The sequence below is a fragment of the Bombus terrestris genome, chromosome 11 (assembly GCF_910591885.1).
Source record: "Bombus terrestris chromosome 11, iyBomTerr1.2, whole genome shotgun sequence".
Classification (NCBI taxonomy): domain Eukaryota; kingdom Metazoa; phylum Arthropoda; class Insecta; order Hymenoptera; family Apidae; genus Bombus; species Bombus terrestris.
The window spans coordinates 14,384,486-14,456,574 of NC_063279.1; the positions used below are offsets into that span (position 1 = coordinate 14,384,486).

The following is a 72,089-nucleotide window of genomic DNA, read 5'->3' on the forward strand; positions in this document are numbered from 1 at the left end:
CCCCTCGTCAACGCCTACAAGGAGATCCGAAGGCAATTAAAAAAGGAGATCGCCCGCAGCAAAAAAACTGCTTGGGTAGGATACTGCAAGATACTGGAGAGCGACCCATGGGGCAAACCCTATCGCACGGTCATGAAGAGATGTAAAAGCAAGGGACCAACCAACGACATGCCGATCGACATGGTGAAGGCAGTCCTACAGAGGCTATTCACCATGGGACACGGACCCTCCCATTACGAAGGCCGCGAAGAGGCAGAGACCGAAGAAGAAGGAGACATCAGCCTTAGCGTCGCCATCGGTGAAGACGATGTCGTCGATGCCGCCGGAAGAATGAACACCAAGAAGGCTGCAGGAGTCGATGGCGTGCCGGGCGAGATCGCGAAGCTGATAGCGAGTCGCAGGAGCGAGCTCGTGACAAGGGCGTTCAACAGCATCACCAAATCAGGAAGGATCCCAGACTGCTGGAAGACGGCCAGAGTAATACTGCTAAGGAAACCGGGAAAGGATCCCAGTCTCCCTAACGCGTACCGGCCGATAAGCATACTCCCAACCATGAGCAAGATCTGGGAAAAATGCTTTAAGAAGATCATCGAGAGATGCATCGGAATGGACCCGTTCCATCGGAGGCAATATGGCTTCAGAAAGAAGAGGAGTACGGTAGATGCCATCACGCAGGTGATGAAGTTTGCCAACATCTGCAAACAGAAGAAGGTAATATGCGTGATGATCGCCCTGGACATTAGCAATGCCTTCAATTCGCTCAGCTGCATATACGAGGAATTTGACAGGAGGAAGCTGCCATGGAAGGTCAAAAGGCTAATCGGCAGTTACCTATCTGGAAGGAAGATCATCGTGAGCAACCAGCACGACACGGTGGAGCACGAGGTGGCGGCGAGAGTTCCGCAGGGATCCATCCTCGGACCATTCCTGTGGAACTTGTTATACGACCGGTTGCTCGAGAGACTCGACAACATGCCAACGGTCAGAGCAACCGCCTTTCGCAGACGACCTGGCCATCACGTGTTCCGTCGGGAGGAACGAAGAGGCCTCCGCCAAGGTCAACACGATGCTAAGGATCGCCAACGATTGGTGCACGAGTGTCGGGCTCACACTGGCGAGAGAAAAGACGGAAGTCATGCTCATCACAAGGTTGCGAGTGCCGAGAGTGGTGAAACTCAGGTTGGGCTCTTCGGACATCGAAACGGTCGATCGCATCAAGTATCTCGGAGTCATCATCGACACCAGTCGGAGGTTCGGTGCGCATATCGAGATGGTGTGTAATAGAGCCGACAAGTTAATAGCAGCCCTCAGGGGAATAGTACCCAACATCAACGAACCGCCCAGCTTGGCTCGTAGGCTCTACTACAATGTGTGGGACTCCATCGTAACTTACGGAGCACCGGTGTGGGCTAGAGCAGCGAATACCGATAAGAACAGGAAAAAGCTGAAACGAGCACAACGAACGGCCCTGTGCATAACAACGACGGCATACCGTACCGTCTCCCACGCGGCACTTTGCGTGTTGACCGGGAATCTCCCGATTTACATAAAGATAAAGATGCTCGGAGAGACCTACGAGAGGAACAAGGTCCATGAGTCCAGGATTGGCGCGGATGACGGCTGCAAGCTGAAGGAGGAACTGGAGGCGATTCGCAAGAAGGCCCAAGAGGAGTGGCAGAAGGAATGGAACAGCTACAAAAAGGAGAATGTCACAAAGAAATTAATACCGAGTGCGCTGCTATTTACCAAAAAGAAGATGGACATCGATCACCACACCATGCAGCTTCTAACCGGGCATGGGAGCTTCGGTGTCTATAGGAAGAAGATTGGCAAGGACAGCGACAGCAACTGTCTCGACTGTGGAGACCCTAACGACGATGCAGAGCACGCCCTCTTCGCGTGCCCGAAGTGAAAGGACAGAAGGATCGAGCTGGAGAACGCTCTTGGCGAGAAGATAGGCGTGGACAATCTGATCGCCACGGTGACCGCCAAGAACGAGAGCTGGAATAAATCCAGGCAATTCTGCAAGACCGTCATGTGTCACAGGAGGGTGACAGCGAGGGCCTGGGAAGAGGCAAGGAGGAGAACGAGTGAAACAACAACTACGCGGAGCAATGAAGGCAAGAATACAAAAGAACGAAAAACCGCAGAAGGAGATCAGCCCAGTATCCTGAACTGGCTGAGAAGATGACATGAGCAGTAACTGCCCGAAGAGGTAGATACAACGGGGCGCGAAAGGACAACCCTGATGACTGCCGACAGGTTTTACCGGGGTTGTCTGCCCTCAAAGCGGAGGAAGAAGGAGGAGGGGTTTTTAGTGGGTATGGCAACGACATCCGACCGACTCCCACATAACCCAGTGACGCGGGTTACGGGGCATGCGTAATAGCATTTTCCCCTCCTCACGCAAAAAAAAAAAGAGTGATGTAGCCATCGCAAAGTTCATGGGCATCACCACCAGCACGTCATACTAAAGAGAGGAACAGAGTCCTACGACCGTACACGGAACGCCCTGCACCGTACCGAGAGGTATCCATGACCATATCGAAGACATCGCACAACATCTGCAAGGATAGGACAACAATCGGCTGACGCTTTACCACGTTAAGATCTATAATGTTATCTCTGGTAAGGGGGTATTGTAGCGGCACTCGACAACAAATACCGCTACTCGACACTAACTAAGCAACCAACTCTAGGTTTCGAACGTTCGGGACCCGGGTTCGATTCCCGGCGCCCGTGATCCTATTTTTCTTCCACGCATCAAAATGGAAGAATAATTAGCATTATCCCAGCAGCGACATCTACAGCCGGCAATTACTACTATCACGGACAACATATACCACCTCTACAATACTAATTAAGAATAATATTAAAATAACCATTGATGTTGATGATGACCTCTATAATTCCACCTTAATCATTTCAGAAACTTTAAAAATTACTAATTGCTTCAAATGATAAGCTTCTACCTTACGTATATGCTGTATAAATTTAGACGAGTATAATAGTGTATATATGAACATTACGAATATGGAACATGTAAGTGATATTACAAAAAGACAAGATATTACAAAAAAAATATAAATATTTATTAGGCTTATATACAGCTAATATTTAATAGGTTTATATACAACATATTTGTACACAATTTGTTAGTTTCATATTGTATTGGACGGTATCATTGTAGTCTTTTACTTTTGAATGGCGGGTGCAGACTGACTGCCCGATTTGGAATCTCGTATAGAAGCACTACGTCTTCGCTTTAGTTCTTCTTGATGTCTATTCTTAGCTTCCTTTTGCCGTTGTGCTAACAGCTTCGCATATTCTGCTGCTTGTTGCTTGCGAGCCAAGCAACGCTTCGTCTTTAGAGCCAGTCTATGCCTCTTTCTCTATATAAACATATTTTTATTTTACTATAAACTCCATACTTTTGGAAAATTTTAACTGAAACAAAACAACAATATAAATATAGATACATATATGTACAAACCTGGAGTGTAAGTGGGGTAATAAGACGTTGAATTTTAGGGGCTTTCGACCGCTGTGGTTTGCCCTCTTTTTGAATTGGTCGTTTCACAACGAATCGACGGACATCATCTTCCTTCGATAAGTTAAATAGTTTGCGAATTTTGCTCGCTCTCTTGGGTCCTAAACGGCGTGGGACTTCCTTGTCAGTTAAATCCGGGATATCCTGTAAGAATTTAATCAACTTATACATTAAATGCTTCTTAGCATTAAAAATGTTCTTTAACACGTTCACGTGGGCGTTGCTATTTGTATTTCTCGCCGTGGGGCAGCACTCGTATGGATTATTATTTGAAGGCCACATGCAATTCATAGATAGCTGTTATACGAGTGTGCCCTTGGTTGAAGAAAAAAACTTTGGCAGAAAAAAACATTTATTTGTGGTACTGTAAAAATAAACAAAAAATGTTTACCGCCACAAACGATACAAAAACAAAAACGGGGCCACATTGTGAGTTTTGAAAATCGTAGCAGAGTTAAATTTTTTAAATGGATTGACAAAAGACCAGTTTATATGTTTACTACTTCCAAGAATCACATGTGTACAATTATTCAAGGAAAAAATGATGAAGTAAAGTCTGATATTTTTTTATAACGATGCAAAAAGGGGTGATGACTTATCCTATCAAATGACATCGTACTGTAGTTATTTACGGAAAACCGTTAAATGGTACAAAAAAATTATTATACAATTAATATGAGGGACTTGCCTCATAATTCCGTGGTACATATATCAAAGATAATGTAATAAAGATATTAATATTTTGCAATTTAGAGAAAAAATTATTGTTCATCTTTGACCAATAATCACCACATTGCAGAAATGGCTATTGAAAAGCAAATACCTTCACAAAATGTTCACATTTTCTCCATTCACATAAAGGATCTGTAAGAAAGTCAAGAAAAAGAAGTAAGGAACGTTATAAATGCTTATATAAAAAAAATTAGAGATTATGCCATGAAAAAAAACTAAAAAAATTACGATATACTGCAATCATTGTGAGAGCCAGCCAGCACTTTGTTTCAAGTGCGTTTAAAAATTGCAAATAGAAATAAATAAACAATTAAGGTAAGGTAATTATAATATTGAATTGCTGTGTTTACTATCGAATTTTTGTTTTGTATGTTTATAATATTGAGATGAAATAAAATAAATCCTACTTCTTTTTCATTTAATAGACGTCAAATTTCCATTTAAATTTTCAAATATTTCAAATGGCGATTTTTTCTAGTTACTAAACGAACTACATTTTTGATGGTACGCACCATCTGATAGAACATTCAAGTGTGAGTCAAGTGTACGCTGCCTGATGCGAGACTCAAGCGCGAGCCACCGGTGATACGCGCCGGCGTGAACGTGTTAATAACTTAACTCACTGATCATTACATCCACAGATATGTTGACTTTTAGTGTATCGCTTGTACACTGAGAAAAAGTGTAAATTACATAACACAGTCTCCCAAATCAAAACACTATAGTTAATCTTCCATGTTTACGATAGTATCATAAGATAATAAGACAATTCTAAGATACACCCTGAAACATGGATAATAGATAGAAAGTACAGTCAAATTAATACCTTTTCTCCTTTTTTGACAATGACGAGAGCGAGTACTGAAAGGTTGGAATCGACTATGCATCCATGGACAGATTTACGTTTACGCTCACCATCACGTCTAGGTCTGTAGCATGAATGTCCTTTTGAGAGCAATAAACGTACGCGCCCTAGTTACAGGAATTTTTAAAAAATTAAAATCAAACGAAATTAGAATAAAAAATGCTTGTGTTACCATTAGTCAGAACGCCCTGTTTCATAGGAAATCCTTGTTTATCATTGCCGCCGGAGATACGAACGACATATCCCTTCCATTCGTTACCGAGAGCATCAGCCTCTACTTCTGCGCCCATACGCTTTTCATAAAAAATTCTCAGCTTATGTTCATCGGAGATTTCAAACAGTTTTTGACATCCTGTTGCAGGATACGATACGTTCAACTAAAAAACACAAATATTATACAGCATATGCAAAGATTTATCAGCTTTTGCCAGTTTATTTAATGTACGTAATCAAACAAAAATGTTATATATACATAGCCATATAAAGCTTTATTAAAAAGTTAAAACAAAAATTCAAAATACAAGGGGACTAGTAAGAAACTCGTTATCACTATGCTATAAAATAACAGTAGATACAGCACCTTGTAATAAGGCTTCAATTGATTTATACTTATGAAGCATTTTTTGCTTGATAATAGCCATAAAATATATTCACAAAGGTCGGCTGTTTATACTTGTAGAGTGAAATATAGGTTAAACGTCTAAGACATTTTAATGAGGTTATGCTTACTTTCGTAGTATAATAATGAAAATTGTAAATCTTAATGCTCTATATGAAGAAAATTTAGCCTCTTGCCTTATGATTTAAGTTCCAATAGTGTGTGCCATAAACAACAAGATCAGTCACATGTCAAACCAATTTATGATTTGGCTGAGTGTTCGTGTCTTTTTGTAAATGCATGTGTACAGGCACAATTAATTTTACTTTGCAGGATGTTTGATAAATAAATACTACCAACTGATCATTGAACAAGTAAGATTTATTATCTTGAAGTCAATAATAAATCTAATAAATCAATAACATTTTTATTACAATTTCTAAAAAAACATATTTTAAATTATGAACGTCTTGAAAAAATTTACAAAAATTTAATAATCTTCAATCGTGTGATATCTTTCAAAGCGTATTGGTACATGTAATGCAACTTTACATCTTTTGCACTCTCACGTTGTTTCACTACGTTTTTTATGTTTTGTGCATGCTTTACAAGCTCTTGGTGGCTTTGATTTCGATGGTGTTGGATCTATATGCTTGGGAAAATGACCCCAATGTTTTCCATGCAGTCTCTTTGGTAAATCTCCATTCGATAATCGTCCTTTTCGTATATATTCTGGTAATGGTACATTTTTTTAGTAATGATTGGGCTATTTCAATTCTATATTCAGCATAAGTCTGTTTTTTGTGAGTATTTATTTTGTTGAATAAAATGTACGAGTTAAACAGAGCAATATCAAAGCGGTAAAAGAAAACTTTTCGGTATCCTTTCATACATTTCCTCATCACAGGGAAGCATGCTAGCATTCGGTCTTGCCGGTCAATTCCTATCATTCTGCTATTTTGTGTTTTGAAGAAAGAATATAAATGTCTCGTATATCCTTCCATTTTAATGCCATTATTCCATTGCAGCTTCTCATTATATATTCACCCTTTTTTAATTTTACTTTATAAAAATCTTTTGGCATATTATTTCTGTTCCAGTGCACTGTTCCAACAACATTAGTTTTATTGTTAATTAAAGTTTTAAACAGTTTTGGAGAACAATTGTTTAAATATAAAGTATGTCCTTTATGTAATATTGACTGTGATAGCTCTTTGACAACACTTTCAAATGCACTGTTACCAGAATTTATTTTATCACTACCAGTGTATATTTTAAGGTCATAGCAATAACCTGATTTTGACTCACATAATTTATAAAATTTTATACCAAATCTTACCCCTTCTGATGGATTAAATTGTTTATAGGATAAGCGTCCCTTATATTTCATCAATGATTCATTGATAGTAATGTTCTCTTGCATTGTATATACTTCTTTAAATCTTTGATTCAAAAAGTTTATCACAGGTTTTATTTTACATAATTTATCTGTATTGTTAGCCAAATTGTTATCTGCAAAATGCAAACATTTAGTTATTTGCAGAAATCTTTTGAACGGCATTGTTTTTCAGAAAATTGGAGTTTTTATAACTGCTTTCTTAGACCAATTCATTTGAATTGTTGGTTTTTTAACTTCAGCCATTATTATACATAGTGCAAAATATATTTTGATTTCACCACAGTCTATAGGAAACCAAGTTTTATCTATTTTTAGTCTTTTATTTTCATTGTTCATTATTTGGTTTGCGTATCGATTCGTCTCCATGACAATATTTTCCCAAAATATATTATCAAATATTATATTAAAAAAGTCTAATTCTTTTTTGTTTTCACCTAACTGACTCAAAATTGCCACTTTTATGCCAGGAATTTCTGTATAATTCCAGATTTTTGGATCATTAGTTTCTTCTTTCCAAATCCATAGCTCTGATTGTTGATGATTACTGTGGTCTTCATCGTCGGTATCATCTTCAATAATCAGTCGCTTACAACGTTTTCGTACAGGAAGTGAAATATCACTACTGTCACTATCATTATTTAAAATATCTATCAAATCACTTTTTGCAATGTTAGCTGAATTTACAATGTTCCCAACAACGCTTAATATTCTTTTTGAAGTCATTTTTGAGAATAAATTTCTAATATTTTTCAAGAAAATATATTTGCATATCCGAATGCGGCCAAGAAAATTAGTAAGTATTTGTCGCGTGTAGCCCCAAGAACGTACCACGTCTTTCACACGTATTATTTACTTTTGGTCCGAATGACTTACCATGTCTCTCACACGTGTTATTTATATTTGGCCCGATCGACGTACCATATCTCTCGCACGATATTGTAGGATAAGGGGTTAAGTATTCTACATTTGGATATGACTTGCTTCATGCTACTTATGCCGAAGATAAATGAAATAAGTCTTATTTTAACATTGGTTAGGTATACAGATAAACGAATGTTTCATAAATTATATATATCTAAAATTACTTATAGCATTTCAATATATAAATTTTTATAGTAACTGTTTGTAATATTTGTTAGATTTTGAAATTATTATTGGATACGTACCTTCATTGTGAGAAGTATCAAGCAATGCAGCGAGCTATAAACAGAAAGACCGTATATCGCACAAGCGGACACTGAATGCGTAGTAGAGTGCGTGCACCGGATATCCGGTTTAAGTCCAATGAAATTTTAAAGCGAAAATAGCAATAAACAAACTCCTTATAAATCTGTAAACAAATCATATTGATACTTATGTTTTCATAGAAATTATAGCTTAAATTTTTAGTAGTAAATTAATTCATCAACGAATTACATTTCTCTGACAAACAGATGTGAAGAAAATTAATAACATTTCTTTCAAATATTTCAAATCACTAATGTATATGTACATATTTTATTATATAGAAAATATATAAACGCAAGAAGAAACATTATTGTTTCTTTATCTTTAAAAGATAAGTAAATATTGAAACATATTCTATCAACAGTATTATTTATACTGTTGTCTATTAGAAAGAACTAGTTTTTAGTTCTGGGATAGCTCTTTGGAAATATTAGAATTTTTGCTTAAATACATGAGTAAATAACATTATCATAATAGGTTGATCATACCTTATACGATATATGAATAATGGATAAATAAATCTAGACTAGAATCGCGTTTTACGAGTAATAAGGTGGTTTACACTATAACAATAACTGTCATTTTGTAGAAAGAGACGAAAGCAGGAGGGGGGCAGCGTTCTGAAATGCCGACTTGCGGGCGTGTGTGACATTTTGATGTAGAGTGTCTTTGATGATTTTCGTCATGTATTGATTTAATACATAGATATTTCCGAAAAAAGTTAAGTTTAGTCGATCTTTTCAGAGGAAAACAAATAACAATGAGCTATTTGAATTTAATGTAAAACATTGAATATATTAATTTTTTGTAGGAAGATGGATGTCGCAGTGATAGAAGTCCTTCAACAAGCGGGTAGTCAGGATCCCACTATTTTGAAACCAGCTGAACAAACTCTAAAACAATGGGAAACTGAAAGGGGATTCTACACTGCGTTATATGTAAGTTGCATGAATAAATGTAAAATAAATTTGATTAGATTGTAAGGAGGTAAAAATTTATTCCTGATCATTTTTATTTTAACTAGCATATATAAGCATATACTATTTGCTTATGTACGTAAGATTATTTTAGGTTATTTATTTTCATTACTAACGAAAGTCTAATTATTATATTGTGAGTAAAATATTAATAATTATTTCAGAATGTGTTTTCTAATCATTCCTTGAGTATCAATATTAGATGGATGGCTATTTTATGTTTCAAAAATGGTGTTGATAAATATTGGAGAAAAAATGCTCCAAAGTAAGTATTCTTTAACGCAATCAAATTTGGCTAATAGTATTAACATCTTAATGTAAATTAATTAATAAATAACATGCATTATTACTACAGTGGAATTGCAGATGACGAAAAGGAATTTCTTAGACAACGTTTAATAGTAAACTTTGAAGAACCTGTAAATCAGTTAGCTATCCAATTGGCAGCTCTCATTGCTAAAATTGCAAGGTAATTGATATTGATTAAATAATTTGCGTTTATTTTTCTCTCTGATTCATAAAATAAGTTAAACGAAATAATGTTGTGCAGATATGATTGGCCTAGAGAATGGCGGTCATTAATTCCAACCTTATTGGATGTTATAAGAGGACAAAATCCTTTGGCCCAGCATCGGGCACTGTTAATATTACATCATGTTGTTAAGTGTTTAGCCTCTAAACGTTTAGTTCCTGACAGACGACTCTTCCAAGAATTAACCAGTAGTGTGTTCAGTTTTATTCTGAATGTGTGGAATACTTACACAGAATCTTTTCTTATAATGGCATCAAATGGGGCAGACACAAATCAGATACAGGAAGCTTTGGAAAAAGCGTTACTTCTATTGAGAATTCTTAGAACACTTATTGTAATGGGTTTAATAAACCTTCAGAATCCCATGATGCTATGTCATTCTTGGAAATTGTTTTTGAACGTGCAAGAACTTGTCTTGAATGTCGTTAGTATATTTCTCCTCTGATACTACCCTTAATATCAGTTATATATTTGTCTCTCTTAATAATGATTTTTATATAATTCTAGGAAAGACATTAATTTCAAGAGGTATACAGATGGAAGTATGCGATAAATTTATAATTCATTTAACTAAAGTATTAATAGGAGTATTAGAAATGCATCCATTTTGCTATGTAGAACTAATACCAACATCATTAGAATTTTCTGTTTTTTATTGTTTCACTGAAGCTGGTCAAGCCCTAGCTTTTGAAAGATTTGTTATACAGTGTTTAAATTTAATGAAAGGCATTTTATTATCTACATACTATAAACCAGCTAAAGTTCTCAAAGGTATATATGATGGATAATGGTATTTTGTAAATTTATGGGTGTGATTTATTAAGCTTGAAAATTTGTTAATACAGATACGAAAAATCCTTTAACGTTGAGAGCAAATCAATTGAGACAAGAATTTTTCACACCTGAAACATTAGCAGAAATTTGTTCAAGGCTGGTAACACATTATTTTCTTTTAACACCTGCTGAATTGGAATTATGGGATACAGATCCAGAAAGTTTTGGTAAATATTTGTATACATACATACATATATATATATATTATGTATATATATAAACATTGTACGTACATATATATATGTATGTAGAATGTTTTATATTTCTTATTTATACTGTTTTCAGTTGTCGATGATGGCGGTGAATCATGGAAATATAGCTTAAGGGTAAATATTTTATAGCCAACTATTTACAAATATTTATAAATGTATTATAATTGTAAAATTATACATTTTTATTTACTTTATAATTAATATTTTATTTTCTTTAGCCTTGTACGGAGTGTCTGTTTGTAGTAATTTTCCATCATTTTGGAGAAGTTCTTGTACCAGTTTTAGTTGAATTAATGCAAAGACATCATCAACCAGTTGACCCGAATAATTTGCATGCTATTCTAGTAAAAGATGCAGTATATAATGCAGTTGGTTTGGCTGCATTTGATTTATACGATGAGGTAAGAACAAAATATCACAAAAAAATCAGTGTAAATAGTCAGTCATCCAGTTTATCACGCTTCTATTTACTAGGTAAATTTTGATCAATGGTTTTCAACTACCTTAAAAGAAGAGTTGAAAATTCGAAGTAACAATTATAGAATTATTAGAAGACGAGTATGTTGGCTTATTGGGCGCTGGACAAGTAAGTAAAGTGCAGCTTTTTAAACAAGTAGGATTTATTATGTAATAATCTTGTATTGTAATAAAATTGCAGCTGTTAAGTTAAGTACAGAGTTAAGACCAGAATTATACAAACTTATGGTTGAAGTTTTGAGTCCTGAAGAAGATCTGGGTATTCGCTTAGCAGCAAGCGATGCTTTAAAACTTGCGATAGATGATTTTCAATTTAATCCGGAAGAATTCTCGCCATATTTAGAACCAGCATTCTCTTTATTATTTTCGCTCCTAAAAGAAGTAAAAGAATGTGATACCAAGGTATGTATGTATATACTGTTATATGTTACTTTTAAAATATTGTTGTAGTTCGCAAAAACATATTTTAAATAATTTTCAGATGTATGTGTTATACGTGTTATCATTTATGATTGAACATGCTGGTAGTGAAATAAACCCACTTGTTGGAGCCCTCAGTTCATATTTGCCAGCACTTTGGCAAGAATGTGAAGAACATAATATGCTAAGATGTGCTATAATTTCAACACTTGTACATCTGGAAAAGGTACATATTTTTTATATTGTTTAATGAATTAAACTATATTAATATAAATCAAATTATTAATTTTGATATTGATAAATCAAATATATAACTCAATGATTTTATTAAAAATTTTAAATAATAGATAATATTTGAATTATTTTTTAGGCTTTAGGTTCTGAAAGCGTCCTTATAGAACCACTAGTAGTAGGTGTTATTGCATTAAGTTGTGACGTCAATCAAAATTGTCACGTTTATTTGTTAGAAGATGGCTTGCGATTACGGTTAGCTTTACTGCAAAATGCAGCTGCGCCAACATTGGCTATAACGGAACTGACTAAAAATTTGCCTGCTGTATTAGGTTAGTAAATAATTCTATTTGACTATGATTCTTATAAACATGCAGAAAATTTGATGATCTTTATATTTTTCAGAAAAATCATTTGAACATTTAAAATTATGTTTGTATATAGTTCAAGCATATGTAATATTAAGTCCCCAAGAATTTTTAAGTCAAAGAGGAGCGATTATAATCGAAACACTTAGGCCACTTTTAGGAGATTTGAACTCGGAAGGAGTTGTAATGATAATGACAGTGTTTGAAATGTGTTTATGTGCTTCACCTCGGCAAAGTGCAAAACTTATTAAACCTGTTTTGATAACTATATTTGAGTGAGTATAGTTGCTTCAGTATGTTATAACAAGTTATGCACATTAATATTTCTTTGAATTTTGATAGAAATATGTATAAGGAAGAAGAAGTTACGATGACAATGACTATGTATTTATCTATCGTGGCAACAGAACGTTATACGTTATGTCGTAACAGTATATAACGTTATACGTTATATCGTAATACTATATAGCTCTATACGTTATATCTTAATACTATATAGCTCTATACGTTATATCGTAATACTATATAACGTTATACGTTGTAACTGTATACTACATAACGTTATACGTTATATCGTAATATTATATAATGTTATACGTTATATCGCAATACTATATAACGTAATACGTTCTAACGGTATACTACATAACGTTATACTTTATATTGTAATAGTATATAACGCTATACGCTATATCGTAATGCTATACAGCGTTATACGTAATACCGTAATACTATATAACGTTATACGTTATCTCTTAATATTGTATAACGCTATACGTTATAACATAATACTATATAACGTTATACGTTATATCGTAATACTATATAGCGCTATACGTTATATCGTAACAGTACATAACGTTATACGTTATATAGAAGTACTATACAACGTTATACGTTATATCGTAATTCTATACAGCGTTATACGTTCTATCGTAATATTGTCTGACGTTATACGTTATATCTTAATAGTGTATAACGTGGCACGTTGTAACATATTACTATATAAAGTTATACGTTATATCGTATTACTATATAACGTTATGCGTTCTATCCTAATACTATACAACGTTACACGTTACATCGTAATACTATAGGACGTTATACGTTGTATCGTAATATTATATAACGTTATACGTTATAACACAATGCTATATAACGTTATGTGTTATATCGTAATACTACATAACGTTATACGATATATCGTAATAGTATGTAACGTTATACGTTATATCGTAATACTATATAGCGTTATACGTTATATCGTAATACTATATAACGTTATACGTTGTAACCGTCTACTACGTAACGTTATACTTTATATAGTAATACTATATAACGTTATGCGTTATATCCTAATACAATACAACGTTATACGTTATATCGTAATACTATAGAACGTTATACGTTGTATCGTAATATTATATAACGTTATACGTTATAACACAATGCTATATAACGTTATGTGTTATATCGTAATACTACATAACGTTATACGATATATCGTAATAGTATGTAACGTTATACGTTATATCGTAATGCTATACAGCGTTATACGTTATATCGTAATACTATATAACGTTATACGTTGTAACCGTCTACCACGTAACGTTATACTTTATATAGTAATACTATATAACGTTATGCGTTATATCCTAATACTATACAACGTTATACGTTACATCGTAATACTATAGAACGTTATACGTTATATCGTAATATTATATAGCGTTATGCGTTATATCCTAATACTATACAACGATATACGTTACATCGTAATACTATAGAACGTTATACGTTACATCGTAATATTATATAACGTTATACGTTATATCGTAATACTATATAACGTTATACGTTATATCGTAATACTATATAGCTCTATACGTTATATCGTAATACTATATAGCTCTATACGTTATATCGTAATACTATATAACGTTATACGTTATATCGTAATAATATAGAACGTTATACGTAGTAACTGCATACTGCATAACGTTATACGTTATATCGTAATGTTATATAACGTTATACGTTATATCGTAATACTATATAACGTTATGCGTTGTAACGGTATACTACATAACGTTATACGTTATATCATAATATTATATTACGTTATACGTTATATCGTAATACTATGTAACGTTATACGTTGTAACGGTATACTACATAACGTTATACGTTATATAGTAATAGTATATTACGTTATACGTTATATCGTAATACTATATAACGTTAGACGTTATATCGTAATACTATATAACGTTATGCGTTGTAACGTTATACTACATAACGTTACACGTTGTAACGGTATACTACATAACGTTATACGTTACATAGTAATATTATATAACGTTATATCGTAATATTATAATAACATTATATCGTAATAGTATATAACGCTATACGCTATATCGTAATGCTATACAGCGTCATACGTTATATCCTAATACTATATAACGTTATACGTTATATCTTAATATTGTATTACGTTATACGTTATAACATAATACTATATAACGTTATACGTTATATCGTAATACTATATAGCGCTATAAGTTATATCGTAATACTATATAACGTTATACGTTATATCGTAATGCTATACAGCGTTATACGTTCTATCGCAATATTGTCTAACGTTATACGTTATATCGTAATACTACATATCGTTATACGTTATATCGTAATACTATATAGCTCTATACGTTATATCGTAATACTATATAGCTCTATACGTTATATCGTAATACTATATAACGTTATACGTTATATCGTAATAATATAGAACGTTATACGTAGTAACTGCATACTACATAACGTTATACGTTATATCGTAATGTGATATAACGTTATACGTTATATTGTAATACTATATAACGTTATACGTTGTAACGGTATACTACATAACGTTATACGTTATATCATAATATTATATAACGTTATACGTTATATCGTAATACTATGTAACGTTATACGTTGTAACGGTATACTACATAACGTTATACGTTATATCGTAATACTATATAGCTCTATACGTTATATCGTAATACTATATAGCTCTATACGTTATATCGTAATACTATATAACGTTATACGTTATATCGTAATAATATAGAACGTTATGCGTAGTAACTGCATACTACATAACGTTATACGTTATATTGTAATACTATATAACGTTATACGTTGTAACGGTATACTACATAACGTTATACGTTATATCGTAATAGTATATAACGTTATACGTTATATCGTAATAGTATATAACGTTATACGTTCTAACGTAATACTTTATAGCATTATAAGTTATATCGTAATAGTATAGCGTTATACGTTATGTCGTAATACTATATAATTTTATACGTTGTAACGGTATACTACATAACGTTTTACGTTTTATTGTAATGGTATATGACGTTATACGTTATATCGCAATGATATATAACGTTCTAAGTTATATCGAAATACTATACAACGTTATACGTTATATCGTTATGTGATATAACGTTATACGTTATATTGTAATACTATATAACGTTGTACGTTGTAACTGTATACTACAAAACGTTATACGTTATATCGTAATATTATTTAACATTATACGTTATATCGTAATATTATTTAACATTATACGTTATATCGTAATACTGTATAACGTTATACGATATGTCGTAATACTATAAAACGTTATACGTTATATCGTAATACTATATAGCATTATACGTTATATCGTAATAGTATAGCGTTATACGTTATGTCGTAATACTGTATAACGTTATACGTTTTAAAGGTATACTACATATCGTTATACTTTATATCGCAATACTATACAACGTTATGCGTTATATCGTAATACTATAGAACGTTATACGTTATATCGTAATACTATGTAACGTTATACGTTGTAACTGTATACTACATAACGTTATACGTTATATCGTAATACTATACAACATTATACGTTATATCGTAATAGTATAGGGTCATACGTTATGTCGTAATAATATACAACGTTATGCGTTGTAACGGTTTACTACATAACGATATACGTTATATCGTAATAGTATATAACGTTATATCGTAATACTATATTACGTTATACGTTATATCTTAATAGTGTATAACGTTATACGTTATGTCGTAATAATATATAACGTTATGCGTTGTAACGGTATACTACATAACTTTATACGTTATAACATAATACTATATAACGTTATACATTGTAACGGTATACTACATAACGTTATACGTTATATAGTAATATTATATAACGTTATATCGTAATTGAATATAACGCTATACGTTATATCGTAATGCTATACAGCGTTATACGTTATATCGTAATACTATATGACGTTAAACGTTATATCGTAATACTACATAACGTTATATGATATATCGTAATAGTATGTAATGTTATAAGTTGTAACGGTATACTACATAACGTTATACTTTATATCGTAATACTATACAACATTATACGTTATATCGTAATACTATATAGCGTTATACGTTATGTGGTAATACTATATAAAGTTATACGTTATATGGTAATACTGTAGAACGTTATACGTTATATCGTAATACTATATACCGTTATACGTTGTAGCGGTATACTGCATAACGTTATACGTTACGTCGTAATACTATATAACGTTATACGTTGTAACGGTATACTACATAACATTATATTTTATATCGTAGTACTATACAACGTTATACGTTATATCGTAATACTATAGAACGTTATACGTTATATCGTAATATTATATAATGTTATTAGTTATATCGTAATGCTATGCAGCGTTATACAATATATCGTAATACTATATAACGTTATACGTTATATCGTAATATTATATAATGTTTTTAGTTATATCGTAATGCTATGCAGCGTTATACAATGTATCGTAATACTATATAATGTTATACGTTGTAACGGTATACTACATAACGTTATACTTTATATTGTAATAGTATATAACGTTATAAGTTATATCCTAATACTATATAACGTTATAAGTTATATCCTAATACTATATAACGTTATACGTTATATCATAATATTATATAACGTTATACGTTATGTCGTAATACTATGTAACTTTAAACGTTATATCGTAATACTATATAACGTTATACGTTATGTCGTAACAGTATATAACGTTATACGTTATATCGTAATATTATATAATGTTATTAGTTATATTGTCATGCTATGCAGCGTTATACAATATATCGTAACAGTATATAATGTTATACGTTCTAACGGTATACTACATAACGTTATACTTTATATTGTAATACTATATAACGTTATACATTCTATCGTAATACTATATAACGTTATACGTTATATCTAAATACTATACAACGTTATACGTTATATCGTAATACTATGTAACGTTATACGTAGTAACTGCATACTACAAAGCGTTACACGTTATATCGTAATACTATATAACGTTATACATTATATCGTAATACTATATAACGTTATACGTTATATCGAAATACTATACAACGTTATACTTTATATGGTAATACTATGTAGCGTTATACGTAGTAACTGCATACTACAAAACGTTACACGTTATATCGTAATGTTATATAACGTTATACGTTATATCGTAATACTATGTAACGTTATACGTTGTAACGGTATACTACATAACGTTATACGTTATATCGTAATGTTGTTTAACGTTATACGTTATATCGTAATACTATATAGCGTTATACGTTGTAACGGTATACAACATAACGTTATACTTTATATCTGAATGTTATATAACGTTATACGTTATATCGTAATGCTATACAGCGTTATACGTTATATCGTAATGCTATATAACGTTATACGTTGTATCGGTATACTACATAACGTTATACTTTATATAGTAATGCTATACAACGTTATGCGTTATATTCTAATACTATACAACGTTATACGTTACATCGTAATACTATAGAACGTTATACGTTTTATCGTAATATTATATAACGTTATACGTTATATCGCAATGATATATAACGTTCTAAGTTATATCGAAATACTATACAACGTTATACGTTATATCGTAATACTATATAACGTTATACGTTGTGACTGTATACTACATAACGTGATACGTTATATCGTAATATTTTTTAACGTTATACGTTATATCGTAATACTATACAACGTTATACGTTATATCGTAATACTATATAGCATTATACGTTATATCGTAATAATATAGCGTTATACGTTATGTCGTAATACTATAGCGTTATACGTTATGTCGTAATACTATATAACGTTATACATTATATCGTAATACTATATAACGTTATACGTTATATCTTAATACTATGTAACGTTATACGTTGTAACGGTATACTACATAACGTTATACGTTATACCGTAATGTTATATAACGTTATACGTTATATTGTAATGGTATATGACGTTATACGTTATATCGCAAAGATATATAACGTTCTAAGTTATATCGAAATACTATATAACGTTATACGTTATATCGTAATGTGATATAACGTTATACGTTATATTGTAATACTATATAACGTTATACGTTATGACTGTATACTACATAACGTTATACGTTATATCGTAATATTATTTAACATTATACGTTATATCGTAATAATATAGCGTTATACGTTATGTCGTAATACTATAGCGTTATACGTTATGTCGTAATACTATATAACGTTATACTTTATGTCGTAATACTATACAACGTTATACGTTATATCGTAATACTATGTAACGTTATACGTTGTAACTGCATACTACATAACGTTATACGTTATATCGTAATGTGATATAACGTTATACGTTATATTGTAATACTATATAACGTTATACGTTGTAACTGTATACCACATAACGTTATACTATATATCGTAATACTATACAACGTTCTACGTTATATCTTAATGCTATACAACTTTATACGTTACATCGTAATACTATAGAACGTTATACATAATATGGAAATATTATATAACGGCATACCTTATAACATAATGCTATATAACGTTATATGTTATATCGTAATACTACATAACGTTATACGTTATATCGTAATGTTATATAACGTTATACGTTATACCGTAATACTATATAACGTTATGCGTTGTAACGGTATACTACATAACGTTATCCGTTATATCATAATATTATATAACGTTATACGTTATATCGTAATACTATGTAACGTTATACGTTGTAACGGTATACTACATAACGTTATACGTTATATAGTAATAGTATGTTACGTTATACGTTATATCGTAATACTATATAACGTTATGCGTTGTAACGTTATACTACATAACGTTATACGTTGTAACGGTATACTACCTAACGTTATACGTTATATAGTAATATTATATAACGTTATATCGTAATATTATAATAACATTATATCGTAATAGTATATAACGCTATACGCTATATCGTAATGCTATACAGCGTTATACGTTATATCGTAATTCTATACAGCGTTATACGTTATATCGTAATAGTATATAACGTTATAAGATGTATCCTAATACTATATAACGTTAAACGTTATTACGTAATAGTATACAACTTTATACGTTATATGATAGTACTATATAACGTCATACGTTATTACGTAATAGTATATATCGCTATACGTTATATGGTAATAATATACAACGTTATACGTGATATGGTAATACTACATAACGCTATACGTTATTACGTAATAGTATATAACGTGATATGTTATTACGTAATAGTTTATAACGTGATACGTTATTACGTAATAGTATATACCGTTATACGTTATATGGCAATAATATACAACGTTATACGTAATATAGTGATACTATATAACGTTATAGGTTATTACGTAATAGTATATAACATTATGCGTTATTACGTAGTAGTATATAACGTGATACGTTATTTCGTAATAGTATATAACGTGATACGTTATTACGTAATAGTATATATCGCTATACGTTATATGGTATTAATATACAACGTTATACGTTATGTCGTAATACTATATAACGTTATACGTTGTAACCGTATACTACGTGACGTTATACTTTATATAGTAGTACTATATAACGTTATGCGTTATATCCTAATACTATACAACGTTATACGTTATATCGTAATACCATTTAGCATTATACGTTATATCGTAATAGTTTAGCGTTATACGTTATGTCGTAATACTATACAACGTTATACGTTATATCGTAATACTATGTAACGTTATACGTTGTAACGGTATACTACATAACGTTATACGTTATATCGTAATGTTATGTAACGTTATACGTTATATCGTAATACTATATAGCAGTATACGTTATATCGTAATAGTATAGCGTTATACCTTATATCGTAATACTATATAACGTTATACGTTATATCGTAATACCATGTAACGTTATACGTTGTAACTGTAGACTACATAACGTTATACGTTATATCGAAATACTATACAACGTTATACGTTATATCGTAATACCATGTAACGTTATACGTTGTAACTGTAGACTACATAACGTTATACGTTATATCGAAATACTATACAACGTTATACGTTATATTGTAATACTATATAACGTTACACGTTGTAGCTGTATACTACTTAACGTTATGCGTTATATCGTAATGTTATATAACGTTATACGTTATATTGTAATACTTTGTAACGTTATACGTTGTAACTGTATACTACATAACGTTATACGTTATATCGTAATATTATATGACGTTATATGTTATATCGTAATACTATATAACGTTATACGTTATGTCGTAATACTATACAACGTTATACGTTATATCGTAATACTATATAGCAGTATACGTTATATCGTAATAATATAGCGTTATACGTTATGTCGTAATACTATATAACGTTATACATTATATCGTAATACTATATAACGTTATACGTTATATCGAAATACTATACAACGTTATACGTTATATCGTAATACTATGTAACGTTATACGTAGTAACTGCACACTACATAACGTTATACATTATATCGTAACGTTATATAACGTTATACGTTATATTGTAATACTATATAACGTTGTACGTTTTAACTGTATACTACATAACGTTATACGTTATATCGTAATGTGATATAACGTTATACGTTATATTGTAATAGTATAGCGTTATACGTTATGTCGTAATACTATATAACGTTATACATTATATCGTAATACTATATAACGTTATACGTTATATCGAAATACTATACAACGTTATACGTTATATCGTAATACTATGTAACGTTATACGTAGTAACTGCATACTACAAAACGTTACACGTTATATCGTAATACTATATAGCATTATACGTTATATCGTAATAGTATAGCGTTATACGTTATATCGTAATACTATATAGCATTATACGTTATATCGTAATAGTATAGCGTTATACGTTATGTCGTAGTACTATATAACATTATACGTTATATCGAAATACTATACAACGTTATACGTTATATCGTAATACTATGTAGCGTTATACGTAGTAACTGCATACTACAAAACGTTACACGTTATATCGTAATGTTATATAACGTTATACGTTATATCGTAATACTATGTAACGTTATACGTTGTAACGGTATACTACATAACGTTATACGTTATATCGTAATGTTATTTATCGTTATACGTTATATCGTAATACTATATAGCGTTATACGTTGTACCGGTATACAACATAACGTTATACTTTATATCGGAATATTATATAACGTTATACGTTATATCGTAATGCTATACAGCGTTATACGTTATATCGTAATACTATGTAACGTTATACGTAGTAACTGCATACTACATAACGTTATACGTTATATCGTAATGTTATATAACGTTATACGTTATATCGTAATGTTATATAACGTTATACGTTATATCGTAATACTATGTAACGTTATACGTTGTAACTGCATACTACATAACGGTATACGTTATATCGTAATGTGATATAACGTTATATGTTATATTGTAATACTATATAACGTTGTACGTTTTAACTGTATACTACATAACGTTATACGTTATATCGTAATATTATTTGACGTTATACGTTATATCGTAATACTATACAACGTTATACGTTATATCGTAATACTATGTAACGTTATACGTAGTAACTGCATACTACAAAACGTTACACGTTATATCGTAATGTTATTTAACGTTATACGTTATATCGTAATGCTATAGAGCGTTATACGTTGTAACGGTATACAACATAACGTTATACTTTATATCGGAATATTATATAACGTTATACGTTATATCGTAATACTATATAACGTTATGCGTTGTAACGTTATACTACATAACGTTATACGTTGTAACGGTATACTACCTAACGTTATACGTTATATAGTAATATTATATAACGTTATATCGTAATATTATAATAACATTATATCGTAATAGTATATAACGCTATACGCTATATCGTAATGCTATACAGCGTTATACGTTATATCGTAATTCTATACAGCGTTATACGTTATATCGTAATAGTATATAACGTTATAAGATGTATCCTAATACTATATAACGTTAATAGTTATTACGTAATAGTATACAACTTTATACGTTATATCATAGTACTATATAACGTCATACGTTATTACGTAATAGTATATATCGCGATACGTTATATGGTAATAATATACAACGTTATACGTGATATGGTAATACTACATAACGCTATACGTTATTACGTAATAGTATATAACGTGATATGTTATTACGTAATAGTTTATAATGTGATACGTTATTACGTAATAGTATATACCGTTATACGTTATATGGCAATAATATACAACGTTATACGTAATATAGTGATACTATATAACGTTATAGGTTATTACGTAATAGTATATAACATTATGCGTTATTACGTAGTAGTATATAACGTGATACGTTATTTCGTAATAGTATATAACGTGATACGTTATTACGTAATAGTATATATCGCTATACGTTATATGGTATTAATATACAACGTTATACGTTATGTCGTAATACTATATAACGTTATACGTTGTAACCGTATACTACGTAACGTTATACTTTATATAGTAGTACTATATAACGTTATGCGTTATATCCTAATACTATACAACGTTATACGTTATATCGTAATACTATTTAGCATTATACGTTATATCGTAATAGTTTAGCGTTATACGTTATGTCGTAATACTATACAACGTTATACGTTATATCGTAATACTATATAGCATTATACGTTATATCGTAATACTATATAGCATTATACGTTATATCCTAATAGTATAGCGTTATACGTTATGTCGTAATAGTATATAACGTTATACGTTATATCGCAATGATATATAACGTTATACGTTATATCTTAATACTATGTAACGTTATACGTTGTAACGGTATACTACATAACGTTATACGTTATATCGTAATGTTATATAACGTTATACGTTATATCGTAATACTATGTAACGTTATACGTATTAACTGCATACTACATAGCGTTATACGTTATGTCGTAATAGTATATAACGTTATACGTTATATCGTAATACTGTATAACGTTATACTTTATGTCGTAATACTATACAACGTTATACGTTATATCGAAATACTATACAACGTTATACGTTATATCGTAATACTATGTAACGTTATACGTATTAACTGCATACTACATAGCGTTATACGTTATGTCGTAATAGTATATAACGTTATACTTTATATTGTAATAGTATATAACGTTATAAGTTATATCCTAATACTATATAACGTTATACGTTTAATCGTAATATTATATAAGGTTATACGTTGTAACCGTATACTACGTAACGTTATACTTTATATAGTAATACTATATAACGTTTTGCGTTATATCCCAATACTATACAACGTTATACGTTACATCGTAGTACTATAGAACGTTATACGTTATATCGTAATATTATATAACGTTATTCGTTATATCGTAATGCTATATAACGTTATACGTTATATCGAAATACTATACAACGTTATACGTTATATCGTAATACTATGTAACGTTATACGTAGTAACTGCATACTACATAACGTTATACATTATATCGTAACGTTATATAACGTTATACGTTATATTGTAATACTATATAACGTTGTACGTTTTAACTGTATACTACATAACGTTATACGTTATATCGTAATGTGATATAACGTTATACGTTATATTGTAATAGTATAGCGTTATACGTTATATCGTAATACTATACAACGTTATACGTTATATCGTAATACTATGTAACGTTATACGTAGTAACTGCATACTACATAACGTTATACGTTATATCGTAATGTGATATAACGTTATACGTTATATTGTAATAGTATAGCGTTATACGTTATATCGTAATACTATACAACGTTATACGTTATATCGTAATACTATGTAACGTTATACGTACTAACTGCATACTACATAACGTTATACATTATATCGTAATACTATATAACGTTCTAAGTTATATCGAAATACTATACAACGTTATACGTTACATCGTAGTACTATAGAACGTTATACGTTATATCGCAATGATATATAACCTTCTAAGTTATATCGAAATACTTTACAACGTTATACGTTATATCGTAATGCTATGTAACGTTATACGTAGTAACTGCATACTACAAAACGTTACACGTTATATCGTAATACTATATAGCATTATACGTTATATCGTAATAGTATAGCGTTATACGTTATATCGTAATACTATATAGCATTATACGTTATATCGTAATAGTATAGCGTTATACGTTATGTCGTAATACTATATAACATTATACGTTATATCGAAATACTATACAACGTTATACTTTATATGGTAATACTATGTAGCGTTATACGTAGTAACTGCATACTACAAAACGTTACACGTTATATCGTAATGTTATATAACGTTATACGTTATATCGTAATACTATGTAACGTTATACGTTGTAACGGTATACTACATAACGTTATACGTTATATCGTAATGTTATTTAACGTTATACGTTATATCGTAATACTATATAGTGTTATACGTTGTATCGGTATACAACATAACGTTATACTTTATATCGGAATATTATATAACGTTATACGTTATATCGTAATGCTATACAGCGTTATACGTTATATCGTAATACTATGTAACGTTATACGTAGTAACTGCATACTACATAACGTTATACGTTATATCGTAATGTTATATAACGTTATACGTTATATCGTAATGTTATATAACGTTATACGTTATATCGTAATACTATGTAACGTTATACGTTGTAACTGCATACTACATAACGTTATACGTTATATCGTAATGTGATATAACGTTATACGTTATATTGTAATACTATATAACGTTGTACGTTTTAACTGTATACTACATAACGTTATACGTTATATCGTAATATTATTTGACGTTATACGTTATATCGTAATACTATACAACGTTATACGTTATATCGTAATACTATGTAACGTTATACGTAGTAACTGCATACTACAAAACGTTACACGTTATATCGTAATGTTATATAACGTTATACGTTATATCGTAATACTATGTAACGTTATACGTTGTAACGGTATACTACATAACGTTATACGTTATATCGTAATGTTGTTTAACGTTATACGTTATATCGTAATACTATATAGCGTTATACGTTGTAACGGTATACAACATAACGTTATACTTTATATCTGAATGTTATATAACGTTATACGTTATATCGTAATGCTATACAGCGTTATACGTTATATCGTAATGCTATATAACGTTATACGTTGTATCGGTATACTACATAACGTTATACTTTATATAGTAATGCTATACAACGTTATGCGTTATATTCTAATACTATACAACGTTATACGTTACATCGTAATACTATAGAACGTTATACGTTTTATCGTAATATTATATAACGTTATACGTTATATCGCAATGATATATAACGTTCTAAGTTATATCGAAATACTATACAACGTTATACGTTATATCGTAATACTATATAACGTTATACGTTGTGACTGTATACTACATAACGTGATACGTTATATCGTAATATTTTTTAACGTTATACGTTATATCGTAATACTATACAACGTTATACGTTATATCGTAATACTATATAGCATTATACGTTATATCGTAATAATATAGCGTTATACGTTATGTCGTAATACTATAGCGTTATACGTTATGTCGTAATACTATATAACGTTATACATTATATCGTAATACTATATAACGTTATACGTTATATCTTAATACTATGTAACGTTATACGTTGTAACGGTATACTACATAACGTTATACGTTATACCGTAATGTTATATAACGTTATACGTTATATTGTAATGGTATATGACGTTATACGTTATATCGCAAAGATATATAACGTTCTAAGTTATATCGAAATACTATACAACGTTATACGTTATATCGTAATGTGATATAACGTTATACGTTATATTGTAATACTATATAACGTTATACGTTATAACTGTATACTACATAACGTTATACGTTATATCGTAATATTATTTAACATTATACGTTATATCGTAATAATATAGCGTTATACGTTATGTCGTAATACTATAGCGTTATACGTTATGTCGTAATACTATATAACGTTATACTTTATGTCGTAATACTATACAACGTTATACGTTATATCGTAATACTATGTAACGTTATACGTTGTAACTGCATACTACATAACGTTATACGTTATATCGTAATGTGATATAACGTTATACGTTATATTGTAATACTATATAACGTTATACGTTGTAACTGTATACCACATAACGTTATACTATATATCGTAATACTATACAACGTTCTACGTTATATCTTAATGCTATACAACTTTATACGTTACATCGTAATACTATAGAACGTTATACATAATATGGAAATATTATATAACGGCATACCTTATAACATAATGCTATATAACGTTATATGTTATATCGTAATACTACATAACGTTATACGTTATATCGTAATGTTATATAACGTTATACGTTATACCGTAATACTATATAACGTTATGCGTTGTAACGGTATACTACATAACGTTATCCGTTATATCATAATATTATATAACGTTATACGTTATATCGTAATACTATGTAACGTTATACGTTGTAACGGTATACTACATAACGTTATACGTTATATAGTAATAGTATGTTACGTTATACGTTATATCGTAATACTATATAACGTTATGCGTTGTAACGTTATACTACATAACGTTATACGTTGTAACGGTATACTACCTAACGTTATACGTTATATAGTAATATTATATAACGTTATATCGTAATATTATAATAACATTATATCGTAATAGTATATAACGCTATACGCTATATCGTAATGCTATACAGCGTTATACGTTATATCGTAATTCTATACAGCGTTATACGTTATATCGTAATAGTATATAACGTTATAAGATGTATCCTAATACTATATAACGTTAAACGTTATTACGTAATAGTATACAACTTTATACGTTATATGATAGTACTATATAACGTCATACGTTATTACGTAATAGTATATATCGCTATACGTTATATGGTAATAATATACAACGTTATACGTGATATGGTAATACTACATAACGCTATACGTTATTACGTAATAGTATATAACGTGATATGTTATTACGTAATAGTTTATAACGTGATACGTTATTACGTAATAGTATATACCGTTATACGTTATATGGCAATAATATACAACGTTATACGTAATATAGTGATACTATATAACGTTATAGGTTATTACGTAATAGTATATAACATTATGCGTTATTACGTAGTAGTATATAACGTGATACGTTATTTCGTAATAGTATATAACGTGATACGTTATTACGTAATAGTATATATCGCTATACGTTATATGGTATTAATATACAACGTTATACGTTATGTCGTAATACTATATAACGTTATACGTTGTAACCGTATACTACGTGACGTTATACTTTATATAGTAGTACTATATAACGTTATGCGTTATATCCTAATACTATACAACGTTATACGTTATATCGTAATACCATTTAGCATTATACGTTATATCGTAATAGTTTAGCGTTATACGTTATGTCGTAATACTATACAACGTTATACGTTATATCGTAATACTATGTAACGTTATACGTTGTAACGGTATACTACATAACGTTATACGTTATATCGTAATGTTATGTAACGTTATACGTTATATCGTAATACTATATAGCAGTATACGTTATATCGTAATAGTATAGCGTTATACCTTATATCGTAATACTATATAACGTTATACGTTATATCGTAATACCATGTAACGTTATACGTTGTAACTGTAGACTACATAACGTTATACGTTATATCGAAATACTATACAACGTTATACGTTATATCGTAATACCATGTAACGTTATACGTTGTAACTGTAGACTACATAACGTTATACGTTATATCGAAATACTATACAACGTTATACGTTATATTGTAATACTATATAACGTTACACGTTGTAGCTGTATACTACTTAACGTTATGCGTTATATCGTAATGTTATATAACGTTATACGTTATATTGTAATACTTTGTAACGTTATACGTTGTAACTGTATACTACATAACGTTATACGTTATATCGTAATATTATATGACGTTATATGTTATATCGTAATACTATATAACGTTATACGTTATGTCGTAATACTATACAACGTTATACGTTATATCGTAATACTATATAGCAGTATACGTTATATCGTAATAATATAGCGTTATACGTTATGTCGTAATACTATATAACGTTATACATTATATCGTAATACTATATAACGTTATACGTTATATCGAAATACTATACAACGTTATACGTTATATCGTAATACTATGTAACGTTATACGTAGTAACTGCACACTACATAACGTTATACATTATATCGTAACGTTATATAACGTTATACGTTATATTGTAATACTATATAACGTTGTACGTTTTAACTGTATACTACATAACGTTATACGTTATATCGTAATGTGATATAACGTTATACGTTATATTGTAATAGTATAGCGTTATACGTTATGTCGTAATACTATATAACGTTATACATTATATCGTAATACTATATAACGTTATACGTTATATCGAAATACTATACAACGTTATACGTTATATCGTAATACTATGTAACGTTATACGTAGTAACTGCATACTACAAAACGTTACACGTTATATCGTAATACTATATAGCATTATACGTTATATCGTAATAGTATAGCGTTATACGTTATATCGTAATACTATATAGCATTATACGTTATATCGTAATAGTATAGCGTTATACGTTATGTCGTAGTACTATATAACATTATACGTTATATCGAAATACTATACAACGTTATACGTTATATCGTAATACTATGTAGCGTTATACGTAGTAACTGCATACTACAAAACGTTACACGTTATATCGTAATGTTATATAACGTTATACGTTATATCGTAATACTATGTAACGTTATACGTTGTAACGGTATACTACATAACGTTATACGTTATATCGTAATGTTATTTATCGTTATACGTTATATCGTAATACTATATAGCGTTATACGTTGTACCGGTATACAACATAACGTTATACTTTATATCGGAATATTATATAACGTTATACGTTATATCGTAATGCTATACAGCGTTATACGTTATATCGTAATACTATGTAACGTTATACGTAGTAACTGCATACTACATAACGTTATACGTTATATCGTAATGTTATATAACGTTATACGTTATATCGTAATGTTATATAACGTTATACGTTATATCGTAATACTATGTAACGTTATACGTTGTAACTGCATACTACATAACGGTATACGTTATATCGTAATGTGATATAACGTTATATGTTATATTGTAATACTATATAACGTTGTACGTTTTAACTGTATACTACATAACGTTATACGTTATATCGTAATATTATTTGACGTTATACGTTATATCGTAATACTATACAACGTTATACGTTATATCGTAATACTATGTAACGTTATACGTAGTAACTGCATACTACAAAACGTTACACGTTATATCGTAATGTTATTTAACGTTATACGTTATATCGTAATGCTATAGAGCGTTATACGTTGTAACGGTATACAACATAACGTTATACTTTATATCGGAATATTATATAACGTTATACGTTATATCGTAATACTATATAACGTTATGCGTTGTAACGTTATACTACATAACGTTATACGTTGTAACGGTATACTACCTAACGTTATACGTTATATAGTAATATTATATAACGTTATATCGTAATATTATAATAACATTATATCGTAATAGTATATAACGCTATACGCTATATCGTAATGCTATACAGCGTTATACGTTATATCGTAATTCTATACAGCGTTATACGTTATATCGTAATAGTATATAACGTTATAAGATGTATCCTAATACTATATAACGTTAATAGTTATTACGTAATAGTATACAACTTTATACGTTATATCATAGTACTATATAACGTCATACGTTATTACGTAATAGTATATATCGCGATACGTTATATGGTAATAATATACAACGTTATACGTGATATGGTAATACTACATAACGCTATACGTTATTACGTAATAGTATATAACGTGATATGTTATTACGTAATAGTTTATAATGTGATACGTTATTACGTAATAGTATATACCGTTATACGTTATATGGCAATAATATACAACGTTATACGTAATATAGTGATACTATATAACGTTATAGGTTATTACGTAATAGTATATAACATTATGCGTTATTACGTAGTAGTATATAACGTGATACGTTATTTCGTAATAGTATATAACGTGATACGTTATTACGTAATAGTATATATCGCTATACGTTATATGGTATTAATATACAACGTTATACGTTATGTCGTAATACTATATAACGTTATACGTTGTAACCGTATACTACGTAACGTTATACTTTATATAGTAGTACTATATAACGTTATGCGTTATATCCTAATACTATACAACGTTATACGTTATATCGTAATACTATTTAGCATTATACGTTATATCGTAATAGTTTAGCGTTATACGTTATGTCGTAATACTATACAACGTTATACGTTATATCGTAATACTATATAGCATTATACGTTATATCGTAATACTATATAGCATTATACGTTATATCCTAATAGTATAGCGTTATACGTTATGTCGTAATAGTATATAACGTTATACGTTATATCGCAATGATATATAACGTTATACGTTATATCTTAATACTATGTAACGTTATACGTTGTAACGGTATACTACATAACGTTATACGTTATATCGTAATGTTATATAACGTTATACGTTATATCGTAATACTATGTAACGTTATACGTATTAACTGCATACTACATAGCGTTATACGTTATGTCGTAATAGTATATAACGTTATACGTTATATCGTAATACTGTATAACGTTATACTTTATGTCGTAATACTATACAACGTTATACGTTATATCGAAATACTATACAACGTTATACGTTATATCGTAATACTATGTAACGTTATACGTATTAACTGCATACTACATAGCGTTATACGTTATGTCGTAATAGTATATAACGTTATACTTTATATTGTAATAGTATATAACGTTATAAGTTATATCCTAATACTATATAACGTTATACGTTTAATCGTAATATTATATAAGGTTATACGTTGTAACCGTATACTACGTAACGTTATACTTTATATAGTAATACTATATAACGTTTTGCGTTATATCCCAATACTATACAACGTTATACGTTACATCGTAGTACTATAGAACGTTATACGTTATATCGTAATATTATATAACGTTATACGTTATATCGTAATGCTATATAACGTTATACGTTATATCGAAATACTATACAACGTTATACGTTATATCGTAATACTATGTAACGTTATACGTAGTAACTGCATACTACATAACGTTATACATTATATCGTAACGTTATATAACGTTATACGTTATATTGTAATACTATATAACGTTGTACGTTTTAACTGTATACTACATAACGTTATACGTTATATCGTAATGTGATATAACGTTATACGTTATATTGTAATAGTATAGCGTTATACGTTATGTCGTAATACTATATAACGTTATACATTATATCGTAATACTATATAACGTTATACGTTATATCGAAATACTATACAACGTTATACGTTATATCGTAATACTATGTAGCGTTATACGTAGTAACTGCATACTACAAAACGTTACACGTTATATCGTAATGTTATATAACGTTATACGTTATATCGTAATACTATGTAACGTTATACGTTGTAACGGTATACTACATAACGTTATACGTTATATCGTAATGTTATTTAACGTTATACGTTATATCGTAATACTATATTGCGTTATACGTTGTACCGGTATACAACATAACGTTATACTTTATATCGGAATATTATATAACGTTATACGTTATATCGTAATGCTATACAGCGTTATACGTTATATCGTAATACTATGTAACGTTATACGTAGTAACTGCATACTACATAACGTTATACGTTATATCGTAATGTTATATAACGTTATACGTTATATCGTAATGTTATATAACGTTATACGTTATATCGTAATACTATGTAACGTTATACGTTGTAACTGCATACTACATAACGGTATACGTTATATCGTAATGTGATATAACGTTATATGTTATATTGTAATACTATATAACGTTGTACGTTTTAACTGTATACTACATAACGTTATACGTTATATCGTAATATTATTTGACGTTATACGTTATATCGTAATACTATACAACGTTATACGTTATATCGTAATACTATGTAACGTTATACGTAGTAACTGCATACTACAAAACGTTACACGTTATATCGTAATGTTATTTAACGTTATACGTTATATCATAATACTATATAGCGTTATACGTTGTAACGGTATACTACATAACGTTATACTTTATATCGGAATATTATATAACGTTATACGTTATATCGTAATGCTATAGAGCGTTATACGTTGTAACGGTATACAACATAACGTTATACTTTATATCGGAATATTATATAACGTTATACGTTATATCGTAATGCTATACAGCGTTATACGTTATATCGTAATGCTATATAACGTTATACGTTGTATCGGTATACTACATAACGTTATGCTTTATATAGTAATGCTATACAACGTTATGCGTTATATTCTAATACTATACAACGTTATATGTTACATCGTAATACTATAGAACGTTATACGTTTTATCGTAATATTATATAACATTATACGTTATATCGCAATGATATATAACGTTCTAAGTTATATCGAAATACTATACAACGTTATACGTTATATCGTAATACTATATAACGTTATACGTTGTGACTGTATACTACATAACGTGATACGTTATATCGTAATATTTTTTAACGTTATACGTTATATCGTAATACTATACAACGTTATACGTTATATCGTAATACTATATAGCATTATACGTTATATGGTAATAATATAGCGTTATACGTTATGTCGTAATACTATAGCGTTATACGTTATGTCGTAATACTATATAACGTTATACATTATATCGTAATACTATATAACGTTATACGTTATATCTTAATACTATGTAATGTTATACGTTGTAACGGTATACTACATAACGTTATACGTTATACCGTAATGTTATATAACGTTATACGTTATATTGTAATGGTATATGACGTTATACGTTATATCGCAAAGATATATAACGTTCTAAGTTATATCGAAATACTATATAACGTTATACGTTATATCGTAATGTGATATAACGTTATACGTTATATTGTAAAACTATATAACGTTATGCGTTGTAACGGTATACTACATAACGTTATACGTTATATCATAATATTATGTAACGTTATACGTTATATCGTAATACTATGTAACGTTATACGTTGTAACGGTATACTACATAACGTTATACGTTATATAGTAATAGTAAGTTACGTTATACTTTATATCGTAATACTATATAACGTTATGCGTTGTAACGTTATACTACATAACGTTATACGTTGTAACGGTATACTACCTAACGTTATACGTTATATAGTAATATTATATAACGTTATATCGTAATATTATAATAACATTACATCGTAATAGTATATAACGCTATACGCTATATCGTAATGCTATACAGCGTTATACGTTATATCGTAATTCTATACAGCGTTATACGTTATATCGTAATAGTATATAACGTTATAAGATGTATCCTAATACTATATAACGTTAATCGTTATTACGTAATAGTATACAACTTTATACGTTATATCATAGTACTATATAACGTCATACGTTATTACGTAATAGTATATATCGCGATACGTTATATGGTAATAATATACAACGTTATACGTGATATGGTAATACTACATAACGCTATACGTTATTACGTAATAGTATATAACGTGATATGTTATTACGTAATAGTTTATAATGTGATACGTTATTACGTAATAGTATATACCGTTATACGTTATATGGCAATAATATACAACGTTATACGTAATATAGTGATACTATATAACGTTATAGGTTATTACGTAATAGTATATAACATTATGCGTTATTACGTAGTAGTATATAACGTGATACGTTATTTCGTAATAGTATATAACGTGATACGTTATTACGTAATAGTATATATCGCTATACGTTATATGGTATTAATATACAACGTTATACGTTATGTCGTAATACTATATAACGTTATACGTTGTAACCGTATACTACGTAACGTTATACTTTATATAGTAGTACTATATAACGTTATGCGTTATATCCTAATACTATACAACGTTATACGTTATATCGTAATACTATTTAGCATTATACGTTATATCGTAATAGTTTAGCGTTATATGTTATGTCGTAATACTATACAACGTTATACGTTATATCGTAATACTATATAGCATTATACGTTATATCGTAATACTATATAGCATTATACGTTATATCCTAATAGTATAGCGTTATACGTTATGTCGTAATAGTATATAACGTTATACGTTATATCGCAATGATATATAACGTTATACGTTATATCTTAATACTATGTAACGTTATACGTTGTAACGGTATACTACATAACGTTATACGTTATATCGTAATGTTATATAACGTTATACGTTATATCGTAATACTATGTAACGTTATACGTATTAACTACATACTACATAGCGTTATACGTTATGTCGTAATAGTATATAACGTTATACGTTATATCGTAATACTGTATAACGTTATACTTTATGTCGTAATACTATACAACGTTATACGTTATATCGAAATACTATACAACGTTATACGTTATATCGTAATACTATGTAACGTTATACGTATTAACTGCATACTACATAGCGTTATACGTTATGTCGTAATAGTATATAACGTTATACTTTATATTGTAATAGTATATAACGTTATAAGTTATATCCTAATACTATATAACGTTATACGTTTAATCGTAATATTATATAATGTTATACGTTGTAACGGTATACTACATAACGTTATACGTTATATCGTAATCATATATAACGTTATACGTTATATCGTAATCATATATAACGTTATACGTTATATCGTAATACTATGTAACGTTATAGGTTGTAACGGTATACTACATAACGTTATACGTTATATCGTAATACTATATAGCATTATACGTTATATCGTAATAGTATAGCGTTATACGTTACGTCGTAATACTATATAACGTTATGCGGTGTAACTGTATTCTACATAACGTTATACGTTATATAGTAATGTGATATAACGTTATACGTTATATTGTAATACTATATATCGTTATACGTTGTAACTGTATACTACATAACGTTATACGTTATACGTTATATCGTAATACTATATAACGTTATACGTTATATCGTAATACTATATAACGTTATACGTTATATCGTAATAATATAGAACTTTATACGTTATATCGTAATACTATGTAACGTTATGCGTTATATCGTAATGTGATATAACGTTACACGTTATATTGTAATACTATATAACGTTATACGTTGTAACTGTATACCACATAACGTTATACTATATATCGTAATACTATACAACGTTCTACGTTATATCTTAATGCTATACAACGTTATACGTTACATCGTAATACTATAGAACGTTATACATAATATGGAAATATTATATAACGGCATACCTTATAACATAATGCTATATAACGTTATATGTTACGTCGTAATACTATATAGCGTTATACGTTATATCGTAATAGTATATAACGTTATACGTTATATCGTAATACTACAGAACGTTATACGTTATACCGTAATGTTATATAACGTTATACGTTATATTGTAATGGTATATGACGTTATACGTTATATCGCAATGATATATAACGTTCTAAGTTATATCGAAATACTATACAACGTTATACGTTATATCGTAATGTGATATAACGTTATACGTTATATCGTAATACTATGTAACGTTATACGTTGTAACTGTATACTACATAACGTTTTACGTTATATCGTAATACTATGTAACGTTATACGTTGTAACTGTATACTACATAACGTTGTACGTTATATCGTAATGTGATATAACGTTATACGTTATATTGTAATACTATATAACGTTATACGTTGTAACGGTATACTACATAACGTTATACGTTATATAGTAATAGTATATTACGTTATACGTTATATCGTAATACTATATAACGTTATGCGTTGTAACGTTATACTACATAACGTTATACGTTGTAACGGTATACTACATAACGTTATACGTTATATAGTAATATTATATAACGTTATATCGTAATATTATAATAACATTATATCGTAATAGTATATAACGCTATACGCTATATCGTAATGCTATACAGCGTTATACTTTATATCGTAATAGTATATAACGTTATAAGATGTATCCTAATACTATATAACGTTAAACGTTATTACGTAATAGTATACAACTTTATACGTTATATGATAGTACTATATAACGTCATACGTTATTACGTACTAGTATATATCGCTATACGTTATATGGTAATAATATACAACGTTATACGTGATATGGTAATACTACATAACGCTATACGTTATTACGTAATAGTATATAACGTTATGTGTTATTACGTAATAGTATATAACGTTATACGTTATTACGTAATAGTATATCGTTATGCGTTATTACGCAATAGTATATAACGTTATACGTTATCACGTAATAGTTTATAACGTGATACGTTATTACGTAATATTATATATCGTTATACGTTATATGGTAGTAATACACAACGTTATACGTTATGTGGCAATACCATATAACGTTATACGTTATTACGTAATATTATATATCGTTATACGTTATATGGTAATGATACACAACGTTATACGTTATGTGGCAATACCGTATAACGTTATACGTTATTACGTAATAGGATATACCGTTATACGTTATATGGTAATAATATACAACGTTATACGTGATATAGTGATACTATATAACGTTATACGTTATTACGTAATAGTATATAACGTGATACGTTATTACGTAACAGTATACAACGTTATACGTGATATGGTAATACTATATAACGTTATACGCTATTACGTAACAGTATACAACGTTATACGTTATATGGTAATACTATATAACGTGATACGTTATTACGTAACAGTATACAACGTTATACGTTATATGATAGTACTATATAACGTCATACGTTATTACGTAATATTATATATCGTTATACGTTATATGGTAATAATACACAACGTTATACGTTATGTGGCAATACCATATAACGTTATACGTTATTACGTAATATTATATATCGTTATACGTTATATGGTAATAATACACAACGTTATACGTTATGTGGCAATACCATATAACGTTATACGTTATTACGTAATAGGATATACCGTTTTACGTTATATGGTAATAATATACAACGTTATACGTGATATGGTAATACCATATAACGTTATTCGTTATTACGTAATAGTATATAACGTTATACGTTTTTACGTAATAGTATATAACGTGATACGTTATTACGAAACAGTATACAACGTTATACGTGATATGGTAATACTATATAACGTTATACGCTATTACGTAACAGTATACAACGTTATACGTGATATGGTAATACTATATAACGTGATACGTTATTACGTAACAGTATACAACTTTATACGTTATATGATAGTACTATATAACGTCATACGTTATTATTATTACGAAAAAGCTGAAACGAGCACAACGAACGGCCCTGTGCATAACAACGACGGCATACCGTACCGTCTCCCACGCGGCACTTTGCGTGTTGACCGGGAATCTCCCGATTTACGTAAAGATAAAGATGCTCGGAGAGACCTACGAAAGGAACAAGATCCATGAGTCTAGGATTGGCGCTGATGACGGCTGCAAGCTGAAGGAGGAACTGGAGGCGATTCGCAAGAAGGCCCAAGAGGAGTGGCAGAAGGAATGGAACAGCTACAAAATGGAGAATGTCACGAAGAAATTAATACCGAGTGCGCTGCTATTTACCAAAAAGAAGATGGACATCGATCACCACACCATGCAGCTTCTAACCGGGCATGGAAGCTTCGGTGTCTATAGGAAGAGGATTGGCAAGGACAGCGACAGCAACTGTCTCGACTGTGGAGACCCTAACGACGATGCAGAGCACGCCCTCTTCGCGTGCCCGAAGTGAAAGGACAGAAGGATCGAGCTGGAGAACGCTCTTGGCGAGAAGATAGGCGTGGACAATCTGATCGCCACGGTGACCGCCAAGAACGAGAGCTGGAATAAATTCAGGCAATTCTGCAAGACCGTCATGTGTCACAGGAGGGTGACAGCGAGGGCCTGGGAAGAGGCAAGGAGGAGAACGAGTGAAACAACAACTACGCGGAGCAATGAAGGCAAGAATACAAAAGAACGAAAAACCGCAGAAGGAGATCAGCCCAGTATCCTGAACTGGCTGAGAAGATGACATGAGCAGTAACTGCCCGAAGAGGTAGATACAACGGGGCACGAAAGGACAACCCTGATGACTGCCGACAGGTTTTACCGGGGTTGTCTGCCCTCAAAGCGGAGGAAGAAGGAGGAGGGGTTTTTAGTGGGTATGGCAACGACATCCGACCGACTCCCACATAACCCAGTGACGCGGGTTACGGGGCATGCGTAATAGCATTTTCCCCTCCTCACGCAAAAAAAAAAGAGTGATGTAGCCATCGCAAAGTTCATGGGCATCACCACCAGCACGTCATACTAAAGAGAGGAACAGAGTCCTACGACCGTACACGGAACGCCCTGCACCGTACCGAGAGGTATCCATGACCATATCGAAGACATCGCACAACATCTGCAAGGATAGGACAACAATCGGCTGACGCTTTACCACGTTAAGATCTATAATGTTATCTCTGGTAAGGGGGTATTGTAGCGGCACTCGACAACAAATACCGCTACTCGACACTAACTAAGCAACCAACTCTAGGTTTCGAACGTTCGGGACCCGGGTTCGATTCCCGGCGCCCGTGATCCTATTTTTCTTCCACGCATCAAAATGGAAGAATAATTAGCAGTATCCCAGCAGCGACATCTACAGCCGGCAATTACTACTATCACGGACAACATATACCACCTCTACAATACTAATTAAGAATAATATTAAAATAACCATTGATGTTGATGATGAACTCTATAATTCCACCTTAATCATTTCAGAAACTTTAAAAATTACTAATTGCTTAAAATGATAAGCTTCTACCTTACGTATATGCTGTATAAATTTAGACGAGTATAATAGTGTATATATGAACATTACGAATATGGAACATGTAAGTGATATTACAAAAAGACAAGATATTACAAAAAAAATATAAATATTTATTAGGCTTATATACAGCTAATATTTAATAGGTTTATATACAACATATTTGTACACAATTTGTTAGTTTCATATTGTATTGGACGGTATCATTGCAGTCTTTTACTTTTGAATGGCGGGTGCAGACTGACTGCCCGATTTGGAATCTCGTATAGAAGCACTACGTCTTCGCTTTAGTTCTTCTTGATGTCTATTCTTAGCTTCCTTTTGCCGTTGTGCTAACAGCTTCGCATATTCTGCTGCTTGTTGCTTGCGAGCCAAGCAACGCTTCGTCTTTAGAGCCAGTCTATGCCTCTTTCTCTATATAAACATATTTTTATTTTACTATAAACTCCATACTTTTGGAAAATTTTAACTGAAACAAAACAACAATATAAATATAGATACATATATGTACAAACCTGGAGTGTAAGTGGGGTAATAAGACGTTGAATTTTAGGGGCTTTCGACCGCTGTGGTTTGCCCTCTTTTTGAATTGGTCGTTTCACAACGAATCGACGGACATCATCTTCCTTCGATAAGTTAAATAGTTTGCGAATTTTGCTCGCTCTCTTGGGTCCTAAACGGCGTGGGACTTCCCTGTCAGTTAAATCCGGGATATCCTGTAAGAATTTAATCAACTTATACATTAAATGCTTCTTAGCATTAAAAATGTTCTTTAACACGTTCACGTGGGCGTTGCAATTTGTATTTCTCGCCGTGGGGCAGCACTCGTATGGATTATTATTTGAAGGCCACATGCAATTCATAGATAGCTGTTATACGAGTGTGCCCTTGGTTGAAGAAAAAAACTTTGGCAGAAAAAAACATTTATTTGTGGTACTGTAAAAATAAACAAAAAATGTTTACCGCCACAAACGATACAAAAACAAAAACGGGGCCACATTGTGAGTTTTGAAAATCGTAGCAGAGTTAAATTTTTTAAATGGATTGACAAAAGACCAGTTTATATGTTTACTACTTCCAAGAATCACATGTGTACAATTATTCAAGGAAAAAATGATGAAGTAAAGTCTGATATTTTTTTATAACGATGCAAAAAGGGGTGATGACTTATCCTATCAAATGACATCGTACTGTAGTTATTTACGGAAAACCGTTAAATGGTACAAAAAAATTATTATACAATTAATATGAGGGACTTGACTCATAATTCCGTGGTACATATATCAAAGATAATGTAATAAAGATATTAATATTTTGCAATTTAGAGAAAAAATTATTGTTCATCTTTGACCAATAATCACCACATTGCAGAAATGGCTATTGAAAAGCAAATACCTTCACAAAATGTTCACATTTTCTCCATTCACATAAAGGATCTGTAAGAAAGTCAAGAAAAAGAAGTAAGGAACGTTATAAATGCTTATATAAAAAAAATTAGAGATTATGCCATGAAAAAAAACTAAAAAAATTACGATATACTGCAATCATTGTGAGAGCCAGCCAGCACTTTGTTTCAAGTGCGTTTAAAAATTGCAAATAGAAATAAATAAACAATTAAGGTAAGGTAATTATAATATTGAATTGCTGTGTTTACTATCGAATTTTTGTTTTGTATGTTTATAATATTGAGATGAAATAAAATAAATCCTACTTCTTTTTCATTTAATAGACGTCAAATTTCCATTTAAATTTTCAAATATTTCAAATGGCGATTTTTTCTAGTTACTAAACGAACTACATTTTTGATGGTACGCACCATCTGATAGAACATTCAAGTGTGAGTCAAGTGTACGCTGCCTGATGCGAGACTCAAGCGCGAGCCACCGGTGATACGCGCCGGCGTGAACGTGTTAATAACTTAACTCACTGATCATTACATCCACAGATATGTTGACTTTTAGTGTATCGCTTGTACACTGAGAAAAAGTGTAAATTACATAACACAGTCTCCCAAATCAAAACACTATAGTTAATCTTCCATGTTTACGATAGTATCATAAGATAATAAGACAATTCTAAGATACACCCTGAAACATGGATAATAGATAGAAAGTACAGTCAAATTAATACCTTTTCTCCTTTTTTGACAATGACGAGAGCGAGTACTGAAAGGTTGGAATCGACTATGCATCCATGGACAGATTTACGTTTACGCTCACCATCACGTCTAGGTCTGTAGCATGAATGTCCTTTTGAGAGCAATAAACGTACGCGCCCTAGTTACAGGAATTTTTAAAAAATTAAAATCAAACGAAATTAGAATAAAAAATGCTTGTGTTACCATTAGTCAGAACGCCCTGTTTCATAGGAAATCCTTGTTTATCATTGCCGCCGGAGATACGAACGACATATCCCTTCCATTCGTTACCGAGAGCATCAGCCTCTACTTCTGCGCCCATACGCTTTTCATAAAAAATTCTCAGCTTATGTTCATCGGAGATTTCAAACAGTTTTTGACATCCTGTTGCAGGATACGATACGTTCAACTAAAAAACACAAATATTATACAGCATATGCAAAGATTTATCAGCTTTTGCCAGTTTATTTAATGTACGTAATCAAACAAAAATGTTATATATACATAGCCATATAAAGCTTTATTAAAAAGTTAAAACAAAAATTCAAAATACAAGGGGACTAGTAAGAAACTCGTTATCACTATGCTATAAAATAACAGTAGATACAGCACCTTGTAATAAGGCTTCAATTGATTTATACTTATGAAGCATTTTTTGCTTGATAATAGCCATAAAATATATTCACAAAGGTCGGCTGTTTATACTTGTAGAGTGAAATATAGGTTAAACGTCTAAGACATTTTAATGAGGTTATGCTTACTTTCGTAGTATAATAATGAAAATTGTAAATCTTAATGCTCTATATGAAGAAAATTTAGCCTCTTGCCTTATGATTTAAGTTCCAATAGTGTGTGCCATAAACAACAAGATCAGTCACATGTCAAACCAATTTATGATTTGGCTGAGTGTTCGTGTCTTTTTGTAAATGCATGTGTACAGGCACAATTAATTTTACTTTGCAGGATGTTTGATAAATAAATACTACCAACTGATCATTGAACAAGTAAGATTTATTATCTTGAAGTCAATAATAAATCTAATAAATCAATAACATTTTTATTACAATTTGTTACGCCACGAGGTTTAACACAGGCTGTATTTTCTAACCGTCACTCGCGGCCCTACAATGTCTCAGTCAGATCGTCTTATCTGACCGCCGGATCATATACAATGTATCGACGAGCGCATAGCTGTTGCCAAGCAGCGAGTTCTCGAAACGTCGAATTTGGTCCGTTACGTTTTCCACGCAAGAGCGGACATACGTGATCATAGGCGCGAACGGTGGCGTGACCTAAGGATGGTGGGGGTCGTCTTAAAGATGAGACAAAGAAATCATCCAAAGTCGATCAGTTCCTTGTGACGAGTCGAACGTTACACATCGAGAGGTCAGACGAGCTTATATAAATATCGTAAAGCATAACGCCAACGGAACGTAAACCAAGTCGGTCCGAGACATTGTCGAACATTCACTTATTCTACTAAGTATCCTACAGTGCTACGTCCACTAATAGACTAAATTCAATTGTAAGAGCCTTGCTCTATATTGTACACATCTATATTATTTTCGTGCGATAAGTTGTTAATTATTTATATCTATTTAATCGTGTATACTAAGTGTTAGAAATATAAATTTTAACTCTGTGAGTCACAGTGTTATCATACCTGAATCACCCCTATTATCTTAATCGAAATACGGGGATCGAACTATTCGTGGTGTCGATCATTTTAATCGTAACGGGAATTTACGACTCCCGTTGGCGCGTATTCTAACGACCGCGCCTCCCCGCGATAGCTCGAAAATACATGGTCCTTCGAGCCGGATCACGTGCCACCAAAGAAGTGTACTGACCAGTGACTATACAGTGTCACGTGAAATCCACAATCCAACATCTTAGTCAACTGACCAAAGGAGCCGCCACCGGAGAGGAACACCTCCTTCGTTCAGCATCTACACGAGACCACACCACACTGTAGCGAGTAAAAAACGACTCTCAGATCAACGCCCATTTGATCAAGGTAAGATCGTTCCTACCATTAACACCAAACATGGCTCAACCTGACTCGATCAGCACATTGAGGCGGAGACGCAGCGGCCTCGCCAACCGCTTTACAATCACGAAACGCCAACTCGATGAATACGAAGAGTCTGGTCAAGTAAACAACGGTTACTTAGTATCTTGCCGTCAAGCGTTCGACGACATCTGGAAGAAGTTAGTCGCGGTTCAAGACGAGTTAGAAGGGTTAGATGAAGGGGAAGTCGGTCGGGCCGCCGCGTTGTATCAAGAGAAGCTGGAGATTGACGTACGGCTCACAGGTCTCCTTGATAAAATACCCGCACCAAACCCCTCGCCAACTAAAACGCGCGATTCAGGCGTGAAGCCCGAGCCGACATCACTCACCCTACCAGAGGTCCGCGCTCCTCAGTTCGACGGTGCCCTCGAGAACTGGACCTATTTTTATGACACGTTCTCATCCACGGTAGATCGCAATGAAAATTTAACAAATGTCCAGAAATTTCAATATCTACGCGCAGCTATCACTGGACGGGCCGCACGGAGCATCCAATCATTGGAACCCACAGATGCCAACTACCCCATCGCGCTTAACACATTGAAGGAGAAATTCAATTGCCCCCTCCGGATCTGTATGCGCCATTGGGAATTGATGCGCGGTTATCCCGAAATAGAAAAGGAAACTCCTGAAGCCATTGAGGATTTGATGGAAACCATCAGCGTAAATCTCAAAGCGCTCGAAAGATTAGGACAGTCGGTAACTTCAGATGTAGTACTGATCGAGTTGATCGCGTCAAAATTGCCTGCGTCCAGTATGCGTAAATGGCAACGTACGTTGCCAAATCAGGAAGTACCTTCCTACCATCAGCTGATGGAATTCCTAAAAACACGAGCCAACGGGAATCAGCTCCTCTCTAAAGTAACGAAAACAAAGGAGTCACCCCCCAAACCTCCTCGTCGCCGATATAACCTACCACGTGGACGAACCTATGCCACAACCAGCAGGGCGCTGGTGTGTCCGACCTGCGACGGACCCCACAAACTCAGAGACTGTAAGGTTTTCAAAGCCAAATCAACCATAGAACGTCTTCAACTCGTAAAAATGGCATCGCTGTGTACAAACTGTCTAGGCAACGGACATTCGATAACACAGTGCACCGCGCGTTCGTGTCATATCTGCGGGCGACGACATCATACGTACCTACATCGAGAACAAATACAAGAAAATCCTCGGTCGTCCTGCGGTCGGTCGTCAAAGGGTCGGTCGCCAAGCATTCAGTCGTCGGATAGTTGTTCATCGAGCGGTCGGGCGTCGGGCAATCGTTCATCGAGCGGTCGGTCGTGGTCAGACAGTCGTTCATCAAGCGGTCGATCGTCGGGAGGTCGTTCATCGTACAAACGATCCTCTCATGGACAATCGCCATCCGGATCATCGAAGCCGCGTTCGGTCCACCATTCGAGACGACCCGCCAAACATTCAAATAACCCTACACCTTCGGCCCCAAGCGATATGAAAGCTCACACTTCGTATGAGTCACGCGCATCACGGACCAAGGGTAATGTCCCAGAATCCGCGTCCAAAACCCACCCAGGTCAAAACTGACTAGACAAACGGGCCGCAAAGGAAGGGACCGAAACGACACATATATCTCTAGACGTTACGCCGCATCATGATCTGCTGGTCACAACACAGATCGATGTGCTAGACAAGAGGGCATCTCCAATTCGAGCCAGAGCACTGCTAGATACTGGCTCTAGTATGAATTTCATGACTGAGAAATTCGCAAACTCCCTCGGTATAAAACGAAAGAGATGTTCGGTCCCAATCGGAGCCCTCGACGACTTAACCACTATCGCAAGGAGCCAACTAACGACCACCATTGTTTCTACGGATGGCAAATATGAACGCACAGCAACGTTTTTAGTAATCCCAACAATATCATCGGCAGTCCCAGACCATCCAATCGATCGGTCCGCTCTCCAGATACCCAAAAATCTAAAATTAGCCGATCCAACATTTCACATACCAAGCCCTATCGAAATATTACTAAGCTCGGGACCAACGTTAGCCTCATTATGTGTCGGGCAGATTAAAATACCACAATCCATCGATACTGAGTTATGTTTGCAAAAAACTCGCTTCGGTTGGGTTATCGGGGGGAGCCCATCCACGCAATCGGGCACACATTCGTTTCACATTACCACAGCCGATCTACAAACGGATCTCTCGCGATTCTGGGAAATCGACGAGGGACCATCCACTACACATTTATCAGAATCGGAATTACAGTGCGAAGAACATTTCCGTAACCATGTCCGACGCAACAAGGAAGGGCGATATATCGTCGCCCTGCCCTTCAACGAGAAGCTTCCCACACTTGGGACATCAAAGTCCGTTGCAATGAGTAGACTCGCCGCTCTTTCTCGCCGGTTCCAACGCGATAAGCAATTCGAAGCCGCGTACAACACGGTGATCCAAGAATATTTAGACTTAGGTCATATGACCAAGATTCCGCACACTCAGCCCTCAAATAATGGTTACTATTTGCCGCATCACGGCGTGATAAAGGAATCGAGCAACACCACTAAACTCCGGGTAGTGTTCGATGGATCAGCAATCAGCACCACCGGAGTTTCTCTCAACGACACTCTGCATACCGGACCCAAACTCCAAGAAGATCTGGTTGAAATTCTGCTGAGATTCCGATCACACCAGTATGTCCTAACGGGTGACATCGAGAAGATGTATCGACAAATTCTCGTACGCCCAGACGATCGTAAATATCAGCTGATTCTATGGCGCAATTCCAACGGGGAAATCGATACTTATCAGCTCAACACCGTGACCTTCGGACTATCAGCTGCCCCATATTTAGCACTCCGCTGCCTGAAACAACTAGCAGAAGACGAAGGAGATCGATTTCCGCGAGCGTCATCGGTTGTACAGCGTGATTTCTATGTCGACGACGCCCTCACCGGGGCCGATACAAAGGAAGAGTTAATAGCGGTACGACACGAACTCACGGACCTTCTCAGATCGGGCGGCTTAAACATCCGTGAATGGGCATCTAACGATAAGGACATACTGCGTGGACTATCCGAGAAAGATACAAATCGAACACTACAATTGGGTGAGTCACAGACATTGAAAACTCTAGGTATCTATTGGAATTCCCAGGATGACACAATACTATACTCAGTTGCACCCACAGCGACCATCACCCGTGTCACAAAGCGATCAATAAGTTCGGTGATAGCCCGAATTTATGATCCACTAGGATTGCTCGCGCCAGTGATTGTCAGAGCCAAAATATTGCTTCAACGCGTCTGGGCATTAAAACTAGACTGGGATGAATCCTTGCCATCCGAGTTGCATACAGAATGGGACCGATACTATATCCAACTACCCTTGCTTAGTGATACTCGATTTCCTCGCAAAACGGTGGTCAAGGCAGCTACTCAGATAGAACTACACGGTTTTTGCGACGCCAGTGAAAAGGCATACGGGGCATGTATATATCTGCGCAGTCGCAGCTCGGATGGACGTATCGAAACCCAATTACTCACCGCGCGATCAAAGGTCGCGCCGCTAAAATCCCTGACAATCCCAAGACTCGAATTAAGCGGAGCATTGCTCCTCACCTCGCTAATGTCCATGGTAAAGACTTCCCTCACTATAGACGTTTCTCGAATAGTTTATTGGACAGATTCGACTATCGTGCTCCAGTGGATCAAGTCCTCGCCACATACGTTAAAAACATTCGTAGCGAACCGCGTGGCCGAGATCCAAGCGAAAACCAACATCGCCGATTGGCGGCATGTGCCTACGGATGACAACCCAGCGGATCTGATCTCCCGAGGGCAGGCTCCCAAGGAATTCCTGCGTCCAAACATCTGGAAACACGGACCCGAATGGCTCAAGCAGCAGCCGGAGAACTGGCCGATCTGGATCCCTACACCGTCGGGGGACATCCCGGAACAGAAAAAAACGATCTGTCTAACGACGAATAACAACGATAACCCCCTCCTCCACCGATACTCGTCCTGGACCAGACTAATCAGAGTCGTCGCTTGGTGTCTTCGATGGAAACATAAACAACACCTAGCTGCCCATCTAACAACAGACGAATTAACCAGGGCTCACAACAGGGTGATCAAAATCATACAATCCGGTCATTTTGCGACGGAAATTCGGACACTACAGAAAGATCGAAGCAGGGACGTTGGAGGAAAACTACAGCCATTAAATCCCTTCCTCGACGAAGATGGGATATTACGAGTCGGAGGACGACTAACCAACTCTTCTATACCCTTCAATCAAAAACACCCCATTATATTGCCCAAAGCATCTGTTACAGAGCTCATCATAGACCAGGAGCATCGGAAAAACCACCACACCGGGACACAAGCTACCCTGTACGCGGTAAGATTGCGCTATTGGCCGATCGACGGTCGTAGCCAAGTGTGGCGTACCATTAAAAGGTGCGTCCGCTGCTGCAGAGCCAACCCGCCGCCAGTGGAATATTTGATGGGTGATTTGCCAGAGGCGCGCATTACCGAATCGCGTCCGTTTACGAACGTCGGAATCGACTACTGCGGCCCATTCTACATCAAGGAGAGGAGGGATCGCAACCGACGTAAAATAAAAATATACGCTGCCATATTCGTTTGTCTAGCAACCAAGGCTGTCCACATAGAGCTAGTCAGCGATCTAACCACCGACGCTTTCCTAGCCGCCTTACGTCGATTCATTTCGCGGCGAGGACATTGCGCAACCATCCTTACCGACAATGGCACCAATTTCGTCGGGGCCAACCGGGAGCTGCAAGAACTCCGGACCCTATTGCAGTCTGACGACCACAAGGAGAGGGTACAGACTTTTCTCGCCGACCGACAGATCCAATGGCGTTTCAACCCTCCAAACTCACCACACTTTGGCGGTTTATGGGAAGCCGCGGTGAAATCCTTCAAGCGCCATCTCATCCGCGTCGTCGGCACGGAACTCTTGACCTTTGAGCACCTTCATACTCTTGTGGTTGAAATTGAAGCCATCCTTAATTCACGCCCACTGACTCCCATATCATCCGATCCGAAAGATCCCCCTGTCCTCACTCCCGGTCATTTTCTAATCGGTGACACACTCACGAATTTACGGGAGCGTGATTTCAGGACAGTTCCATCAGGGCGGCTATCAAGTTGGCAGCGCATCCACCAGATCAAACAGCAGTTCTGGAGCAGATGGCATCGAGAGTACCTCAACGAGCTAACCCGCCGCAATAAATGGGATAAGGGCAAACATGATATCCGAGAAGGCACCGTAGTAGTTCTCAGGGAGGATAACGTACCATCCATGCAATGGCCTTTGGGCCGCGTGATCAAGGTCCATCCAGGAGTCGACGGAATCATACGGACCGCCACCGTGCAGACGGCAACAACTACCCTGGATCGTGGCGTCAAAAGACTGGTCCCCTTACCCATTCACCCAGATCCAGACGAGTCCGACCACCCACACGGAGCCAAGGAGATTCGCCAGCGACGCAACTGACTCCACACCATATCATTTGATCGGTACCCTCTCAACGGGGGGAGGATGTTACGCCACGAGGTTTAACACAGGCTGTATTTTCTAACCGTCACTCGCGGCCCTACAATGTCTCAGTCAGATCGTCTTATCTGACCGCCGGATCATATACAATGTATCGACGAGCGCATAGCTGTTGCCAAGCAGCGAGTTCTCGAAACGTCGAATTTGGTCCGTTACGTTTTCCACGCAAGAGCGGACATACGTGATCATAGGCGCGAACGGTGGCGTGACCTAAGGATGGTGGGGGTCGTCTTAAAGATGAGACAAAGAAATCATCCAAAGTCGATCAGTTCCTTGTGACGAGTCGAACGTTACACATCGAGAGGTCAGACGAGCTTATATAAATATCGTAAAGCATAACGCCAACGGAACGTAAACCAAGTCGGTCCGAGACATTGTCGAACATTCACTTATTCTACTAAGTATCCTACAGTGCTACGTCCACTAATAGACTAAATTCAATTGTAAGAGCCTTGCTCTATATTGTACACATCTATATTATTTTCGTGCGATAAGTTGTTAATTATTTATATCTATTTAATCGTGTATACTAAGTGTTAGAAATATAAATTTTAACTCTGTGAGTCACAGTGTTATCATACCTGAATCACCCCTATTATCTTAATCGAAATACGGGGATCGAACTATTCGTGGTGTCGATCATTTTAATCGTAACGGGAATTTACGACTCCCGTTGGCGCGTATTCTAACGACCGCGCCTCCCCGCGATAGCTCGAAAATACACAATTTCTAAAAAAACATATTTTAAATTATGAACGTCTTGAAAAAATTTACAAAAATTTAATAATCTTCAATCGTGTGATATCTTTCAAAGCGTATTGGTACATGTAATGCAACTTTACATCTTTTGCACTCCCACGTTGTTTCACTACGTTTTTTATGTTTTGTGCATGCTTTACAAGCTCTTGGTGGCTTTGATTTCGATGGTGTTGGATCTATATGCTTGGGGAAATGACCCCAATGTTTTCCATGCAGTTTCTTTGGTAAATCTCCATTCGATAATCGTCCTTTTCGTATATATTCTGGTAATGGTACATTTTTTAATAATGATTGGGCTATTTCAATTCTATATTCAGCATAAGTCTGTTTTTTGTGAGTATTTATTTTGTTGAATAAAATGTACGAGTTAAACAGAGCAATATCAAAGCGGTAAAAGAAAACTTTTCGGTATCCTTTCATACATTTCCTCATCACAGGGAAGCATGCTAGCATTGGGTCTTGCCGGTCAATTCCTATCATTCTGCTATTTTGTGTTTTGAAGAAAGAATATAAATGTCTCGTATATCCTTCCATTTTAATGCCATTATTCCATTGCAGCTTCTCATTATATATTCACCCTTTTTTAATTTTACTTTATAAAAATCTTTTGGCATATTATTTCTGTTCCAGTGCACTGTTCCAACAACATTAGTTTTATTGTTAATTAAAGTTTTAAACAGTTTTGGAGAACAATTGTTTAAATATAAAGTATGTCCTTTATGTAATATTGACTGTGATAGCTCTTTGACAACACTTTCAAATGCACTGTTACCAGAATTTATTTTATCACTACCAGTGTATATTTTAAGGTCATAGCAATAACCTGATTTTGACTCACATAATTTATAAAATTTTATACCAAATCTTACCCCTTCTGATGGATTAAATTGTTTATAGGATAAGCGTCCCTTATATTTCATCAATGATTCATTGATAGTAATGTTCTCTTGCATTGTATATACTTCTTTAAATCTTTGATTCAAAAAGTTTATCACAGGTTTTATTTTACATAATTTATCTGTATTGTTAGCCAAATTGTTATCTGCAAAATGCAAACATTTAGTTATTTGCAGAAATCTTTTGAACGGCATTGTTTTTCAGAAAATTGGAGTTTTTATAACTGCTTTCTTAGACCAATTCATTTGAATTGTTGGTTTTTTAACTTCAGCCATTATTGTACATAGTGCAAAATATATTTTGATTTCACCACAGTCTATAGGAAACCAAGTTTTATCTATTTTTAGTCTTTTATTTTCATTGTTCATTATTTGGTTTGCGTATCGATTCGTCTCCATGACAATATTTTCCCAAAATATATTATCAAATATTATATTAAAAAAGTCTAATTCTTTTTTGTTTTCACCTAACTGACTCAAAATTGCCACTTTTATGCCAGGAATTTCTGTATAATTCCAGATTTTTGGATCATTAGTTTCTTCTTTCCAAATCCATAGCTCTGATTGTTGATGATTACTGTGGTCTTCATCGTCGGTATCATCTTCAATAATCAGTCGCTTACAACGTTTTCGTACAGGAAGTGAAATATCACTACTGTCACTATCATTATTTAAAATATCTATCAAATCACTTTTTGCAATGTTAGCTGAATTTACAATGTTCCCAACAACGCTTAATATTCTTTTTGAAGTCATTTTTGAGAATAAATTTCTAATATTTTTCAAGAAAATATATTTGCATATCCGAATGCGGCCAAGAAAATTAGTAAGTATTTGTCGCGTGTAGCCCCAAGAACGTACCACGTCTTTCACACGTATTATTTACTTTTGGTCCGAATGACTTACCATGTCTCTCACACGTGTTATTTATATTTGGCCCGATCGACGTACCATATCTCTCGCACGATATTGTAGGATAAGGGGTTAAGTATTCTACATTTGGATATGACTTGCTTCATGCTACTTATGCCGAAGATAAATGAAATAAGTCTTATTTTAACATTGGTTAGGTATACAGATAAACGAATGTTTCATAAATTATATATATCTAAAATTACTTATAGCATTTCAATATATAAATTTTTATAGTAACTGTTTGTAATATTTGTTAGATTTTGAAATTATTATTGGATACGTACCTTCATTGTGAGAAGTATCAAGCAATGCAGCGAGCTATAAACAGAAAGACCGTATATCGCACAAGCGGACACTGAATGCGTAGTAGAGTGCGTGCACCGGATATCCGGTTTAAGTCCAATGAAATTTTAAAGCGAAAATAGCAATAAACAAACTCCTTATAAATCTGTAAACAAATCATATTGATACTTATGTTTTCATAGAAATTATAGCTTAAATTTTTAGTAGTAAATTAATTCATCAACGAATTACATTTCTCTGACAAACAGATGTGAAGAAAATTAATAACATTTCTTTCAAATATTTCAAATCACTAATGTATATGTACATATTTTATTATATAGAAAATATATAAACGCAAGAAGAAACATTATTGTTTCTTTATCTTTAAAAGATAAGTAAATATTGAAACATATTCTATCAACAGTATTATTTATACTGTTGTCTATTAGAAAGAACTAGTTTTTAGTTCTGGGATAGCTCTTTGGAAATATTAGAATTTTTGCTTAAATACATGAGTAAATAACATTATCATAATAGGTTGATCATACCTTATACGATATATGAATAATGGATAAATAAATCTAGACTAGAATCGCGTTTTACGAGTAATAAGGTGGTTTACACTATAACAATAACTGTCATTTTGTAGAAAGAGACGAAAGCAGGAGGGGGGCAGCGTTCTGAAATGCCGACTTGCGGGCGTGTGTGACATTTTGATGTAGAGTGTCTTTGATGATTTTCGTCATGTATTGATTTAATACATAGATATTTCCGAAAAAAGTTAAGTTTAGTCGATCTTTTCAGAGGAAAACAAATAACAATGAGCTATTTGAATTTAATGTAAAACATTGAATATATTAATTTTTTGTAGGAAGATGGATGTCGCAGTGATAGAAGTCCTTCAACAAGCGGGTAGTCAGGATCCCACTATTTTGAAACCAGCTGAACAAACTCTAAAACAATGGGAAACTGAAAGGGGATTCTACACTGCGTTATATGTAAGTTGCATGAATAAATGTAAAATAAATTTGATTAGATTGTAAGGAGGTAAAAATTTATTCCTGATCATTTTTTTTTAACTAGCATATATAAGCATATACTATTTGCTTATGTACGTAAGATTATTTTAGGTTATTTATTTTCATTACTAACGAAAGTCTAATTATTATATTGTGAGTAAAATATTAATAATTATTTCAGAATGTGTTTTCTAATCATTCCTTGAGTATCAATATTAGATGGATGGCTATTTTATGTTTCAAAAATGGTGTTGATAAATATTGGAGAAAAAATGCTCCAAAGTAAGTATTCTTTAACGCAATCAAATTTGGCTAATAGTATTAACATCTTAATGTAAATTAATTAATAAATAACATGCATTATTACTACAGTGGAATTGCAGATGACGAAAAGGAATTTCTTAGACAACGTTTAATAGTAAACTTTGAAGAACCTGTAAATCAGTTAGCTATCCAATTGGCAGCTCTCATTGCTAAAATTGCAAGGTAATTGATATTGATTAAATAATTTGCGTTTATTTTTCTCTCTGATTCATAAAATAAGTTAAACGAAATAATGTTGTGCAGATATGATTGGCCTAGAGAATGGCTCTCATTAATTCCAACCTTATTGGATGTTATAAGAGAACAAAATCCTTTGGCCCAGCATCGGGCACTGTTAATATTACATCATGTTGTTAAGTGTTTAGCCTCTAAACGTTTAGTTCCTGACAGACGACTCTTCCAAGAATTAACCAGTAGTGTGTTCAGTTTTATTCTGAATGTGTGGAATACTTACACAGAATCTTTTCTTATAATGGCATCAAATGGGGCAGACACAAATCAGATACAGGAAGCTTTGGAAAAAGCGTTACTTCTATTGAGAATTCTTAGAACACTTATTGTAAATGGGTTTAATAAACCTTCAGAATCCCATGATGCTATGTCATTCTTGGAAATTGTTTTTGAACGTGCAAGAACTTGTCTTGAATGTCGTTAGTATATTTCTCCTCTGATACTACCCTTAATATCAGTTATATATTTGTCTCTCTTAATAATGATTTTTATATAATTCTAGGAAAGACATTAATTTCAAGAGGTATACAGATGGAAGTATGCGATAAATTTATAATTCATTTAACTAAAGTATTAATAGGAGTATTAGAAATGCATCCATTTTGCTATGTAGAACTAATACCAACATCATTAGAATTTTCTGTTTTTTATTGTTTCACTGAAGCTGGTCAAGCCCTAGCTTTTGAAAGATTTGTTATACAGTGTTTAAATTTAATGAAAGGCATTTTATTATCTACATACTATAAACCAGCTAAAGTTCTCAAAGGTATATATGATGGATAATGGTATTTTGTAAATTTATGGGTGTGATTTATTAAGCTTGAAAATTTGTTAATACAGATACGAAAAATCCTTTAACGTTGAGAGCAAATCAACTGAGACAATGAGAGCAAATCAATTGAGACAAGAATTTTTTACACCTGAAACATTAGCAGAAATTTGTTCAAGGCTGGTAACACATTATTTTCTTTTAACACCTGCTGAATTGGAACTATGGGATACAGATCCAGAAAGTTTTGGTAAATATTTGTATACATACATACATATATATATATATATATATATATATTATGTATATATATAAACATTGTACGTACATATATATATGTATGTAGAATGTTTTATATTTCTTATTTATACTGTTTTCAGTTGTCGATGATGGCGGTGAATCATGGAAATATAGCTTAAGGGTAAATATTTTATAGCCAACTATTTACAAATATTTATAAATGTATTATAATTGTAAAATTATACATTTTTATTTACTTTATAATTAATATTTTATTTTCTTTAGCCTTGTACGGAGTGTCTGTTTGTAGTAATTTTCCATCATTTTGGAGAAGTTCTTGTACCAGTTTTAGTTGAATTAATGCAAAGACATCATCAACCAGTTGACCCGAATAATTTGCATGCTATTCTAGTAAAAGATGCAGTATATAATGCAGTTGGTTTGGCTGCATTTGATTTATACGATGAGGTAAGAACAAAATATCACAAAAAAATCAGTGTAAATAGTCAGTCATCCAGTTTATCACGCTTCTATTTACTAGGTAAATTTTGATCAATGGTTTTCAACTACCTTAAAAGAAGAGTTGAAAATTCGAAGTAACAATTATAGAATTATTAGAAGACGAGTATGTTGGCTTATTGGGCGCTGGACAAGTAAGTAAAGTGCAGCTTTTTAAACAAGTAGGATTTATTATGTAATAATCTTGTATTGTAATAAAATTGCAGCTGTTAAGTTAAGTACAGAGTTAAGACCAGAATTATACAAACTTATGGTTGAAGTTTTGAGTCCTGAAGAAGATCTGGGTGTTCGCTTAGCAGCAAGCGATGCTTTAAAACTTGCGATAGATGATTTTCAATTTAATCCGGAAGAATTCTCGCCATATTTAGAACCAGCATTCTCTTTATTATTTTCGCTCCTAAAAGAAGTAAAAGAATGTGATACCAAGGTATGTATGTATATACTGTTATATGTTACTTTTAAAATATTGTTGTAGTTCGCAAAAACATATTTTAAATAATTTTCAGATGTATGTGTTATACGTGTTATCATTTATGATTGAACATGCTGGTAGTGAAATAAACCCACTTGTTGGAGCCCTCAGTTCATATTTGCCAGCACTTTGGCAAGAATGTGAAGAACATAATATGCTAAGATGTGCTATAATTTCAACACTTGTACATCTGGAAAAGGTACATATTTTTTATAGTGTTTAATGAATTAAACTATATTAATATAAATCAAATTATTAATTTTGATATTGATAAATCAAATATATAACTCAATGATTTTATTAAAAATTTTAAATAATAGATAATATTTGAATTATTTTTTAGGCTTTAGGTTCTGAAAGCGTCCTTATAGAACCACTAGTAGTATGTGTTATTGCATTAAGTTGTGACGTCAATCAAAATTGTCACGTTTATTTGTTAGAAGATGGCTTGCGATTACGGTTAGCTTTACTGCAAAATGCAGCTGCGCCAACATTGGCTATAACGGAACTGACTAAAAATTTGCCTGCTGTATTAGGTTAGTAAATAATTCTATTTGACTATGATTCTTATAAACATGCGGAAAACTTGATGATCTTTATATTTTTCAGAAAAATCATTTGAACATTTAAAATTATGTTTGTATATAGTTCAAGCATATGTAATATTAAGTCCCCAAGAATTTTTAAGTCAAAGAGGAGCGATTATAATCGAAACACTTAGGCCACTTTTAGGAGATTTGAACTCGGAAGGAGTTGTAATGATAATGACAGTGTTTGAAATGTGTTTATGTGCTTCACCTCGGCAAAGTGCAAAACTTATTAAACCTGTTTTGATAACTATATTTGAGTGAGTATAGTTGCTTCAGTATGTTATAACAAGTTATGCACATTAATATTTCTTTGAATTTTGATAGAAATATGTATAAGGAAGAAGAAGTTACGATGACGATGACTATGTATTTATCTATCGTGGCAACAGAACGTTATACGTTATGTCGTAACAGTATATAACGCTATACGTTGTATCGTAATACTATATAACATTATACGTTATATCGAAATAGTATAGGGTCATACGTTATGTCTTAATACTATGTAACGTTATACGTTATATCGTAATGTGATATAACGTTATACGTTATATCGTAATGTGATATAACGTTATACGTTATATTGTAATACTATATAACGTTACACGTTGTAACTGTATACTACATAACGTTATGCGTTATATCGTAATGTTATATAACGTTATACGTTATATTGTAATACTTCGTAACGTTATACGTTGTAACTGTATACTACATAACGTTATACGTTATATCGTAATGTGATATAACGTTATACGTTATATTGTAATACTATATAACGTTATACGTTGTAACTGTATACTACATAACGTTATACGTTATATCGTAATACTACATAACGTTATATGATATATCGTAATAGTATGTAATGTTATAAGTTGTAACGGTATACTACATAACGTTATACTTTATATCGTAATACTATACAACATTATATGTTATATCGTAATACTATATAGCGTTATACGTTATATGGTAATACTATATAAAGTTATACGTTATATCGTAATACTGTAGAACGTTATACGTTATATCGTAATACTATATACCGTTATACGTTATGTCGTAACAGTATATAACGTTATACGTTATATCGTAATATTATATAATGTTATTGGTTATATTGTCATGCTATGCAGCGTTATACAATATATCGTAATACTATATAATGTTATACGTTCTAACGGTATACTACATAACGTTATACTTTATATTGTAATACTATATAACGTTATACATTATATCGTAATACTATATAACGTTATACGTTATATCGAAATACTATACAACGTTATACGTTATATCGTAATACTATGTAACGTTATACGTAGTAACTGCATACTACATAACGTTATACGTTATATCGTAATGTTATATAACGTTATACGTTATATCGTAATACTATGTAACGTTATACGTTGTAACGGTATACTACATAACGTTATACGTTATATCGTAATGTTATATAACGTTATACGTTATATCGTAATACTATATAACGTTATACGTTGTAACTGTATACTACATAACGTTATACGTTATATCGTAATATTATATGACGTTATATCGTAATGTCGTAATGTGTTATATCGTAATACTATATAACGTTATACGTTATGTCGTAATACTATACAACGTTATACGTTATATCGTAATACTATATAGCAGTATACGTTATATCGTAATAGTATAGCGTTATACGTTATATCGTAATACTATATAACGTTAAACGTTATATCGTAACAGTATATAACATTATACGTTGTAACTGTATACTACATAACGTTATGCGTTATATCGTAGTGTTATATAACGTTATACGTTATATTGTAATACTTTGTAACGTTATACGTTATATTGTAATACTTTGTAACGTTATACGTTGTAACTGTATACTACATAACGTTATACGTTATATCGTAATGTGATATAATGTTATACGTTATATTGTAATACTATATAACGTTATACGTTGTAACTGTATACTACATAGCGTTATGCGTTATATCGTAATGTTATATAACGTTATACGTTATATTGTAATACTTTGTAACGTTATACGTTGTAACTGTATACTACACAACGTTACACGTTATATCGTAATGTTATATAACTTTATACGTTGTAACGGAATACTACATAACGTTATACGTTATATCGTAATACTATATAGCATTATACGTTATATCGTAATAGTATAGCGTTATACGTTATGTCGTAATACTATATAGCGTTATACGTTGTAACTGTATACTACATAACGTTATACGATATATCGAAATACTATACAACGTTATACGTTATATCGTTATACTATACAACATTATATGTTATATCGTAATACTATATAGCGTTATACGTTATATGGTAATACTATATAAAGTTATACGTTATATCGTAATACTGTAGAACGTTATACGTTATATCGTAATACTATATACCGTTATACGTTATGTCGTAACAGTATATAACGTTATACGTTATATCGTAATATTATATAATGTTATTGGTTATATTGTCATGCTATGCAGCGTTATACAATATATCGTAATACTATATAATCTTATACGTTCTAACGGTATACTACATAACGTTATACTTTATATTGTAATACTATATAACGTTATACATTATATCGTAATACTATATAACGTTATACGTTATATCGAAATACTATACAACGTTATACGTTATATCGTAATACTATATAACGTTATACGTAGTAACTGCATACTACATAACGTTATACGTTATATCGTAATGTTATATAACGTTATACGTTATATCGTAATACTATGTAACGTTATACGTTGTAACGGTATACTACATAACGATATACGTTATATCGTAATGTTATATAACGTTATACGTTATATCGTAATACTATATAACGTTATACGTTGTAACTGTATACTACATAACGTTATACGTTATATCGTAATATTATATGACGTTATATCGTAATGTCGTAATCTGTTATATCGTAATACTATATAACGTTATACGTTATGTCGTAATACTATACAACGTTATACGTTATATCGTAATACTATATAGCAGTATACGTTATATCGTAATAGTATAGCGTTATACGTTATATCGTAATACTATATAACGTTAAACGTTATATCGTAACAGTATATAACATTATGCGTTGTAACTGTATACTACATAACGTTATGCGTTATATCGTAGTGTTATATAACGTTATACGTTATATTGTAATACTTTGTAACGTTATACGTTATATTGTAATACTTTGTAACGTTATACGTTGTAACTGTATACTACATAACGTTATACGTTATATCGTAATGTGATATAATGTTATACGTTATATTGTAATACTATATAACGTTATACGTTGTAACTGTATACTACATAGCGTTATGCGTTATATCGTAATGTTATATAACGTTATACGTTATATTGTAATACTTTGTAACGTTATACGTTGTAACTGTATACTACACAACGTTACACGTTATATCGTAATGTTATATAACTTTATACGTTGTAACGGAATACTACATAACGTTATACGTTATATCGTAATACTATATAGCATTATACGTTATATCGTAATAGTATAGCGTTATACGTTATGTCGTAATACTATATAGCGTTATACGTTGTAACTGTATACTACATAACGTTATACGTTATATCGAAATACTATACAACGTTATACGTTATATCGTAATACTATGTAACGTTATACGTTGTAACTGTATACTACATAACGTTATACGTTATATCGTAATGTGATATAACGTTATACGTTATATTGTAATACTATATAACGTTATACGTTGTAACTGTATACTACATAACATTATACGTTATATCGCAATATTTTTTAACGTTATACGTTATATCGTAATACTATACAACGTTATACGTTATATCGTAATACTATATAGCATTATACGTTATATCGTAATACTATATAGCTCTATACGTTATATCTTAATACTATATAGCTCTATACGTTATATCGTAATACTATATAACGTTATACGTTGTAACTGTATACTACATAACGTTATACGTTATATCGTAATATTATTTAACGTTATACGTTATATCGTAATACTATATAACGTTATACGTTATGTTGTAATACTACAGAACGTTATACGTTATATCGTAATAGTATATAACGTTATACGTTATATAGTAATACTATATAACGTTGAACGTTATATCGTAATATTATATAATGTTATACGTTATATCGCAATACTATATAACGTAATACGTTCTAACGGTATACTACATAACGTTATACTTTATATTGTAATAGTATATAACGCTATACGCTATATCGTAATGCTATACAGCGTTATACGTAATACCGTAATACTATATAACGTTATACGTTATCTCTTAATATTGTATAACGCTATACGTTATAACATAATACTATATAACGTTATACGTTATATCGTAATACTATATAGCGCTATACGTTATATCGTAACAGTACATAACGTTATACGTTATATAGAAGTACTATACAACGTTATACGTTATATCGTAATTCTATACAGCGTTATACGTTCTATCGTAATATTGTCTGACGTTATACGTTATATCTTAATAGTGTATAACGTGGCACGTTGTAACATATTACTATATAAAGTTATACGTTATATCGTATTACTATATAACGTTATGCGTTCTATCCTAATACTATACAACGTTACACGTTACATCGTAATACTATAGGACGTTATACGTTGTATCGTAATATTATATAACGTTATACGTTATAACACAATGCTATATAACGTTATGTGTTATATCGTAATACTACATAACGTTATACGATATATCGTAATAGTATGTAACGTTATACGTTATATCGTAATACTATATAGCGTTATACGTTATATCGTAATACTATATAACGTTATACGTTGTAACCGTCTACTACGTAACGTTATACTTTATATAGTAATACTATATAACGTTATGCGTTATATCCTAATACTATACAACGTTATACGTTATATCGTAATACTATAGAACGTTATACGTTGTATCGTAATATTATATAACGTTATACGTTGTAACCGTCTACCACGTAACGTTATACTTTATATAGTAATACTATATAACGTTATGCGTTATATCCTAATACTATACAACGTTATACGTTGTAACCGTCTACCACGTAACGTTATACTTTATATAGTAATACTATATAACGTTATGCGTTATATCCTAATACTATACAACGTTATACGTTACATCGTAATACTATAGAACGTTATACGTTATATCGTAATATTATATAGCGTTATGCGTTATATCCTAATACTATACAACGATATACGTTACATCGTAATAATATAGAACGTTATACGTTACATCGTAATATTATATAACGTTATACGTTATATCGTAATACTATATAACGTTATACGTTATATCGTAATACTATATAGCTCTATACGTTATATCGTAATACTATATAGCTCTATACGTTATATCGTAATACTATATAACGTTATACGTTATATCGTAATAATATAGAACGTTATACGTAGTAACTGCATACTGCATAACGTTATACGTTATATCGTAATGTTATATAACGTTATACGTTATATCGTAATACTATATAACGTTATGCGTTGTAACGGTATACTACATAACGTTATACGTTATATCATAATATTATATAACGTTATACGTTATATCGTAATACTATGTAACGTTATACGTTGTAACGGTATACTACATAACGTTATACGTTATATAGTAATAGTATATTACGTTATACGTTATATCGTAATACTATATAACGTTAGACGTTATATCGTAATACTATATAACGTTATGCGTTGTAACGTTATACTACATAACGTTACACGTTGTAACGGTATACTACATAACGTTATACGTTACATAGTAATATTATATAACGTTATATCGTAATATTATAATAACATTATATCGTAATAGTATATAACGCTATACGCTATATCATAATACTATATAACGTTATACGTTGTAACGGTATACTACATAACGTTATACGTTATATCGTACTACTATACAACGTTATGCGTTCTATCCTAATACTATACAACGTTATACGTTACATCGTAATACTATAGGACGTTATACGTTGTATCGTAATACTATATAACGTTATACGTTGTAACCGTATACTACGTAACGTTATACTTTATATAGTAATACTATATAACGTTGTGTGTTATATCCTAATACTATACAACGTTATACGTTACATCGTAATAATATAGAACGTTATACGTTATATCCTAATATTATATAACGATATATGTTATATCGTATTGCTATACAGTGTTATACGTTACATCGTAATACTATATAACGTTATACGTTATATCGTAATGCTATACAGCGTTATACGTTATATCGTAATACTATATAACGTTATACTTAACATAGTAATACTATATAACGTTATGTGTTATATCCTAATACTATACAACGTTATACGTTACATCCTAATACTATAGAACGTTATACGTTACATCGTAATATTATATAACGTTATACGTTATATCGTAATGCTATATAGCGTTATACATTATATCGTAATACTATATAACGTTATACGTTATATCGTAATACTATATAACGTTATACCTTGTAACCGTATACTACGTAACGTTATACTTTATATAGTAATACTATATAACGTTATGCGTTTTATCCTAATACTATACAACGTTATACGTTATATCGTAATACTATAGAACGTTATACGTTAATTCCTAATATTATATAACGTTATACGTTATATTGTAATGCTATATGACGTTATACGTTATATCATCATACTATGTAGCGTTATACGTTATGTCGTAATACTATACAATGTTATACGTTATATCGTAATACTATAGAACGTTATACGTTATATCGTAATACTATATAACGTTATACGTTATATTGTAATACTATATAACGTTATACGTTGTAACTGTATACTACATAACGTCATACGTTATATCGTAATACTGTATAGCATTATACGTTATATCGTAATAGTATAGAACGTTATACGTTAATTCCTAATATTATATAACGTTATACGTTATATTGTAATGCTATATGACGTTATACGTTATATCATCATACTATGTAGCGTTATACGTTATATCGTAATACTATATAACGTTATACGTTATATCGAAATACTATACAACGTTGTACGTTATATCGTAATACTATGTAACGTTATACGTAGTAACTGCATACTACATAACGTTATACATTATACCGTAATGTTATATACCGTTATACGTTATATCTTAATACTATGTAACGTTATACGTTGTAACGGTATACTACATAACGTTATACGTTATACCGTAATGTTATATAACGTTATACGTTATATTGTAATACTATATAACGTTATACGTTGTAACTGTATACTACATAACGTTATACGTTATATTGTAATGGTATATGACGTTATACGTTATACCGCAGTGATATATAACGTTCTAAGTTATATCGAAATACTATACAACGTTATACGTTATGTCGTAATGTGATATAACGTTATACGTTATATTGTAATACTATATAACGTTATACGTTGCAACTGTATACTACATAACGTTATACGATATATCGTAATAGTATGTAACGTTATACGTTGTAACGGTATACTACATAACGTTATACGTTATATCGTAATATTATTTAACATTATACGTTATATCGCAATACTGTATAACGTTATACTTTATGTCGTAATACTATATAACGTTATAAGTTATATCGTAATATTATTTAACATTATACGTTATATCGCAATACTGTGTAACGTTATACTTTATGTCGTAATACTATATAACGTCATAAGTTATATCCTAATACTATATAACGTTATACGTTATATCGTAATACTATATAACGTTATACGTTGTAACGGTATACTACATAACGTTATACGTTATATCGTAATATTATACAACGTTCTACGTTATATCTTAATGCTATACAACGTTATACGTTACATCGTAATACTATATAACGTTATGCGTTGTAACGGTATACTGCATAACGTTATACGTTATATCATAATATTATATAACGTTATACGTTATATCGTAATACTATGTAACGTTATACGTTGTAACGGTATAGTACATAACGTTATACGTTATATAGTAATAGTATATTACGTTATACGTTATATCGTAATACTATATAACGTTAGACGTTATATCGTAATACTATATAACGTTATACGTTAATTCCTAATATTATATAACGTTATACGTTATATTGTAATGCTATATGACGTTATACGTTATATCATCATACTATGTAGCGTTATACGTTATGTCGTAATACTATACAATGTTATACGTTATATCGTAATACTATAGAACGTTATACGTTATATCGTAATACTATATAACGTTATACGTTATATTGTAATACTATATAACGTTATACGTTGTAACTGTATACTACATAACGTCATACGTTATATCGTAATACTGTATAGCATTATACGTTATATCGTAATAGTATAGCGTTATACGTTATATCGTAATACTATATAACGTTATACGTTATATCGAAATACTATACAACGTTATACGTTATATCGTAATACTATGTAACGTTATACGTAGTAACTGCATACTACATAACGTTATACATTATACCGTAATGTTATATACCGTTATACGTTATATCTTAATACTATATAGCGTTATACGTTATATGGTAATACTATATAAAGTTATACGTTATATCGTAATACTGTAGAACGTTATACGTTATATCGTAATACTATATACCGTTATACGTTATGTCGTAACAGTATATAACGTTATACGTTATATCGTAATATTATATAATGTTATTGGTTATATTGTCATGCTATGCAGCGTTATACAATATATCGTAATACTATATAATCTTATACGTTCTAACGGTATACTACATAACGTTATACTTTATATTGTAATACTATATAACGTTATACATTATATCGTAATACTATATAACGTTATACGTTATATCGAAATACTATACAACGTTATACGTTATATCGTAATACTATGTAACGTTATACGTAGTAACTGCATACTACATAACGTTATACGTTATATCGTAATGTTATATAACGTTATACGTTATATCGTAATACTATGTAACGTTATACGTTGTAACGGTATACTACATAACGTTATACGTTATATCGTAATGTTATATAACGTTATACGTTATATCGTAATACTATATAACGTTATACGTTGTAACTGTATACTACATAACGTTATACGTTATATCGTAATATTATATGACGTTATATCGTAATGTCGTAATGTGTTATATCGTAATACTATATAACGTTATACGTTATGTCGTAATACTATACAACGTTATACGTTATATCGTAATACTATATAGCAGTATACGTTATATCGTAATAGTATAGCGTTATACGTTATATCGTAATACTATATAACGTTAAACGTTATATCGTAACAGTATATAACATTATACGTTGTAACTGTATACTACATAACGTTATGCGTTATATCGTAGTGTTATATAACGTTATACGTTATATTGTAATACTTTGTAACGTTATACGTTGTAACTGTATACTACACAACGTTACACGTTATATCGTAATGTTATATAACTTTATACGTTGTAACGGAATACTACATAACGTTATACGTTATATCGTAATACTATATAGCATTATACGTTATATCGTAATAGTATAGCGTTATACGTTATGTCGTAATACTATATAGCGTTATACGTTGTAACTGTATACTACATAACGTTATACGATATATCGAAATACTATACAACGTTATACGTTATATCGTAATACTATACAACATTATACGTTATATCGTAATACTATATAGCGTTATACGTTATATGGTAATACTATATAAAGTTATACGTTATATCGTAATACTGTAGAACGTTATACGTTATATCGTAATACTATATACCGTTATACGTTATGTCGTAACAGTATATAACGTTATACGTTATATCGTAATATTATATAATGTTATTGGTTATATTGTCATGCTATGCAGCGTTATACAATATATCGTAATACTATATAATCTTATACGTTCTAACGGTATACTACATAACGTTATACTTTATATTGTAATACTATATAACGTTATACATTATATCGTAATACTATATAACGTTATACGTTATATCGAAATACTATACAACGTTATACGTTATATCGTAATACTATGTAACGTTATACGTAGTAACTGCATACTACATAACGTTATACGTTATATCGTAATGTTATATAACGTTATACGTTATATCGTAATACTATGTAACGTTATACGTTGTAACGGTATACTACATAACGTTATACGTTATATCGTAATGTTATATAACGTTATACGTTATATCGTAATACTATATAACGTTATACGTTGTAACTGTATACTACATAACGTTATACGTTATATCGTAATATTATATGACGTTATATCGTAATGTCGTAATCTGTTATATCGTAATACTATATAACGTTATACGTTATGTCGTAATACTATACAACGTTATACGTTATATCGTAATACTATATAGCAGTATACTTTATATCGTAATAGTATAGCGTTATACGTTATATCGTAATACTATATAACGTTAAACGTTATATCGTAACAGTATATAACATTATACGTTGTAACTGTATACTACATAACGTTATGCGTTATATCGTAGTGTTATATAACGTTATACGTTATATTGTAATACTTTGTAACGTTATACGTTATATTGTAATACTTTGTAACGTTATACGTTGTAACTGTATACTACATAACGTTATACGTTATATCGTAATGTGATATAATGTTATACGTTATATTGTAATACTATATAACGTTATACGTTGTAACTGTATACTACATAGCGTTATGCGTTATATCGTAATGTTATATAACGTTATACGTTATATTGTAATACTTTGTAACGTTATACGTTGTAACTGTATACTACACAACGTTACACGTTATTTCGTAATGTTATATAACTTTATACGTTGTAACGGAATACTACATAACGTTATACGTTATATCGTAATACTATATAGCATTATACGTTATATCGTAATAGTATAGCGTTATACGTTATGTCGTAATACTATATAGCGTTATACGTTGTAACTGTATACTACATAACGTTATACGATATATCGAAATACTATACAACGTTATACGTTATATCGTAATACTATGTAACGTTATACGTTGTAACTGTATACTACATAACGTTATACGTTATATCGTAATGTGATATAACGTTATACGTTATATTGTAATACTATATAACGTTATACGTTGTAACTGTATACTACATAACATTATACGTTATATCGCAATATTTTTTAACGTTATACGTTATATCGTAATACTATACAACGTTATACGTTATATCGTAATACTATATAGCATTATACGTTATATCGTAATACTATATAGCTCTATACGTTATATCTTAATACTATATAGCTCTATACGTTATATCGTAATACTATATAACGTTATACGTTGTAACTGTATACTACATAACGTTATACGTTATATCGTAATATTATTTAACGTTATACGTTATATCGTAATACTATATAACGTTATACGTTATGTTGTAATACTACAGAACGTTATACGTTATATCGTAATAGTATATAACGTTATACGTTATATAGTAATACTATATAACGTTGAACGTTATATCGTAATATTATATAATGTTATACGTTATATCGCAATACTATATAACGTAATACGTTCTAACGGTATACTACATAACGTTATACTTTATATTGTAATAGTATATAACGCTATACGCTATATCGTAATGCTATACAGCGTTATACGTAATACCGTAATACTATATAACGTTATACGTTATCTCTTAATATTGTATAACGCTATACGTTATAACATAATACTATATAACGTTATACGTTATATCGTAATACTATATAGCGCTATACGTTATATCGTAACAGTACATAACGTTATACGTTATATAGAAGTACTATACAACGTTATACGTTATATCGTAATTCTATACAGCGTTATACGTTCTATCGTAATATTGTCTGACGTTATACGTTATATCTTAATAGTGTATAACGTGGCACGTTGTAACATATTACTATATAAAGTTATACGTTATATCGTATTACTATATAACGTTATGCGTTCTATCCTAATACTATACAACGTTACACGTTACATCGTAATACTATAGGACGTTATACGTTGTATCGTAATATTATATAACGTTATACGTTATAACACAATGCTATATAACGTTATGTGTTATATCGTAATACTACATAACGTTATACGATATATCGTAATAGTATGTAACGTTATACGTTATATCGTAATACTATATAGCGTTATACGTTATATCGTAATACTATATAACGTTATACGTTGTAACCGTCTACTACGTAACGTTATACTTTATATAGTAATACTATATAACGTTATGCGTTATATCCTAATACTATACAACGTTATACGTTATATCGTAATACTATAGAACGTTATACGTTGTATCGTAATATTATATAACGTTATACGTTGTAACCGTCTACCACGTAACGTTATACTTTATATAGTAATACTATATAACGTTATGCGTTATATCCTAATACTATACAATGTTATACGTTGTAACCGTCTACCACGTAACGTTATACTTTATATAGTAATACTATATAACGTTATGCGTTATATCCTAATACTATACAACGTTATACGTTACATCGTAATACTATAGAACGTTATACGTTATATCGTAATATTATATAGCGTTATGCGTTATATCCTAATACTATACAACGATATACGTTACATCGTAATACTATAGAACGTTATACGTTACATCGTAATATTATATAACGTTATACGTTATATCGTAATACTATATAACGTTATACGTTATATCGTAATACTATATAGCTCTATACGTTATATCGTAATACTATATAGCTCTATACGTTATATCGTAATACTATATAACGTTATACGTTATATCGTAATAATATTGAACGTTATACGTAGTAACTGCATACTGCATAACGTTATACGTTATATCGTAATGTTATATAACGTTATACGTTATATCGTAATACTATATAACGTTATGCGTTGTAACGGTATACTACATAACGTTATACGTTATATCATAATATTATATAACGTTATACGTTATATCGTAATACTATGTAACGTTATACGTTGTAACGGTATACTACATAACGTTATACGTTATATAGTAATAGTATATTACGTTATACGTTATATCGTAATACTATATAACGTTAGACGTTATATCGTAATACTATATAACGTTATGCGTTGTAACGTTATACTACATAACGTTACACGTTGTAACGGTATACTACATAACGTTATACGTTACATAGTAATATTATATAACGTTATATCGTAATATTATAATAACATTATATCGTAATAGTATATAACGCTATACGCTATATCGTAATACTATATAACGTTATACGTTGTAACGGTATACTACATAACGTTATACGTTATATCGTACTACTATACAACGTTATGCGTTCTATCCTAATACTATACAACGTTATACGTTACATCGTAATACTATAGGACGTTATACGTTGTATCGTAATACTATATAACGTTATACGTTGTAACCGTATACTACGTAACGTTATACTTTATATAGTAATACTATATAACGTTGTGTGTTATATCCTAATACTATACAACGTTATACGTTACATCGTAATAATATAGAACGTTATACGTTATATCCTAATATTATATAACGATATATGTTATATCGTATTGCTATACAGTGTTATACGTTACATCGTAATACTATATAACGTTATACGTTATATCGTAATGCTATACAGCGTTATACGTTATATCGTAATACTATATAACGTTATACTTAACATAGTAATACTATATAACGTTATGTGTTATATCCTAATACTATACAACGTTATACGTTACATCCTAATACTATAGAACGTTATACGTTACATCGTAATATTATATAACGTTATACGTTATATCGTAATGCTATATAGCGTTATACATTATATCGTAATACTATATAACGTTATACGTTATATCGTAATACTATATAACGTTATACCTTGTAACCGTATACTACGTAACGTTATACTTTATATAGTAATACTATATAACGTTATGCGTTATATCCTAATACTATACAATGTTATACGTTATATCGTAATACTATAGAACGTTATACGTTAATTCCTAATATTATATAACGTTATACGTTATATTGTAATGCTATATGACGTTATACGTTATATCATCATACTATGTAGCGTTATACGTTATGTCGTAATACTATACAATGTTATACGTTATATCGTAATACTATAGAACGTTATACGTTATATCGTAATACTATATAACGTTATACGTTATATTGTAATACTATATAACGTTATACGTTGTAATTGTATACTACATAACGTCATACGTTATATCGTAATACTGTATAGCATTATACGTTATATCGTAATAGTATAGAACGTTATACGTTAATTCCTAATATTATATAACGTTATACGTTATATTGTAATGCTATATGACGTTATACGTTATATCATCATACTATGTAGCGTTATACGTTATATCGTAATACTATATAACGTTATACGTTATATCGAAATACTATACAACGTTGTACGTTATATCGTAATACTATGTAACGTTATA

General features: G+C 31.5%; 3 protein-coding genes across 5 annotated transcripts; 1 reads left to right on the plus strand and 2 right to left on the minus strand.

Annotated features, from left to right (window-relative positions):
- Positions 1-3,070: 3,070 nt before the first annotated feature.
- On the minus strand, positions 3,071-8,452 carry LOC100649421 (40S ribosomal protein S6). Of its 2 annotated transcripts, none has more exons than XM_048410264.1 (5): positions 8,311-8,452; positions 5,320-5,524; positions 5,109-5,254; positions 3,494-3,694; positions 3,071-3,392 (listed from the first exon to the last, which is right to left on the minus strand). In XM_048410264.1, exons 1-5 carry the CDS (start codon positions 8,314-8,316, stop codon positions 3,195-3,197), a joined length of 756 nt encoding a protein of 251 aa, XP_048266221.1. In that variant the 5' UTR covers positions 8,317-8,452; the 3' UTR covers positions 3,071-3,194. The 2 variants fall into 2 exon arrangements, with proteins under 2 accessions (XP_048266221.1, XP_048266222.1); XM_048410265.1 differs by lacking the exon at positions 8,311-8,452 and adding an exon at positions 8,018-8,262.
- Positions 8,453-8,884: 432 nt separating this feature from the next.
- Positions 8,885-57,652, plus strand: LOC125385978 (the record flags this gene model as incomplete). The annotated part of the gene is given in 30 exon segments (XM_048410263.1): positions 8,885-9,091; positions 9,183-9,309; positions 9,513-9,613; positions 9,704-9,817; positions 9,899-10,224; positions 10,227-10,304; positions 10,388-10,651; positions 10,726-10,881; positions 11,000-11,040; positions 11,145-11,327; positions 11,401-11,512; positions 11,585-11,805; positions 11,885-12,049; positions 12,194-12,386; positions 12,460-12,697; positions 53,981-54,107; positions 54,310-54,410; positions 54,501-54,614; positions 54,696-55,102; positions 55,186-55,449; positions 55,524-55,546; positions 55,549-55,702; positions 55,833-55,873; positions 55,978-56,160; positions 56,234-56,345; positions 56,418-56,638; positions 56,718-56,882; positions 57,027-57,219; positions 57,293-57,530; positions 57,598-57,652. Coding segments are annotated over 29 exon segments (4,713 nt in total), but the record flags the coding sequence as incomplete, so codon positions are not given.
- On the minus strand, positions 40,592-53,250 carry LOC125385981 (40S ribosomal protein S6-like). Of its 2 annotated transcripts, none has more exons than XM_048410269.1 (5): positions 53,109-53,250; positions 42,841-43,045; positions 42,630-42,775; positions 41,015-41,215; positions 40,592-40,913 (listed from the first exon to the last, which is right to left on the minus strand). In XM_048410269.1, exons 1-5 carry the CDS (start codon positions 53,112-53,114, stop codon positions 40,716-40,718), a joined length of 756 nt encoding a protein of 251 aa, XP_048266226.1. In that variant the 5' UTR covers positions 53,115-53,250; the 3' UTR covers positions 40,592-40,715. The 2 variants fall into 2 exon arrangements, with proteins under 2 accessions (XP_048266226.1, XP_048266227.1); XM_048410270.1 differs by lacking the exon at positions 53,109-53,250 and adding an exon at positions 52,816-53,063.
- Positions 57,653-72,089: the final 14,437 nt, after the last annotated feature.

Bases quoted from the DNA above. Each gene is read 5' to 3' on its own strand.
- LOC100649421 (XM_048410264.1), bottom strand. The intron at 5,255-5,319 runs GTAACACAAGCA...TCCTGTAACTAG, and splicing joins ACAGGGCGTTCTGACTAATG to GGCGCGTACGTTTATTGCTC. The intron at 3,393-3,493 runs GTTTGTACATAT...ATGTTTATATAG, and splicing joins TTACCCCACTTACACTCCAG to AGAAAGAGGCATAGACTGGC.
- LOC125385981 (XM_048410269.1), bottom strand. The intron at 42,776-42,840 runs GTAACACAAGCA...TCCTGTAACTAG, and splicing joins ACAGGGCGTTCTGACTAATG to GGCGCGTACGTTTATTGCTC. The intron at 41,216-42,629 runs GTATTAATTTGA...AAATTCTTACAG, and splicing joins TTGTCAAAAAAGGAGAAAAG to GATATCCCGGATTTAACTGA.